We start from the raw sequence: 68,817 nt of genomic DNA on the forward strand, positions 1-68,817 counted from the left end.
GACTCCAAGTCACTTTGGCTGTTAATCTACACAGAACAGAGAGGAAGGAAAGGAACTCAAGGTCTGGTCAGAGGGATGGGGGCACCTGAAGTGAGGTGACAACTCTCTGGGTTCATTTTTTTTTTAAAATTAAACTTTGTATTTTCAAATGATTGTAGACTCACACGCAGGTTTCTTTGTTTTTTTTAGTTGTGGCATGGGGAATCTTTTAGTTGCAGCAGGCAGGATCTAGTTCCCTGACCAGGGGTTGAGCCCAGGCCCCTGCATTGGGAGCCCGGAGTCTTACCCACTGGACCACCAGGGAGCTCCCTCACATGCAGTTTTAAGAAATAATACAGAGAGATACGTGCACCCCATATCCAGTATCCCCCGGTGGTAACATCTTGCAGAACTATAGCACAATATCATGTTTTTTCTTTTTTGGCCGTGTCACGCAGCATGCAAGATCTTAGATTCCCAATGAGGGATCGAACCCTTGCCCCCTGCAGTGGAAGCACAGAGTCCTAACCACTGGACTGCCAGGGAATTCCCTATAGCACAATATCAAAACCAGGATGAAGATGTTGACACAATTCGTCAGTCTTATACAGATGCCTCCACTTTTACTAGTACTCATTTATGTATGTTTTATGCATTGTTATCATATGTGTAGTTTTCTGTATCCACCACCATCATCACAATATAGAACATTTCCATCACCAGTAGCATCCCTGGTGTTGCCCTTTTATAAGCAACATCCACCTCTTATGACCCTCTTCCCTAACCTCTGACAACTCCTAATCTGTTCTCCATTTAAAAAAATTTTGTCATTTCAGGACTGTCATGTAAATGGAATCATACAGTATGGAATCTTTTGGGATTGGCTTTTTCCATGCAGCATAATTTCCTTGAGATTCATCCAAGTTGTTTCGTGTGTCAATAGTTCATCTCTTCTTATTGCTGAGTAGTATCCCCTGGTATGTATGCACATGTCCAACTGTTCACCCTTTGAAAGACATCTAAGTTGTTTCCAGGTTCTGGTTATTATGAATAGAGCTGCTTTGAACACTTGGGTACAGGCTTTTGTGTGGACATAAGTCTTCATTTCTCTGGGATAAATGCCCAAGAATACAATTGCTGGGTCTTACAGTAGCACTCTGGGTTCATTTATTTATTTGAACAAATATGTGTTGGGTATCTATTGCATGCCAAGTACCATCTTAAGCCCCAGGACCCAGCAGTGAATGAGACAAATAAAGTCACTGTCTTCATGGATGTGAAAACTGTCTGGAGAAGATTGGTTGTGAATATACACGTCGATAAGTAAGACAGTTTCTGATCATGATAAATGTTGGGGAGAAAATCAAAACAAAGTAGAGAGGAAATGGGGGGCAGGAGCGGCTAATTTAGATTGGGAAGCAGGGAAGGCTAGCCTGAGGAAGGGCCATTTGAACTAAAAGATGAATGAGAAGGAGCTAGTTATGCAGGTATTTGGAGAAAGAACTTTCTAGGTGAAAGCAACAGCAGGTGCAAAGGCCCTGAAGCAGGACCGAGCATGGCTTACTTCGATGGAGCACCCCATGAGGGATGATCGCTCTATGGCCTTTCTAAGCATCCTCAACAGGTTCGGAGGGGGCTTCTGGAGTTGGAAGCTCTGGGTCACGCCCCCCGTGAAGTCCTCAAAGCCCTCCACCGTGTTGCCCCCTGACAGGGCTTCATAGGATCCGTTCAGCCTGTGGGCACAGAGAGGTTACCGTCTGGGCTCTGGGATGCAGTTGTGAGCTTGGACCTCAGAGGGTGAGGTGAGGGAAGGGAGGGATGTCCTGCCGTCCCCCTGCCTCTTCCCCTGATTCCAGTTGCTCCCCTAACCCCCCCCCCCCCCGTCACTGCCGACTGCCAGAGCAAGCTTGGAGGCCAGGCAAATCGCCAGGCTGGGGCACTCACTTGGCGTACGCCTTCTCCAGCAGGGCACTCCAGAACTCGGTGCGCTCGGCTGAATGCACGAACACCAGCTTGCCATTCTTTGTGGGCAGCCGGTCATCCACCACCACGTCCATCCACTGCCCAAACTGCCAAATCTGCGGGCGGCAAGGTGGATCTCAGCGGGGCGTGGGGCATCTGTATGCCCCAGGCCCCCTTCCGAGCTCAGACACACATACATGCGCGCACGCGCGCGCGCGCGCGCACATCCCCCCTCCCTTCTTGCATGAAGACTCTGTTACACGAGCGCCTCCTGGTGTCAGGTTCAGTGACACACCAGTAACAGAGGACCCCTCACCCCTCCGCCGCCGCCGCCGCCAAAGAAAGGCAGTGAAAGGCCTGAACCTCCCCCCAGCCTCACCTCCAGGTTCTGCCATGGCCTCCAGAGGGACCCACCCACCTTTTGACCTTGGCTGGACTTTTAGGACTTCTGAGGTCTTAAAAACTCTTGTGACTTTCAGAAATATTTTTATGACATGAGGAATTTGTCCACATGTTGAATAATTTGAAGAGCAGATTACAAAAATTACATGACAGAAACTCCCAATGTCATATGCGCACATGCACATACACACACGTATACGTGCATATACATATGTGAGCGTATCTACCGAGAGAAAGACAGAGACAGAGAGAGAGAGAAGCAGGAGGAAGAGGAGGAGGAGAATGAATCACAAACTGATAACAACTATTTCCTTTGGGGGCTTTAAAAAATTAGCTGAGGGCTTCCCTGGTGGCGCAGTGGTTGAGAGTCCGCCTGCCGATGCAGGGGACACAGGTTCGTGCCCCGGTCCGGGAAAATCCCACATGCCGCGGAGCGGCTGGGCCCGTGAGCCATGGCCGCTGAACCTGCACGTCCGGGGCCTGTTGCTACACAATGGGAGAGGCCACAATAGTGAGAGGCCCGCGCACCGCCAAAAAAAAAAAAAAAAAAAAATTAGCTTACACAATTTCTTTAGTGAGAGGATATTTCTCTGATAATTAGACAAAAATCCACCCTAATAAATGTTGTTTTTTTCAAAAAGGTAAACTTCAAAGCATGTACTAATTCTTTCTCTCTCTCTCTCTCTCTCTCTCTCTCTCTCTCTCACACACACACACACACACACACACACACACACACACACCCCTCATACACAAACCAACTCTGGCTTTCAAATCGCCCTTCACCTGAAAATGGAAGATGCCAGCATAGTTTTTCTTGAAGCTCTGCCCCCTGGGCACCACGCGGTACAGCAGTTTGGGGTACACTGTAAGGGAGCCGATGGCAGCCAGCAGCCAGCAGTCCCCTGGAAAGACAGAAGGGCTCCCCGTTTGAGCACTCCCATGTGTGTGGATCCCAGAGTCCAAGCCCCAGAAGATCAGGAGCTGCTCTGTGGCCCCCTCCCCGATGCCCTCCCACTGCAGAAGGGCCAGCTCTGGGGTTGAGTTCTCCACCTTTCCTATTAGGCGAGAGACTCACAAATCAGAGCCAGATGTTTTTGTTCTGGGATTTGGGGAGAAGGTGTTTTTGGCCTTGGTCTTACTCCTCCCTCTGGGACCTGCCATCTTTGGGGGACAGCCAATCATCTCCTGTCACTTGAACAAGGCCAATCCCCTCCCCCATGGCCCCCCACCTCTACCCCATGATTAAAGTGGTGTGGTGATCAAGACGGCTCTCCTTGTTGTCAGCCCCGTAATACTAGAGACCCAAGGGGCTCAGTCTGTACCCTCACTGGGACACAGGGGCAGGATTCTTGGGCTGAGGTCATCTGTTGCCATCTCTCCTGGGGAATCTCAGACCATGGGTGGGGCTTGGGGCAGGGTGGTGCCCTGAGGGGGTACATGGGCCAGGCTGAGGCTGAGGGCACTGGCAAAGCTTCTGTGATTACCAAGGCCTTCTGACTGCCTGAGGAACGCTTGGAGGGGGGTAGAAGGGGGGAGAGGAATGTTAAGGACACTGTCGTCACCATCGTGGAAAGGGCACCTAGGGAGAAGCAATTTTTCCTCTGGTAACCCTGGGCCCTCCAGTTCAGTGAGCCCCAGCGGCAGCTGTGGGACCTGCTGTCTCCTTGGCCTCTGCCCTACCCACACCCTGCCCTCTTCTCTGCCACAAATGGGACACAATTCAGCCCAGAGGAAGCCCACCCTGGCCTTCTTCCTTAAGATGCAATGAGGGGTTTGGAGGAAACCGGGGGATAGGACCAGGCTTAGGGAGGAAGCTCTCTCTGGGGGCTGCCCGTGGGAGCCTGCGGGAGAGTGGCCGCTCCTTTACCTGATACCCCAGACTGAGGAAGTCGTGTCACTTGCAGTGGTTAGCAGAAGCCTAATTCCCCTCTCCTTGACCTTAGGCCGGATTGGGAGCTTGCTTTTAACAGCAGAACATGGGGGAGTTACCGCCTGCTTCTCCTGAGACCAGGTGGTGAAGGCATTCGGGCTTCCTCCTTGCTCCCTCTTGGGCCGCTCACTCAGTGGGAGGCCAGCTACCATGTGTGGACACTTAAGCGTCCTACGGAGAAGCTCATGTGGCAAGGACCTGGGGCCTCCTGCCACGTGAGTGCACCATCTTGGAAGGGGATCCTTCAGCTCCTGTGGCACCTCATGAGAAACCCTGAGCCAGACCAACCAGGCTATGCTGCTTCCTAATTCCTGCCCCGGAGAAGCTGTGAGATGATAGATGTTTGTTGCTTTCAGTCACTGACTCCTGGAGCGACTGCTTGCTCCCAGACCCAGGTGGCAGCAGGTAGGGGTGGAATCCGGATTAGGGGAGGAAAAGGGACACAGAAGAGCTGTCTGAACCCAGGGCTCCCAGTTCCCCAGCCTCAGGAGCCACCCCGGCACTCTTTCCCAATTCACCCCCTGCCCCCAGCTTTCCTGCCCCCCACTCACCGAGCACCCCCTGGCAGATGTCGGTCGGGCTGACCCCATTCACAATGAATTGAGGATTGCTTGTGATTTGCTGCAATGAAGGAATAAAAGTTTCAGAGAGCCCAGGACACACCCCTTCCCAAGCTCCCTCCCACTTCCCTGGGGAATGCTGTTGTCTCTTGGAGTTCTAGGGGAAACATGGATGGGGGCGCGGCAGGGGGAACTTGGCCTAATTGTAGGCTGGGATGGCAAAGGTCAGTGAGTGACCTTCCCAGGGGCTTTCTGAGAGGTTTTACTTAAGCCTGTCCCGAACCGTCCCCTGCCTTGATGGAAATGGAGTCTAGTACAGAGCCAAGATAGGGCGGTGGGGGATTGGAGATTATCCAAGTGACTGGGACGTCACTACTACCCCCACCCCCCATGAGTCCATGCCTCCCTTCCCAGTACCCACACGGGGCCGCTGCCAGCTGATGTTCTGCACGTGTTTGGAGTTGGGGCCCAGTTCCTTGAAGCCCAGTGAGCTGGGTTCAGCGGGGAAAAAGGGGTCCTTGAACAACCGCCCCTTCCGTAGGCAGAGTGCTCGCAGCTCCTCAAAGCTCTGGTTGTTGTAGTTCTGGGCGTTGTGGTGCTGGCCCATGCCCTTGGCCTTGAGTTGGTTCTGGCTTATGTGAGCCGCCATCCCCTTGTTGGTGAAAACGGTCTCCGCTGAATAATAAAAAGACAAATAACCTAATCGAAAAATGGACAAAGATCTGAATAGGTGTTTTTCTGAAGAAGATACACAAGTGACCAATAATCACATGAAAAACTGCTCCACATCCTTCATCAACAGACAAATGTAAATCCAGGTCACAATGAAATACTACTTCACATCCACTAGCATGGCTCTAATCCAAAAGACTGGTAATAACAAGTGCTGAGGAGGGTGTGGAGAAATTGGAGCCCTCGGGCACTGCTGGTGGGGATGTAAAAGGGTGCAGCCACTTTGGAAGACAGTCTGGCAGTCCCTAAGTTAAACACAGAATTACCATATGATCCAGCAATTTCACCTCTAGGTATATATACTCAAGAGGAATGAAAATATATGTCCATACAAAAAATTCTGCACAGGGCTTCCCTGGTAGCGCAGTGGTTGAGAGTCTGCCTGCCGATGCAGGGGACACAGGTTCGTGCCCCGGTCCGGGAAGATCCCACATGCCGCGGAGCGGCTGAGCCTGCGCATCCGGAGCCTGTGCTCCTCAATGGGAGAGGCCACAACAGTGAGAGGCCCGCGTACAGCAAAAAAAAAAAAAAAAAAAAAAATTCTGCACAAGTGTTTATAGCAGCAGCAACACTCGCAATAGCCGAAAAGTGGAGAAAACCCCAACTGTCCATCAGTTGATGCATGGACCAGCAAATGGACCAGCAAAGTGAGGAATACACGCACAGCGGAATATTACTCACCAATAAAAAGAAATGAAGTACTGAGACATGTTACGACATGGATGAACCTTGAAAACATTATGCTAAGTGAAGACAGCAGTCACAAAGGATCACATATTGTATGATTTCCATTATGTAAAATGTCCCAAACAGGCCAATCTATATAGAGACAGGAAGTATAATCATGGTTGCCTAGTGCTTAGAGGGTTGGGGGATTGGAAGTTGATGGCTAAAGGGTATGGGGTTTCTTTTGCGGGAGAATGAAAAGGTTCTAAAATTGATTGTGGTGATGGTTGCACAACTCCGTGAATGTACTGAAAACCACTGATCGTGCACTTTAAATGGGTGAATTGTATGGTATGTGAGTCATAGCTCAATAAAGCTGTTTAAAGAAAATGACCTCCAGGCCATGCAAACAGACACTGCCTTTTGGGGAGAGTGGAAATAATGGAGTGCAGCGGGCAGGAGGGCAGAGGGGAAGGGGCTGCTCGCGGGGGAGGGTCCAGTTAGGGAATGGCCCAGTGGGCGGGGTGGCTGGGTCTCTGAGAGGAAAAGTCAGGCCGTCTGACAGGTCCTGAGTCAGCTGGCAGCTGGGGACCCAGGATCCCTCCTCCCCCAGAGGGACTGCAACCTCTTACACCCTTCCTGAGTATGCCTGCCCACACCTGTCAGCCCTCTGTGGGACTGATTCCCCACTGCCACCAGCAGGGGACCCAGGGGGAGAGTGTGGAGGAGGGACGAGAAGAGCAGAGGTCTACTCTGAATCTCCAGTCCTACCCCACCCAGGCACCGGGGGCCTGCGGCCCCCCATCTCCCCACATTCTCAGCTGCCTCTGGAATAAGGAAGTGCTTGGGGGAAGGGAGGAAGGATGTGGTCTAAGTTAAACAGAGCCCAGTTGGGGCCGGGGTGTGGGAGGAATCCAGAGTGAGGAAAAGAAGGGGGGCAGCTGCTGAGGGGGGAGCAGGGGGGTCTCAGTTATGCTTCCTCCCTCGAGCGGACAGGCAAGAAGAGTTAGAACAGCAGAGATACCAGTCCTGAGCGCCTGCTCTGTGCAGGGCCCCGAGAGAGGGCCACGCGGTGCCCACGGTGACCGGAACAGGAAGCCCGAGCTCGGAGGTCGGTAGTGGGTCGAAGGTCACGGAGTGAGGGCTGGGGTGGACTAAGCCTGACCGCAGACCCCAGATTGGGCTTGTGACCTTCACCCTACGCTGTCCTGGAAGGAGGTGCCTCTCCACCGTGGGAAGGCCTGGGGACCCAGAGCCATCTCCCCATCCTAGTCAACTAAGGAGGTCACGGGCCATTTGTGGCTCAGCTTATCTGATACCCCCTTACTCTTCCCATTACCCAAGCAAGCAAACCCGTTCTCCCGTCCCTCACCAGCGTCTCCTGGGACTTCTCTGGGTCCAGGAATGACTCCCGTTCCCTCCACTTATTAGCCTGACAAACCCACACAGGTTGCCACCCACCAGCCCAGTGCCTTGGAGCACAGGCTGCCTTTGTTCTTCAGCTGCATTGACTGTTCCTGCCTTGGTGCCTCTGCTTGGAATCACTCCTCATCCCACACATACATCTGTCCACTGGGAAAGTCCTGGCTCAATGCCACCGGCTCGGTGAAGCCTCCCCTGACGCCTGTGCAGAGTCGGGGCTGCCCTGGTGTCCAACACTCTCCTTTATTATGACACCCATCCCTGCCTGGCCTGTCTGTCCCTCCCCCCGCACCGAGGTGATGAGCTCTCAAGGGTGGAGGTGGGGTCCCCTGTCCACTGCTGGGTTCCCTCAGTCTTACACTGCACCTGACCCAGCAGGGGCTCAGAAACGCTTTCAGGGGATGAATGAGTGACTGTCTGCTTTGCAGACAGTAGTAATTTTTCATCTATGTTTGCAAATCTATGTTTTCTCTCTCCTGCCCCGCTCCCCAACTGCCTGTTCCATTCTAGCTCCACATGTATTTTGTTTACTGGTTGCCTCCCTCATAGAATGAATGCTCACGCAGGCAGGGATTTTGGTCTGTTTTGTTTGCTGCTGTATTCCTGCTGCTGTGTTGTGTACATAGTAGGTGATCAATAAATATTTTGGGGCTTCCCTGGTGGCTCAGTGGTTGAGAGTCTGCCTGCCGATGCAGGGGACATGGGTTCGTGTCCCAGTCCTGAAAGATCCCACATGCCGCGGAGTGGCTGGGCCCGTGGGCCATGGCCGCTGAGCCTGCGCGTCCGGAGCCTGTGCTCCGCAACGGGAGAGGCCACAACAGTGAGAGGCCCGCGTACCGCAAAAAAAAAAAAAAAAAATATATATATATATATTTGAAGGATGTTCTTGGCAGCTTCTGTAGGGAGGAGGTCAGTGTATCTCAGTTTCTCCCACAGGAAGAGGGCCCAATAACAATCTGTGAAAGGAATGGGTGGGCGTGTGGTTCATCCCTGGGACACGCCCATCCATTAGGGCGAGCCCCCTAGCAGGTGCCCAGTAAATGGTGGGACCTGCAGACTCCAGTCCAGCACTGTCCACAGGCCATGCTTGGGCTGGGGACCAAAAAGGGCCCAGCTCAGCCCAGGAAAGCCAGAGTGTTGGTGCAGGGAATGACAAAGGTCTTGGCTACAGCAGAGAGGTCTCTCTGGGGTCCCTTGGGGTCCCTGAGGCCTGGAGGCTTCTGGCCCCCACTAAGAAAATTTCATTGGCTGTAAGGATTAGGGTGAGTTTGCTGAAGAAAAACTTGGAATCCTGTCCTTTGCTTCTTCCATAAAGCCTGTGGCTTGTGATGAGAAGATAGTAGGAATCCTCCCTCAGTTATGAAAGTAACTAGCACTTACAAAAGTAATAATAATTAACAGAGTTTGAGGACTCAGCGCATGCCTGCATGGCTCTAAACACTTTATGTGCATTAACTCATTGAATCCTCACAACAGCCCTGTTAGTTAGGTTTATTATTATCGTCTCCCTGCTTCAGAGGGAGAAACTGAGGCACACAGGCTGAACTTCCTCAAGGCTGCACACCTGGCTGGCAGCAGAGTCAGGGTCACGCCTAGGCAGGCTGGTCCATGCTCTCACCCATTACCCTTACTGCCTTTCAGGGAAGGAGCCTCGGTGGAGGGGCAGAGGCTGTGCTGGAGAGAAGGACAAATGGTCAGCAAGTCTGGGGCCAGCCCTTCTTCCATCTTACTACAGCCTCTAGGTGGCCTTTCTTAAGCTCTTCCCTGGGCTGGGAGGAGAGGTTGAGGATGGTGTTGGAGAAGGGGTCAGGAGGTAGCTTATTTCTCTTTAGCAGAGCTAGTGCCCTGGGCTGCACCAAGCCAGAGTGGGTAGCTGTGTGACCTTGGGCAAGTTGCTTTACATCTCTGAGCCTCGGTTTCCTCATTTGCATGAAGAGGTTGCTATATCCTATCTTGAAGTATGTATCAGGATTAAATAATGCAACATAAATGAAAAAGACAGGTGTTCCATAGGTGCTCAGACAATGTTAGTTGTCTTCTCCCCGCTGATCTGGCTGGTCAACTAGTTAGTATTTATTGAGCTCCTAGCAGGATCACATAGCCCCCTGCATACCCCTCTGTCACAGGACTTAATGAGCATAAGGACAGGGTCCTGAGAGGAAGGACAAAGAACATCCCTAAGAGAGAAGAGAATCCAGAACTTGTTTTGTTTCACTGCTGGGTCCTCACCCCATGTTGCCAGCCGACCTAGGTGGGTGAACCCAGGGCCCGCCCAGAGAAGGTAAGTCAGCGGTTCTCACCGAGGGGTGGGGGGTGATCGCATCCCCAGGGAACACTTGGCGATGTCTGGAGACATCTTTCATTGTCCTAACAGGGGACTGGGGTGTGGGAGCTACTGGCATCCAGTGGGTAGAGGCCGGGATGCTGCTAAACATCCCACAGTGCACAGGACAGACCTTACAACAAAGAATTATCCTGCCCCCAAATGTCAAGAGTGTGGAGGGTGAGAAACCGGGACTAAGTGAATGGCCCAAGACCCCGCATGGTGAGGGAACCCTCCGTGCCCTTCCACCATGGGGCTGCCCTCTGCCCGGCTGCCCCCAGGAGTGAACATGCCGAGTTCTCCAGAGGTTCTGGAAGGACCACAGAAGGTGCTGGTGTCTAAGAAAATTGGAGAACATCTGAGGGCAGACCAAGGCAGGCGATGAGGGTTAAATGTCACCTCCCTCGTGTTCCGGGAGCCATCCGTCCCCGGACCATCACCCAACTGAGGAGTGATTGCTCACTGTCCTGACTCCAAACCTGCCTAAGGTCCTGCATACTCCGTCAGCCAGGTCTGTGCTTCTGACTCAGTGGCTGGCAGGGAGGACTCACACACACACACACACACACACACACACACACACACACACACACTTCACCACAGTTATCTCCCAGAATGTCTCAGGGCCAGGGGCATGGGCAAGCTGAGACAGACAGACAGACAAGGCTGGCTGTGGGAAGGACAGGCAGGTTGCTAGAGCAATATGTGAAAACAAGGTGTGAATGTATAGGACGATTTTTGGACAAGACAGGGCATGCCTTGTCTTCCCCCATCAGACTGGGGACCTGTAGATTTAGGGACAGCTTAATTTCCAGAGCAGAGAGCAAACAAAGATGTTGTCTAGACTGGACCTGGGGCCTCCCCTTCGGCCTGTACTTCCCAAGAAGCCTGGAGGCTGGGCCTAGGGTGCCCCTTATTTCTCTAACAGCCACGGCCATGGCCACGGGGGCTTCCTTCACACAAGCCTGTTTCCCAGGTGGCTGTGACAGTGCGGTGGCTGGTCCCTCTCCTCTCCCCGACTCCAAACTCTCAGTGGTGACGAGGTTGGGCTCCTGCAGGTCTGACCATCCGTGGCCCTTTCTTTCCCAAACCAGCTGAGGAAGAGGCCTAGCTCCTGCGCCTCAGGAGCACCCAGTCTGATGGAGGAGTCACCCTCAAGGGGACACAGCCCCTTCCCTGGGGGGAGGTCCTAGTCTGCCAGGGACAGGAGTGGGACAAACCCCATCAATGCCTACCTGGGGAGTGCAGCATGTTGGTGGCTCGCATGGTGCTTGACAGTTGAAGGTTCTGGGGGGAGGGGCTGGAGGACTCCCACCCCCACCCAGAACTCTCCAACTGCTGTGGCATTCCTAGGTCGGTGGCACCTTTTTTTTGTTTTTTTTTTGCGGTATGCGGGCCTCTCACTGTTGTGGCCTCTCCCGTTGCGGAGCACAGGCTCCGGACGCACAGGCTCAGCGGCCATGGCTCACGGGCCCAGCTGCTCCGTGGCATATGGGATCTTCCCGGACCGGGGACTCTCAACCACTGCGCCACCAGGGAAGCCCCAGTGGCACGTTTTTGTTTTTGTTTCTTAATTTATTTATTATTTTTGGCTGCGTTGGGTCTTTGTTGCTGCGTGCGGGCTTTCTCTAGTTGTGGCGAGCAGGGGCTACGCTTCGTTGTGGTGCGCGGGCTTCTCACTGCAGTGGCTTCTCTTGTTGCGGAGCACAGGCTCTAGGCGTGCGGGCTTCAGTAGTTGTGGCTCGCGGGCTCTAGGGCGCAGGCTCAGTAGTTGTGGCGCACAGGCTTCACTGCTCCGCCGCACATGGGATCTTCCCGGACCAGGGCTCGAACCTGTGTCCCCTGCATTGGCACGCAGATTCTTAACCACTGCGCCACCAGGGAAGTCCAGTGGCACGTTTTTAACAGCTGCCTCCTTCCCACTTGTCCTCCCACAAGCTGGTGCTGTCGCTAAGCTGGCCCCTTCCATCTGCCTGGTCCCCACCCACCAGTCCAAGGGCCATCTCCCTGTGGGGACAGGAGACCCAGCACCCGCACTCTGGAGGTCACCACGAGGCTGGCTGTCCTCACCGTATCATCCCGTCAGGATAAGTCTGAGACCCTCTTCTGCCGCCCAGGGTTGCCAGGAAGGGGCTGTCCCTGACACCTCAACCAGACCTCTTTATCTTGAGAGCCTCCTCGTTTCCAGAAGCCACTGACATGGCGTTCTTCCTGTGCATCTCTGTGTCTTCACATGGCCTTCTCTGTGTCTGTCTCCTATTCTTATAAAGACACCAGTTGTATTGGATTAGGGACCCACCCTTTTCCAGCATGACCCTATCTTTTAAAAAAATTTTAATTTATTTTTTATACAGCAGGTTCTTATTAGTTATCCATTTTATACATATTAGTGTATATATGTCAATCCCAACCGCCCAATTCATCACACACACACACACACACACACACACACACACACCCATGGCTTTCCCCGCTTGGTGTCCATATGTTTGTTCTCTATATCTGTGTCTCAATTTCTGCCCTGCAAACCGGTTCATCTGTACCATTTTTCTAGGTTCCACATATATGCGTTAATATACGATATTTGTTTTTCTCTTTCTGACTTACGGCGCTCTGTATGACAGTCTCTAGATCCATCCATGTCTCTACAAATGACCTAGTTTTGTTCCTTTTTATGGCTAATATTCCATTGTATATATGTACATCTTCTTTATCCATTCGTCTGTCGAGGGGCATTTCAGTTGCTTCCATGACCTGGCTATTGTAAATAGTGCTGCAATGAACATTGGGGTGCATGTGTCTTTTTGAATTATGGTTTCTCTGGGTATATGCCCAGTAGTGGGATCAGCATGACCCTATCTTATCTAATTAGTTCTGCAATGACCCTATTTCCAAACGAAGTCACATGCTGAGGTACTGGGGATTAGGATTTCAAAAAATCTTTTTGGGGGATGCAGTTCAACCCACAACATTCTTCTTGGCATGGTTAGGCCACTGGCATGCCTCAGAGCAGGTGATGGGGGTGTTTCTGGCTTAACTCCATGACACTGGGGGAAGGTGTCTGGTACCATGCCAGTCATTTTGGCCTAATTGTGGGTCCTTGAGTCATCACTCTCCATGTCAATTTTCTCAGCTGAACACTAAAATGTTTGAATGAGGCAAGGTGTCCTGCCTTTAAGCTCCCATAACATCCTAAGATTTTTTCACCCTGTCCTAACTCCACTGTGTACAGGTTGCGTTACCTGGGGCAAGAGACATCTCGGCCATGGGCCTCACGCTTCTCATCTATAAATTTGGAATAGGGCACCTCTGAGGACTCAATTACAGGCCCATCTCATTTTATTGTGTTTCAAAGACATTGCATTTTTTACAAATTGAAGGTTTGTGGCAACTCTGTGTCAATCAAGCAAGCCTACCGGGGCCATATTTCCAACGGCATTTGCTCACCTTGTGTCTTTGGGTCACATTTTAGTATTTAGAACTTACCACCAGCAAAAAGATTACAACTTGCCGAAGTCTCGCATGTGCATTTTTTGAGACATAGCGCTACTGCACATGAAGAGACTACAGTGTAAACGTAACTTTTATGTGCGCTGGGAACCCCCAAAATTCGTCTGACTTGCTTTATTGTGATATTTGCTTTATTGTGGTGGGCCTGGAACAGAAACCCCGGTATCTCTGCGGTCTGCCTGTAGTTCACTCATAGAAAGTGCTAAGAACAGGGCTGGCCCTAGCGAGCACTCCCATCTCTGTCTGGCTTGTCGTGCCCTCGGCTGTGGGTGCCCAGGAGGCAGCCTTGCTCCTCACTGTGTCACCGGTGCACAGTAGGTCCTCAGGATGGTTTGATGGAGGGATCAAGGGTGAGACTGCTGTTTGTGGCCTCCGGGGACTGCTGTGTGTGCTCCCTGCTGGAAACTCAGCCAATTTCTGTCCATCCACCGGCTGGCTCTCTGTTCCCCTGCCCTTGGCTCGGCAGCAACTCCAGCCCTGGGACTTCGGGATGCCTGCCCCCTGGGGTCCACATTTCCCAAGACTGCGGATCTGACACACAGGACATCCGGGTGATTTTTATCAGGCTTTTCTCTGTTTGCTGTCCCCACTGTTGGCCGTTTCTTGCCGACCGTCTGCAGGCCTTTGGGGTACCTGCTTCTTCCTCCTTCTCCGCCTCCTCTGAGTCTCCCCTCCCTTCTGGGAGTTCTTTGACTCTCTTTCTTGTTTTCTGCAGTGGGTGGTGGGTGGCAGGTGGGCAGGAGGATGCTCCAGGGCCTTAGGGGGTCACCTGGTCACGCTCCCTGAGTTTACTGACATGGAAACAGGTCCAGAGAGGAGAGGTGGCTCTCCTGGGGATGCACAGCAAGTGGGCGGCAGAACCAGGACTGGAGTCCAGGTCGTCTGGCTCCTGTTATACACGCTGTATACTCTGTGGGCCTCTGGAGGGTGGGCTACAATGGTCACAGGAAATTTCTTAGAAAGTGAATTTGAGTTGGATGTTAGAGGATGGATCAGACTTGAACTGGAGGGTCTGCAGACCCTCCCTTTCCAGTCTCCCTCCCTCTCCAGTCTCCCTCAGGAGAACCTCTCTGAGATCCCTCCCAGGCCGGTATCCTTGGGCAAACCCCATACCCTCCCTGAGCCTGTGTCCTCGCTCATACAAAGAGGAAAACCACACCTGCTTTGTAGGTACTATTAATGAGCATAGTATTAATTACAGTTGATGTTTATGGGGTGTTTACCATGTGCTGGGCACTGGGCCAAGTGAGCACTAGACATATATTATCTCATGTAACTCTCACAGCAAACCCACGCCTGACATCACAGCCAGCTCTGAGGAGTAAATGCTTTAAAAAGCATAGAAGTCACTTAGTGTAATTCCAGGCACATAATAACCACTCAATAAATTGCATCAACAATGACAACAAATAATAATGACAGTATTTGGTCGACTACTGTGGCCCTATTTTCTTGCCTCTCCCTCTCCAGAGCAGCCCACTAAAAGTGCCTCTCTGGAAGCAGCTGTCCTGGGATCGTCCCCCTCCAGGAAGCCTTCCTGGACCAGTGTGGAACTTGTGGCTCTGCACGGCCTTTCTCCCCTGAATCTCTGTCCCATTTGTGTGGATCTCAGCAATTCAGAGTGTGCGCCCATGTCCCTGTTCCTCATTCTGAGTGGTCCCACAATTTCCTCAGGGCAGGGGGTAGAGGCAGAGGTGACAGGGACGTAGGGGGAGGGTGGTGGAGAGGCTGGCATTGTGAATATAGCAGGCCCCTCCTGCTACTCTCTCCTCTCCCTGATGGAGAAACTGAGGCTCCACACAAGAAGTCTCTTGCCCAGGTCACATGGGGATGCTGGCCTCATAGGTCCTCCAGACCAACAGAAGGGTGGTTGGATGCCAGCCATGTGTCCAGGGCAGCAGCGCAAATCAGACACCTGCCTTGGAGTTTTTCTTTCCATTTTTATTTTAAAGGAAAAAAAAAAAACAACAGTGCAAAACCCCATTTTCCAGTGTCAGCCACGCCCACCCCCCACCCCCAGGTCACCCCCCCTGGCTTGGGGCCTGACTCTTCCTCCCGCTCCGCACCCCCTCCCCTCTCATGCAACCCCTTAGGGGCTGGAGGCTCTACTTCCCTGGAGTGCTAGATCCCAGGGGGACTTGGGGGGAGGGAGGTAAGAACTGGGGGGACAGCCCCTGATCCACCTGCCCCCAGCAGGTCTCCAGCCAGTATCCCCCTTGGCTCTTATTAACCCTTTCCTGATCATACTACTAGCCCAGGGGGGCACTGATCTGGGGGGAACCCTGTCCACACCCCTCTTTGCCCCGGGGCCGGCTCGGGGCTCTCCTCACTGAGGTTGGGGGGTTCCCTCCCTCCCTCCATGGTGGGGGAGAGCGGTGAAATCCCCAGGTTTAAATACCTTAATGAAAGCAGGGGATGGGGAAGGAAGGGGCTTTAAGATCTAATAAATTATTAGCGTTTTAGTGTCCGTGGGGGGCGGGGTGGGTGGGGGCAGGGCGTGGCCTCCAGGGCCCTCCCTCCCCTTACTGGTGAATCTCATTCTCTATGAGGCTGTCCTCACAAGACTGGAAGTCTGTGTCCGTGAGGCCGTCAGGCGGCATCAGCAGGTCCTCATCTTGGGACGAGGATGACGGGGGCTCGTCCCCTGAGCTCCCAGGACCCCCATCCCCATCCCCGTCAACTTCTGAGTCCTGCAGCACCTGAGCGATGTATTTCTGAAGGGGGAGAAGGGTGGGGGTGAGGGTGGACAGCTGCCCCTCGTGGGGAAGGGGTGAGGGGGGACCTCATGGCCTGTGAGGGGAGGGGCGGTGACCCTCTTCCTAGGGCGGGGTGGGGCAGCCTCCAGCTGCTGAAGCCAGATCCCTCCCGGCCCGGGGTCTGGAACAGGCTTCCCTTTCTGGATGACTAACGGCACACCCAGCTTTGGGGCTGGATCTCCACCAGAGGCTCTTCCCCACACTTGGCCACGGAGCAGGGCACTCACCGCAGATTTGGGGACAGCGGCAGCACTGGGGGGCCGTCCATTGCTTCTGGGGTCCACGGTATCTGTCTCCGTGTGCTCAATCTTGAGGGGCCCAGAACGAGTCAAGCAATGGGGGGAATGCCCTGGCCCTCAGCCATAATCACGACCCTACTCTCTCTTGGCATCCCTGCCCTCAGCTCCCAATCCCCCAACCCCACCCTGCTGAGATTCTGCCCTCGGCCACCTCCCTGCCCCCCTTGCCCCACACCTTGTAGTTGTGGGCACTGAGGTATTTGAAGTGTCCGAAGCAGACGTGGCAGAGACAGATGACAATGGTGATGACCAGGACCACGAATGTGAACATGGACGTGGGGGCTAGAAACCCTGGTGTCGGGGCGGGCAGAGAAAGGGCCGTTACCTCTCCTCCGGGTCCCCGTCCCACGGGCTTTTGCCCCCTCTGAACGCACTCCCACACTCGCATAGGCTGGGGCCTCTCCCAGGCCCCGGGCCTGTGACCCCCGGCCCTCGTGGCCTCCCGTGGCCTGCTCTGCCTCGACTCCGGCGGGAGCCTCCTCTGCCCACCGCCCACGCCGGTCCCCGAGGGTGGGCGGCGGCCCTCACCCGTGCGCATGGTGGAGAAGAAGAGGAGCCAGAAGAGGCACAAGATGGGTGCGGCAACCACCTGGTTCACAGCCCCTGAGTGGATCTTCTTGTCCAGCTTGGCCGGCAGGTAGGCGTAGTAGAGGTTGTACCTGTCTACCAGGTGCTTTAGCAGCATGTACATGAGCCCTGCGGGAAGCCACATGGGCCCTGACCTCGAGCTGCCGGCCTTTGTGTGTCTGTCACGGGTTGTCCTGGGCCTTTTGAGGTCACTGAAGGGCTGGTCCCCCTTCTTCTGCCCCAGGCCCAGTAGAGAATAGAGCCCCAAGCCCCTCGCAGGACCACGGAACCTCAGCTTCCACTGCTTCAACCCCTTCACTCTGCAGCCCCTCCCTAGGAATTCTACTATTAGAAATCCATTTGTTTGGGCCAGCAAGCATCCTCTTAAAACCCATATCGTTCTTCCTATCTCTGCCCTTAAACAGATGAGTATAAATTAGGTGGCAAGTTCCATTTTCCTGGAGGTTGAGGGGATGGGAAATTTCAAATGAGGACAAGGTGGTTAGTTTGGGAGTTTGAAGCCTTCAATAACCAGGGAGGGTGGTGAGGGGTTAGGATGTTAGTGGGGGGAAAGGAGAGGCCACCAGTGGGGGTGATAATTGGGGTGAAGAGAAACTTTGCTAAATTTCTTCAGAAGGAAGAGGGACTTGCCCAGGTCACATGGTACAGCTACAGCAGGGTATTTCCATGAGTAGTAAGGACCATGCTGAAACCCAAAGGTCTTTCCTGAGTTTACGGGGCTGTGTACAAGTGTGCCCATGGATTCTGTGTAGGACTGTGTGTGTGTGTGTGTGTGTGTGTATGTGTGTGTACACCTCAGTGGGCATGCGATGTGTGTCCAAGTATATCCACCCGAGTGAAGGCACTGGTGTGAGCAAACATGGCTGTGTTGGGGAGACTTGGCCCAGGGGCCCAGCACACCAGCTGATTCCAGCCTGAGCTGAGATGGCTTTTCCCCTCCTCCCCCCTGGCCGAGCCCCAGACTGAGCCAGGGACCGGGCGGGAGGCCCGAGGGGCCGGTCTCCCAGCCAGGGCCCTGTCCACTCGGGTGGCCTGCCTTGCTAGAGTGGAGCGGGAGAGGTCCTGGGTCCCCCCGAGCAGGGCCCAGGTCCCGGCGCGGCGGTGCCTACCGAAGGGCACGATGATGGGGCAGGTGATACTGTAGGTCATGACCACCGTGAAGACGCACATCATCCAAGCGTAGGCTGCGCCAAACTGGAACTCGTAGGCCTGATGCTGGGGGGGAGATGGGCGGGAGGGTAGCTCGGGAGCGGCGGGGCGGCCTGCAGGGGCTCAGGGCAGGGGGCGAGATGGGCGGGAGGGTAGCTCGGGAGCGGCGGGGCGGCCTGCAGGGGCTCAGGGCAGGTGGGAAGTGGGAGGGGGCCAGGAAAGAAGCCAGGGGGAAAAGGCACCCAACGTCCAGGGCAGGGCAGGGCAAAGCCGATGGAGAGAGGGGCTGTGGCTGAGACGGAGGTCAGGGTGGGCGCAGTGATGGGGCATTAGGAGGGGCCTTCGAGGCAGGAGGGGCTGGCAGTTGGTGGGCTTGGGGATGGGATGCCCAGAGCCCTCGTGTGGGGTTAGGGCAGAGGGACCCTAGGTCTAGACCCAGACCTCCCCCAACCCCCATCACAGGACACTGGACTGTCAGAACTGGCGGGGCCTACAGGGTTAGCTGTGTCAACCTGTCACTGTACACATGGGAAAACTGAGGCCCCAGACGGGAAGAGGGTAACCCAGGGCCACGGAACTCGCTGTCCAAGTCTCAGCACCCCGGGCGCCCCCACACTCTAGCACGGCGGCCACTGTCTCTGGTTGGGCCCACTAGGGGGCGCTGTGCGGACCGCGGCTGCCCCGGGTGGCCCTACCCGCTTCACGTTGCGCCTCTCGGCGGCCGAGCGCGCCAGGCAGAGCCGGATCATATACATGAGCAGGCCCGGGATGCGCAGCAGGTCCATGGCGTTGCCGATAAAGGCTGAGGCAATGACGTAGTTCACGAAGAACGCGCCGTTGTCCGGCAGGAACACGCACCTGCGGGCACCGGCTGCTCCAGCTCTGCACCCTTGGGGGACCCGGTGGCCCCCTGCCCACTGCCAGCGTGCCAGCACCCCCAACGTGCCTTCTTCCACGTGGACCTTTCAGGTCAGCCCTCAAAGCACCTGTGTCCCAGTGCCCCGAGTGTGAACCCCAGAGGCAGACGCCAGAGAGTCCACAGATGCCTCCAAAGTAAGCCCCAGACCCCTTCAGCGTGAGTGAGCCCAGAGGCACCCCTACAACTTGTGCCCCATAAAGACCCCCGGAGAGAGTGCTTGAGACCCCTAAGGCCACCAGTGTCCAGGGTGTGATGCCGGAGGTTGCCCCCAACCCCCCGTGACCCCAAAGACCCCCAGCAATACCCAGAAGGCTCCCTGCCTTAGACCTTAACCCAGAGTCACCTCCGGAGTGTGAGCCTAGGACACCTCCAGAACTGAAGCTCCAGAGAACCTACCCCAGAGATCTTCAGAGGGGGAAGCCCAGGGACCTTTGTCAGTACCCATGACACCCCAAGTGTGAGCCCAAGATTACCACAGATGGCCTAGAGCAAGACCCCTAGAGCTGGTGCCCACATAAACAGCCAAGGTTCGTGTCCCCCAAGACCCCCTCACAGGGATTCCCGGGGAAGGTGCGATTCCCAGAGAACGGCAGAGGCACAACTGGATGACAGCCCGAGACTTCAGAGGTGTTCCCAGAGCTTGTGCCCCAGAAACACCCCGAAGTGTGAGCCCCAGAGCCCCCCATAGGCACTCTTAGGTGTGAGCCCGAGAGCCTTCCATAGATACTCAAAGGTGTGCCTCCAGAGACCTTCAGGGATACCTCCAGAAACCCCCATGTCACTCCCACAGTACAACCAAGATCCCACTACAGACCTCTCCAAACCACCCGAGTGAAGCTCGACTCCCATGGTTAGTCCCAGGATACAAGCCCCAAAGCCCACCATAGAAACCCCCCAAGTGTGGGCCCCAAAGCCCCAAATACACCTCGGGGGTGACCTCAGAATCCAGAGAGGTTCCCAACACAGACCCCGGGACGTCCCATGTATACACCCAAGACAGCCTGTGGGGCAACCTTTGGGATGACCCTGACTGTGATATAAGCCCCCTCCTCCTCCCCGCTGCAGGGGTGGGAGCTTTGTTGCACCATCCCATGGGGGAATAGCCACCCCCACCACCTGGTCTCCTTCCCTGGGGACCCTGGTCACTCACTCAAACCGAATAGCTGCCTCAGCCAAGAATTTCTTGTCAAAGAGCCAGCGGAAGAAGAGGTCCAGGCTGGAGAGGAGGGGAGAGGAAAGGGGAGGAGAGGACAGGGGAAGAGAGGACAGGGGAGGTGTGGGGCAGTTGGAATGGCCCAGAACACCAGGGGAGGGGGAGGCCCATCCACAAGCTCTGGGGATCCCCCCAGACATGGGCCCCCCCGGCTCTGTAGAGGAGGTGGGAGCCTGAGCTCCCCCTCCCCCTCGGGCAATCCCGGACCCCAGCTCCCATCCCCTCCTCCGAAACCCACCTGCTCAGTCCCAGCGAGGGCAGCAGCAGCACCATGAAGATGAGGAAGGTGTAGCACTTGTGCATGGTGGTCCTGTTCTCCCCCGAGCTGGGGCGGGGGACATGGGGGGGGGGCAGAGGTCAGATAAGCCAGCCCCCATGCCTGCTCTCCCAGCTCGTATGATGTCCCAGGAGGGAAGGAGGGGGGCTTCCCCAGGTGAGGATGCTGGTCACCATCCCTCCCTTGCCAGTTCTGGGACTGCCCAGAGCAGGGAGCCTGAGGGCAGAGGGTGTGCGCCCAGGAGGACCGCAGTGAGGCGTGGTGTGTGTGTAGGGGGTGTCTCACCGTGTCCAGTGGGCTTCAAAGAAGGCAGAGTAGTAGACGATGGTGGGGAGCAGGGCCGAGAAGCACCACAACAGCAGGGTGGGGAAGAACTGGGTGATGATGGGGTTCTGCAAAGGGCAGAGGGGGGCAGAATGTGTCAGGTGGGGGCAGTCTAGTGGGCCCAGCTTGCTTTGCTTGCCTGCCCCCTCCCCCAGTGAGCCCTGGGCCCCCCAGCTCTCAGGACCTCATGTCAGAAGTCCAGAACATCTGGGGGCCAGGGCCATATGTGCAATCCCAGCATGAATAATATTAGTAGTTAGCATCTCTGAACACCTACTGATCCTGTACTTTTCATGTATTAATTCTTACATGAATGATATTACCCCATTGTACAGATGAGTAAACTGAAGCAAAATGAGAGTCAATAAATTAGCTAGTAAGCAGTGGGTGGGGGGGATTTGAACCCAGGCAGCCTGGGGCTTATCGATTACGCTATGATCACTCAATGATTTTCAAAGTGTCTCATGAACTTTGAGGTTCCAAGGAGGTTTGCAAAAGAGGCGAGGGGAGAGCAGCAGAAATGCCCCCACACCATTGCCATCTGAGCGACCTCGCTTTCCTACATTGGGTTTCATGTAAGATTCCTTTTGATGAAGGCCATCAGAATCCAAGTTTGGAAGCCAAGGGTCTGGTCTGACCCTTACACTCTTTGGTTGGAGAGACCGAGGGATTTGGAGAAGGACCTTGTTCAAGGTCACATGATCAGTTTGGAATGGACCCAGGCTCTCTCTTCCCTCAGAGCCCCTCTAGGCGTATGTAAACCCAAGGGAGGCCTCTCCTAGGGGGAAGCTGGCAGGGAGCCCAAGGGAAGTGCACAGAGGGGTTTGCAGCCCAGGGTCGTGTGGGACCTTCTTAGCGGGGCTGGGCTAGAAAAGCGGAACAGGAGCTGGACTGGAGGGCATGTGGTCCACCCCCCGCTGCCAGGAGGGATGTGGGGCCTGGTACCTGCGTTTGGGGACACAGTGTGGAGGGTCGGGGTGTGGGCCTTACATTGAGGTACTCCACGGGCTTGGTGACATTGAACTTGTCCATGGTGGTGATGATGATGGCCGGGGTGGTGAGGAAGAAGAGGAGGATGAAAAGGACGACATTGATGACCAGGCAGCGCAGCCACCAGATGAAGCCACGGATGGAGAGGTGCTCCCTGGGAAGGTCCGGAGGCGTCACTCCAGGGCTGGAGGCCTGATCCTTCCCCACCGACACCTAGGGCCTCCCTCTCCCCACTGGAGCCCACGCCGGCCCCAGGAAGCCACCCCGCAATCCCCCTTTGCTCACCAGTAGATGTTCTGGGGGTCAGGGGCGTAAGACACGGTCCAGTTGGAGATGTGCAGGGACTCGCTGCAGGAGGAGGAGCGGGGCTCCCCGCGGCAGGTGCAGCCCTGGCACTTACACACGTTGAAGTCCTTCAGGATGCTGGGGGAGGGGGGCACGGTTACCTGGGACCTGGAGCCCTGGCTAGTCCCTAGGGGCCGGGGCGGGTGGGTGGAGCTCACATGGCGGTGATGGTCTCATTGTGGAAGGTGACGAAAGCCATGCCGAGAGGCTTCTCGTTCACTTTCTCCTTCTCCCGCTTGTAGTCCTCCTTCAGCTTCTGCTCCAGCTTCGTGTAGTACTCAATGGCCTCCACCTGCCAGGTCGGGTGAGGCAGGGCCCTGGTCAGAGCCGCCGGTCCCTGCAGCCCCCAGCGGGCACTGCCCAGAGCTGACTGCAGCCCAGGCACTGCTTTAAGCTCTCCGTCCACTCGCTTATCCTCACAACTACACTGGGAGGTGGGTACAAGTAGCTCTGTCCTACAGACGAGGAAACTGAGGCACGGAGCAGTCCAGAAACTTGCCTAAAGCCACAGAGCTAGTAAATACAGCAAGCTGTCCTCTTGGCTGACCTCTTCTGATTTGGGGTCTGAAAACGTGGTCACTGTAGGGATAGGGGGCAAGCCCAACAATGGGACTAGGGCTTCCAGGAACAGATGGGGACCTGCTTGCGGTCCGCACCCCAGCTTTGCTTCCTCTGGGAGTCTCTTCACCTTGGGGTATTTATGTGCAAGGCGTGCGTGCGTGTGCGTGTTCCTGGGGATGTGGGACGGGCCCCACCGTGGGGTGCATCCATCTTCACTGTGACCTGTCTCCCCGGGACCTTCCAACTCCCCCCTCACCCATCAGGGGTCTCGGGGCCCTGAGGCCTGAGCTGAGGCCAGGATACCCCGTACCTGCTCGCAGCCTTGCACCACACAGCAGCAGAGGTGGCCGCAGGGCTTGGGGTTGATCATGGTGGGGACGTTGTCCTTGCTTTGGAGGTTTGTGAAGTAAAGCTTTCCCCGCTCGGCCTTCTTCCTGTGGGACCCAGGTGCCTGGTCACCTACTGCCCAACTGGGTCTGGCTGGAGGATGGGTAGTAGCCCAGCTCGGGGGTCACGCAGTCCACTCCCCAAGGACAGGGGCCACCTTACTCTTTTGGTTTGTTTAGGATGCATAGTTCAGACGTGTCCCCAGCCCAGTGTCTCCCCACCATCCCTTGAGGGGCAGAAGTTCTTCCTATAGTCTGGCCTAAGTTTCCCACACTGTAGCTGAGGAAGGGTCTGTCCTCAAATAGGGTGGGGACAGTGGGCCCCTTTCCTCTAACCTCCAGGCCTTGCTCTTTCCAGAGCTGAACTGACAGGCACTCCAGGGGGTGAATTAAAATCAAACGCCCCTTGGGAATTCCCTGGCCATCCAGTGGTTAAGACTCTGCACTTCCACTGCAGGGGACACAGGTTCGATCCCTGGTTGGGGAACTAAGATCCTGCATGCCATGAGGCGTGGAAAATCAAATGTCCCGGGAAACACCTGGAAGGGGAGCCAGGTTCCTGAGTGGCAGCCAAGATGCCCTCCACAAAGGGCAGGGGCCCCTCGAGTGTTGCCCCCGCCCCCAGCCCCATTACCTCTCTGCATCAAGGAACATCAGGCGAGCCACGTTGTAACATGGGCGGGCTTCCAGAACCGTGCAGTTGGGGTAGGCCTCCCTGAAACACAGTCCGCCGCCATCCTCTGCAGGGACCCTGCCCACCCGCCCCCAACTTTCCCCTGTGACCCCATCACCTTCAAGACACACAGCCCCAATGCAAGCTCCCTCTTTCTGAGTCTGCAAAAATGACAGTTCCCGAGAATAAAACTTTGAAATTCCTCCTCATGCTTATCTGAGTGGGGGGAGTGTACGCACGTAGGCGGGGGCATGTATACCTACGGGGTGCTGGGGACACCACAGCTGTGGTCTGATTCTTGTCTGGGGCTGTGAACTTTAAGTTGAGAGAAGCTGTTTCTAGCATGGTTGTTCTCCTAACCCTGCTCCTAGAAGACCTGATTACAGTCCAATACTTAACCTTGACCATCAGCTGACCCCAACCAACCCACAACCCTGGGCTACAGAATGACCTCTGGCCCAAGACCGTCCAGAGGTTGATCCTGAAACCTGACCCGAGACTGACCTCTAACCCTGGCCGGAGACTGATCCTTTACCCTGACCCAAACTGATCCATAACCCAGACCCAAGACTGACCCTGAAATCCTGACCCGAGATTGACCCCACCTTGACTTAAGACTGACCAGATAGACTCTCAGTGCCTGGTACCTGGCAGGGCTCGAGTGATGCTTGCAGGCTAAGTGCAGGAGCGCTTCCTTTTTCATCCTGATCACACAGGGCTCCTTGATCCTAATCCCTCATCTAAACTGAGTCCCTGTCTTTTTCTTTCTTTTTTTTTTAATTTTTAAAGAGGAAATACCAAGTGTTAAAGATTCAGGAGACATGGTTCTAAAGTAACAAGATGGACCAAACCCACGAGAATTTGGAAACTTAAATCTGGGATGGGGTCCTTGAAAAGCACTTCCCAGGAGGCTTCAGACTTTTCCCCAGACACTGCTATTGCTCAAACCATTTTAGGGTTCCTCTTCGGAAGGGCCTTTAGCCCTGTGGCAGGCTGAGCCCTCATTTTCACCCGACTAATCTCTAATCCCCTAATCCCCAACACACAGGTTCCCTGATTTTGTACACAGGATAACCCCTGATTGTGCTGGGTCAGTCCTCCAACCCAGACAGACTGCCGACCTGGACCCCAGACCCTGCCTGATGCTGACAGCTAGCCAGGGGCTCCACGAGGACAAGGGCTGCGTCCTGCTCAGCACCACAGACCCAGGCCTGGGCCAACAGCCTGCACATAGTAGGTGCTCAGTAAATATCCACTGTGCTGTGGAATGAACGGGTCAATGAAAAGGCTGTTCCATAATGCTCACTGTACCGATCCTAAAAACTCCAGTTAGGATTGCAGTCTCCCCAACTCCTGCTCATAGGCTGACCGCTAATTTTAATCGGACTGTTTCCTAAACAAAATCACCCACTGACCCCTGAAACAGACAACTTGGACAGTGAGCTCCCCACCGATCAAGCCTGGCTCTTCTTTGTCTCCCTGGGATGAAGCACATAGTAAGTGTACCATAAACAGTGTACTGGATCAATGGATGCCCCGAGAGCTGGATGGTCTCGCGCTCATTTTTAGAGTCCCCAGGCCATCACAGTGACCTCAACAGCACCTGAGAATGTTTGCTGAATGGACAGATGGATGTGTGATAGGATTCCTAGTCCTGTACGCTGTTCTGGCCACCTGGAGGTGTACATCCACCCCCTCACTAAGACAGACTTCCAGCTAAAAAGCGTCTCGGAGAACATGCAGTCCAGGCTCTCCTGGGCTCCTTGAGGATCCACTGAAAGCCGAGGAGCTTCTCCCTGCTAGTCTGCACACAAGCTCTGGAACGCCACGCACAATTCTGAGACAGCCACACACCCCAAGGGCCCGTGGACCTGGGGTCGACAATCCATGACCCTGTTCAAGCCAGGAGGAGAGGCCCAGGGGACTCATTTTTCAAGTATTTCTCCTGCTCTTTGAGGGCTCTGAAGTCCAGCCCAAGTGCTAGACCGTCCTGGAGTCAGAGAATTCTTCCTTAGCCTAACCTCCACCCCTCACTGCAGCCCCTGACCCTCCCGAGAGAGAGGCGTGTGAGGGTGCTCTTGGAGATGGAAAGCAAAGAAGGGTCCACAGGTCCTAGGGGTGGGAGTGGAGGAGCTACTCACTCAAAATGCTTCTTGATCTTCTCTGACTCTGCATATTTGGAGATTCCGTTGATGAAGAGAGTCCGCTTCACCTGGGGTGAGACGGGGCAGGTTGGCCTTCCTGAGGCTCCGATCCGGGAGAATGCAGGGAGGGGTGGGGAACAGGTGAGCAGAGAGGAGCAGACAGGAGTAGGAGGAGGCCTTGGGAGAAGCCAGGCCCAGGGAAAGCAGGGGGAGTGTTTCTAATAGAAATCAGGCAGTGAACAGAGTGAGAGCCCCAGGCCCCTTGCTCCCTGAGGGGTTACACAGTGGGAAGAGGAGGTTCTACTCTCAGATCCTCAGGCTGTGAGGCCCCAGCACAGTGGGTGGCATGCAGTGGGCATTCAGTACTGGTTTGGGGAGTGAATATTGAAGGAGAGGGACAATCACTCCCGTAATACCCACCGCAGGTATTTCCTGCCCCGGTGCCTTACCCCCACCTACCCCCCCTCACCCCCACCTACCTCGGGAGAGGGACTGTTCTCTCATTTCACAGATGAGGAAACTGAGGCTGGGAGAGGTAACTTAACTGGCAGGATGGTGGGGCGGAGGAATCCTGAGCTGCTGAGCCAGGATTCAAAGCCAGCTGGCCTCACCCGGAGCCAGCCAGCCGATACCCTTTAGGACTCGGGCAGGAGAGGCCTGGAGGGAAGGGGAGGGGCTGGGCTTGGGCGCGGACCGGGCTCTGCTCCACTCACCAGGTCGTCCTCCTTGTAGCGCATCTTGGAGGTGTGTCTGCGCATGCTGTAGACGGTGAGCAGCAGGTACAGGAAGGCGAAGGAGGTGTGCAGCCAGAGCAGGTTGTTCCTGGAGGGCAGAGGGGTGCATGGAGCCACGGGGGCTGGGAACACTCTCAGACACCCGCAACCTCCCACTGTTAATTAAACCCTGGTACAGGGCCGCTAGAGCACTTCTGACCCCCTCCCAAGGCGGGCCCCACACCCCACATCCTCTAGACCCCAGGTTTGTTCCATTCCAACTGAAATGTCCCCAAGAAGTCATCTCTTCATGCCCTACCTGCTGGCTATACTGCCCTCCAACCATCACCAACCAGCCCTCCTTGGCCCAGGGTTGCACACGGCTCTTCTTTATCTGGCCATCCCTGGGATCTGCTCCTTCTGTTTCCATCTTAAGCCCTCAAGGACCCACAGCCATCTCTGCAGCCTCAGCATCTCTCCCCTGAACACTCCCTTTTTCCTCTCCTCCGTTCCCACCCAGACTCTGGCCGCAGACCCAGGCCTCACTGACCAGCTTCCCACCCTTACCCTGATTTCAAGTTGGCAATGGTGGTTCTCCCGAAGCTGTAGGCATTGTTCTCTGGGGGGTGGGAGGAGGGAGAGGACGACGGTGGGGTCAGGGCACATCCCCTCCTGCCCCCTCCTCTCCCCGCCCCGCCCATCCTGGCCCTCACTGACCCAGCAGGTCCCCTGAGAAGTTGACGGGCAGCACGATGCCTACGGAGAGGACGCCCACGACCACCAGCAGCCCAATGATGTGTCGCTGGAAGGACAGGTAGTGCACAGCGTCGCCACCACATTTATCCCGGATCTCGTCATCCCTGCAGGCGCCGGGGACAGAGGGATGCGGTGAGGACCAGGGCAACAGAGGGGCCGCTCGGCTCGCCTGCCCTTGCCCACCCCAGCCCACGTCCGCCCTAGCCCCTGCCAGTCTGGCAGCAGGATGGGGTTGAAAGGGGGGGCTCTGGGTTGGGTCCCCCATGTTCTGGGAGGGGAGGGAGGAAAGAGAGGGAAAGGGAGGGAGAAAAAGGAAGGATGCAGAGAGAAGGGGAGGGAAAGGGAAAATAGAGGAGGAGAGGGATGAGGGGGGAAGAAAGCAAAAGAAGGGGAGAAAGAAAGAAGGAAAAGAAGGAAGACTGCAGAGAGGAAGAACAGTGAGGAATGGGGAGAAAAGGAAGTAAGAGGATAATCTGGAAAGGGAGGACGAGGATGGTGGCAGGAAGAGGCAGAGGCGGGAGGGAGGAGGGAGGTCTGGGAAGCAGTGGCGCTTTAGGGGTGCTGGCGAAGCCCTTTAGACTTGGGGAGGGGCCCCAGGGGCCCAGGGCCGAGGGCGGTGGTGGTGCTGACCTGTCCGCGCTTCCTGCCTCTCTCAGGGCTCACTGCCTGCCTGCCACACTCTGGCTCCATCTCCTGGCCTCTGCCTGCTGGGTACTGGCTCCTGCCTGCTGCGGGCTGGCTGCTCCCAGCCTGCCTGATGCCCCCACCCGCTAGCTGCCCGAGGCTCTGAGGCGGCGGCGTGAGCCCCTGCTCTCATGGGGTGGCAGGGGTGGGGAGAGCTGAGGGCAGAGCGGGACCCCAGGCAGGTGGGTGCACAGGAGACTGTCAGGGGGTAAAGTGAGGCCGGCTTGGAGGAACAGCAGGGGCCTGGCTCCCTGGAGCAGGGAGGAAGGTGCTGGGCTGGCTAGGAGCGCTAAGGCCCTCAAAGCTGCTGGTCTCTGGACTTTGTAGGGAGATGACAGGTCTGAAGTTTCTCTCTCTTTCTTTCTTTCTTTAGAGCCTGAAGACCGTTCACTTACTTTATCCTGAAGATGGCTGTCAGCCAGGAACAGAAACCCTGTGGGGACAGAGGGCTATCGGCTAGAGTCCTCACCCCACCAGCCGGAGCCTCCCTTCCCCCTCAAGCCTGCCCTCCAGCCAACCCCGACCTCGTACCCACCTGCAGGCTGTGGCTCACCTGTCACAGCTCCCACAGTCCCCACAGAAACTAGCTCATCCCCAGAGAAGGGGACAGGAAAGGTGCCAGCCCTCAGAGAAGAAAAAGGACCAAGGCCAAAGGGGGTCATCGGCGGACGCTCGTGCCCAGAGTGCAGATCCCCACAAACACCCAAGGGGGCAGCAGAACTGGAGAAAGTCCTGCAGTTGTGTGGGCCAGGGTGGGGATGGGTGGGGTTCAGGGTTCTAGGAAGGGACCTCAGGCCTGCAGCTGACATGGCGAGTTTGCGACGTGGCTGCCAAGAGCAGAGGGGTGAGCTACGCTGCCCAAGGTCCTGCACCTGCCTTCCAGGATGCCCCAGAGGGACCGACCCAGGGTCACCGTGAGCTGCAATGTCCTGCTCTCAAGCCCCCAGGCTTGTCTTCAGACAGAGACCCCACTCAGGGCAGAGTGGGGATACGCGGGGCAGGGCCGGACAGGGAGACCCTCCCTCAACTTCCTACCGGGATGAGGGAGAGAGGTGCCCTCCAGCTAAGATGCAGGACTGTGCTACCTGTTGCCAACACCACCTGAGTCTGGGGATCATCTGGACACCACTGGCTGGCAGGGGTGATAGCTTTGCTTTGCCACTTACCAGTATGAGTCCAACTCGGGAAGCTGACAGGCTTCTGCTATGGCGGCTACAGGAGCTGCCGCCCCCAGGGCCCACAGCCTAAGCTGGACTGATCGGTGCCACCCTAGGGCCTGAGGATTAGACTTCTGGCCAGGATTAGAGTTCTGACCCCGGCAGAATGACAGAGGGCCAGGCAGGAGTGTGGTGTCTGACCTGAGAGGGGTCTGGGGTCCCCTTGCATCACCAAGTACATGCCTTGTCTACAGGGGCCCCTGCCCCTCAGCTCCAACCTACAAGCAGGTCAGCTGGCCCCAGGCAGCCAGGGGCTGCCAGCCTGCAACCTCTGAGCAGCACAATGGATTGTGTGTTTTGCTAGGTGGGCCTGGAAGGCTCATTATTACTTCTAGAACCACATCTAAGAAAACAGTCGTCCTTAGCATTGATCACTGGAGGCAGGCACAGAACTCTATCGGGGCAAATGACGTTTAGAAATCACAGATGCTCAACCTATGCTGGTTTGGAGGCTGCCACAGAAGACAGAGCCAGGAGTTCTGGGTTCAGGGGCTACCCCGTGGCTCTCGGACAAGCATTACCCTTGCTGAGGAGAAGGCCACACTCCATAGGCCCCTGACTCCGTAACACTGGAAGCTACAGGCTGCGGAGCCCACCTGCCCTGGAGGAGGGGGTGATAAGAAGTTGGGGGGACGGCACTCACATTGTCTCTTTGGTCAAAGTCGACGGAGCTGGAGACAGACGTGAGACGCTCATACCGGTCATGACTGTCCCCGTGCATAGCTGAGGCCACACTGGGGGTGGGGAGATGAGAGATCAGAGAGCTGGTGAGTCCGAGTCCCTGGGGAGCCAGGTGAAGTGGGTGGGCTTTCACTCCAGAGCTCCAGGGTCCAGACAAGGCACAGAAAGCGCAGAGGCAGAAGCGGGGATGAGTGACTGCCCTCTCCCTGCCTCCCTTAAACCCGCCCCTTCCCTTCAGGGGACCCGGGGGACCTGGGGGGCACTGACGCAGGGCATGGGGGTGAAGGGAGGGGGTAGTGTTCATCAGTGCCCCGTGGAGGTTGAAGGAAGAGTGTGAGCCGGCCCTGCAGTTCCGGAGCTGACCAGTGGGGGACGGGGGCGCAGATCCCACACGGGGCACAGGGCAGTGGAGGGGGTGTGGTGAAGGACAGGCTGGACCAGGAGAGCCCTAGAAGGCCCGGGGGTGAGGGGGGCTGGGGGGGTGTCCTCCACCCTCCCTGTTCCCTGACCCCAGCAGCTGCCTCAACTCCAATGCCAGGCCTATAGACTCCAATGCCAGGCCTATAGGCTCCAATGCGAGGCCGATAGACTCCAATGCCAGGCCTATAGACTCCAATGCCAGGCCGATAGACTCCAATGCCAGGCCGATAGACTCCAATGCCAGGCCTATAGACTCCAATGCCAGGCCGATAGACTCCAATGCCAGGCCTATAGACTCCAATGCCAGGCCGATAGACTCCAATGCCAGGCCGATAGACTCCAACACCAGGCCTATAGACTCCAACGCCAGGCCTATAGACTCCAATGCCAGGCCTATAGACTCCAATGCCAGGCCTATAGACTCCAACGCCCGGCCTATAGACTCCAATGCCAGGCCTATAGACTCCAACGCCAGGCCTATAGACTCCAATGCCAGGCCGATAGACTCCAATGCCAGGCCTATAGACTCCAATGCCAGGCCTATAGACAGAGATGGTGATGGACACAGAAGGCCAGACTCAGAGCTTCTCCGGCAGCCCCCCTCCCAGGCCTCCAGAAGGGGTGCGCAGGGAACCCTGGAATAGGAAGAACTAGCTGTTAGGGGGTGAGAAGCCACTGGAGACACCCAATCTTGTCTCTGCAACCAACAGGACGACTATACTGTGGGTTCTCGGGAGGATGGCTCCTCCACCCCAGCGAACCAGGACTGCTGAGGCCTGCGTGTGTGGGGCACAAGGGGAGGGATTTCTCCCAGGCTGGGGGCCAGAGGAAGAGACGGGGGAGTGCGGCAGAGACAAGCTGGGGAGCCCCCTGCTCTGCAAAGCACATCACCTGCGTTAATCCGAACACAAGCCTGCAGAGGAGAAAGCTGAAAAGAGAAACCGGCAACGTGGCAGGAAGAGAAGAGAAGCATGAAAGAGAAGAAAAGGGAAAGCTGGTTTAGTGGGGATGAGGGGGCTGCTGCCCCACATACTATTCCTGTTCCACTCGGTCCCTCTCCTGCCGCTGGCGCCTGGGGACAGAGAACAGACAGGGTTAGCGGGGGCAGGGGTGTGTCTCCAGGGACTGGCAAGGGACAAAGGCCCAGCTGTGGGCCCTCATGCCCACTCTGGAACCAGTCCCTCTTCATCCCCCCACCAAAGAGGATGAGAACGGGCTGGCTCTCCTCCTCTCCCCGAGGAGTGTGGACGAGATGTGTGGGTGCACGTGTGCTGTGTGCGCATGTGCGTGCACACGCAAGCCTGTGTGTAGGGGTAGCGGCGGGTCCCGGAGCCTTACCTGTCTGCATCTGTCACCAAGGCCAGCCGCCCATAGTCCCAGGCCACCTTCCGGAGGATAGAGAACAAGAACAGCAGTGCCTGAGGAAGGAGAGGGTGGTTGGCAGGAGGAGAGGCCGTTCACCCCCTGGACTAGCCGGGACGGCAGGGCAGAGGGGCAGAATTTTTGTCTTAGAAAGGGATGACTCTGGCTGGGGAGAATGGTCAGAGGCTAGGCTTGGGCTGGGTGATGGGCATTCCCTCCTGCAGTCATGCCTGGGGAGCCAGGGGCAGGTGGGAGAGTGGTTAGAGCTGCAGGTGTTGGCCAGCTACGTACAGGGTGTGAGTGCCAAGGGTGGAGGGTGGCATGTGGGCACTCACAAGGAAGCACATGAAGTCCAGAGCCAGCACGGTGGGGACGCCCCCGAACGGCAGGCCCTGCAGGACGGTGCTGCGGATGCGGGCGCTGTAGCAGTAGTCCTTGGGATTGCTGTTGTTGAGGGCTGTGGTGCCCAGTGTGGCCAGCAGGAAGGGCAGCATGGCTGCTACTGCCGCATGGTCCTCCTGGGAAGAGGGCAGAGCAGTCAGCTGGGCTCGGCCCCTGTCCCCCTCACGGTTCTGGTCATGGCTCCGGCAGGATGGGCGTGGGCAGGGGACAGTGAGGGCAGATCCCGGGGCTGCCTGGGTGGGTGGAAGCTGTGGCCTCTGGAGATAAGGGCCTGGGGAGGAGAGGGTTGAGTCACATGGATTTACCTTCACTGGCTCTCGGGATGCAACCCCACCCTGGATCTAGAGAACTTGGCTCACGTCTGGACTAGGGAGACTGGTTTTTCTAAGCTGGAAGCTGTCTGTGAGTCTCTAGCATTTACCTCCATACACACACATTGCCTCTCCCTTCCCTCTCTCTCTTTCCCAACACAAACTCTCTGCCTCTGTCTCTGTCTGTCTCAGGCAGGGGGCAGAGCTGAGCCTGAGGGAAGATGGAGAGGGTTCTTAGGTCTAAGTGGAGGGGTCTCTAGACCAGAGGAGGATGGGTCAGGAGCCAGTTACCTAATCCTGATCTTTTCTTTCTACCCCTATTAGAAAAATGGCATGGTTTCATTTGTTCAGTTTTCAAGTCTGTTAATCACCTTCCCAATACAATTGGCTTCAAAATAAGATGTTCAGCTTTAGAGTTGTCCCTCTGTCCTCAGAGTAGGGGTCTGAGGATGGAGTCAGAGTGGGAAGTCCATTAAAAAGCAGGACTTCTGGGGCTTCCCTGGTGGCGCAGTGGTTGAGAATCCTCCTGCCAATGCAGGGGACACGGGTTCGAGCCCTGGTCCGGGAACATCCCACATGCTGTGAGCAACTAAGCCCGTGCACCACAACTACTGAGCCTGTGCTCTAGAGCCCGCGAGCCACAACTACTGAGCCCCCTCACCACAACTACTGAAGTCCACATGCCTAGAGCCTGTGCTCTGCAACAAGAGAAGCCACCGCAATGAGAAGCACACACACCGCAACGAAGAGTAGCCCCCGCTCGCCACAACTAGAGGAAGCCTGCGCGCAGGCTGCAGCAACGAAAAGCCAATGCAGCCAAGAATAAATAAATAAATTTATTTAAAAAAGTAATCTCTGAGAGATTAAAAAAAAAAAAAGCAGGACCTCTGGGTTTGTGTGACCTGCCTCACTCGCCCCAGCTACACCTGTTTACCCTCATTCTTTTTCCTGGGCCACGGCAGCAACTACACCTTTCCCCCCTCCAGCCTCCTCACCTCTTTCCAATTTTCTTTGCACCTGAGTTGTGAGGACTACAACTCCCAGAGTGCCCTGCTCCTGCCCCTGGAGCAGGGCAGGCTGGGAATGCCATGCCCTGCAGCGAGGTTCTCCATTGGCAAAGGAAGGGAGAGTGGGTGGGGGCCTCTCATCTGGCCCAAGCCCCCTGCAGCCAGGGTAGTGTCCTCCGGCCTGGTTCCCTGCCACTGTCTGGTTGTCCAGCCCTCTACAGTCTGGTGGATGGGTAGGGAGGAGGAGGAAAGGGGCAGCCAGCCTGGATGCCTGGATTCTGGAAGTGCCTGGGGACCGAGCTGAGCCCGGTTCTGGGGAGGCCCCTGGGACGGAGGAGAAGTGTGGCCGTGGCACCACCGCCCCACCCCCATCCTACTGGAGGGCCCCTTCTGCTGACAACACTGAAGCTCTGCTTTGTAGGTGTGTGTGCGTGGGGTCCCCAGGGAAGAAAGGAAACCAGGCAAAGAGAGAGAACAACAAACATAGAATCGGTGACTGCAACTCTGGAAAGCAAGCGTCCCCCAGCCCCCGGGGGTGGTTCGGAAGGTTTCTCCTGCCCACCAATCCCATATTTTCCCCTGCCTCTTCCTAACATTTCAGCTGCAGGGCAAGACGCACTAGCTCTCAGATGGAAGGGAAGCTGGGGTTGTCTGTGTGTCTCACTTGGTCCCAGGGAGTCTCTGAAAAGCCTGGGTTAGGAAGGCTAAGGGAATAACTGCCCTGTGTGTTATGCCTCCCTCTTCCTTTCCAGCCCAAGTTGCCTTAAAAAAAAAACAACACCATTAACTTAGTGATTGTAGCAGGTGCCATGTATGGAGCGCCCACTGTTTGAAGAATATATACATTTTTCATTTAATCATTGACACTCCAGAGTTGGATGTCATTGCCATTTTAAGGTGAGGGCATGGGGCTCAGAGAAGTTAAGTAGGTTTCCTGAAGTCATACTGCTCATAAAATAAGGGACCTGGGGATCAAACCTAGGTCAACTTCTTTCTAGAGCTTTAACAGTTTTCAGGGCACCTTGATGCTTTTCTGATGCGCCTAGAACAGGACTCTGCAGACTACAGAAGCTTCGATGAACACTCATTACGTGTTCCCTGGCTAGAGAACACCACAGCACTGTGAGAATGTGTGTGTTTAGGTGTGTAAACTTGTGTTGATATGTGTATCTGTGTGTGTGCGGGGTGGGAGGTGGAGAGCTGGGTGACTACATGGCAATCCACGGAAATGAAGAGAGTCGTTGGTCTCTAAGTGGGGGTGTGTATGTGGGTGTGTCTGGGAGCCTTGGTATGTAAACATAAGGTGCACCAGGAAAGGTTAAAGGTAGGTATAGGTATCTTGCTGTGGTAACTGGGGGGCCTCTACACAAGTCCCCCCTGCCTTAAGTCCCAACTCTAATGCACTCCAGAAATCGATCCAGCCCATACCCACTCCTTGCCTGTTTCTCTCCAAAACTCCAAGGCTCCACCAGGCCAGAATGTAATGGGTACAAACCCCTGGAGCAGCATCCCCCTTCCATTCTATCCTCTCCACTCCAAGAAAGGTGGAACATTCTGGGAGCTCCTACATAAGGGGACCCAGTAGAGTAGGTGAGGGTCCAGGTACGTGCTTAGTAACTGAAGTCACCAGGTCCATCTGCTGCCTCCCTCTTTACAGTCACAAAGCACTCTCCCCTCTGCAACTGCACTGCTCTTCCCACCTGCACCAACAGGAAGGCAGGGCACACTCCCCATTTGACAGGGCAGGAAGCAGGGACTCCAGTGGAGAAGCCACTCACAGGGAGGTCACAGGGCAGGAAAGGGTGGAGCCAGGGCTGGTGGCTCAGCTTGCTGACAGGGTACTCCAAGCTCTTAATTGTGGAGGCGGGGTTGCTGGGCTCAATTTCACCCGGAGCAGCTGCTCTCAAAGCCTTCACTGAGAGCAGATGAGAGAAGGGAAGAGACTGAGGCAAAATGTTTGGGGGAGAGAGGGGCAGTTTATCCACTCCACAGGGTTGCCTGAGCAGTGGTATCCCAGAATTTCTCTAGCCTGACACTGAGGCTTTAGCTGGAAGTGTGCAGGGAAAGTGAATCGAGGATTTTATTTCTAGCTAACTGATGGTTACTTTATCATCAAGAAGTGTTTGCATGGTGGGGGTGGGGTGGGGAGGGAGCTATAAATTAAAAGTTCTTTTCTTAAAGAGTTATTAGGAAAGATTTAATTTAGGGCTTGGGATCATAGGAAGGCAGTGTGGTCTGTTGGGAGGAGATGAAGATGGAGGCTAGTTTTGTTACTATGTAACCTGGGCCTCAGTCTTTCAATGTGTAACAAAGAAATATTAATGCTCCATCCCTACCAACTTCAGAGAGATGGTCAAAAATGCATCCACAAATGAGGATAAAAGTGGTAGGAAAAGAATGCATTTATCAAATACCTATTTAACTCGTATTTTGTGCCAGGCACTGTTCTAAGTGCTTTACAAATGTTATCTTGTTTACTCCCCATCACAACACTAGGAGGACACTGAGGTACAGAGAGTGTACATCACTTGTTCAATGGCACACAGCTAGTCTGTGATAGATCTGGGTATGGACCTAGGCAACCTGGCTCAAGCCCATGCTTTTAACCACCTCACTTTTCGGCCTCAGCCAACAGAGGAGCCACTTCCATCAGGATACTGGTGGTTGGGGGCTGGGGGTTGCCACCTACATCTCTGGAGAAAATGCCACATCCTATTTCTACCTGTTTGCCTTCCCTCTTGCTTCTAGCTCCCAGACCTTCCACCCTGGGTTTGTGATTCAGGTTCTGAGGCAGGTGTAGGGGACCAGCAACAGAGCCTGGTGGTTAAGAGTACAGGCTCTAGGATGAGACAGATCTGGCTTCTGACCTGGCGACACTACCTCACCACCCTGGGCCTCAGTTCCTTCGTCTGTAAATGGGGATAATAATTCAGTCATGTGCTTGTTTTGAAGGTTAAACAAGATGATTTAGGTAAAGCTCTTAACACAGTTCAAGGTACAAATGGATTCTAAAAAAATTAGCTACTGTTATCAATAAAGTGTGGAATAAAAGGGGTTGGTTTAATGAAGGAGAACTGGTAAAAAGCAAAATAAAACAGAATTTAATATGCTAGAACCCCTCAGTCTGGATGGGCTTCTTGTCTAGACCTAAGGGCTTACCCTGCTTTCAGGACTCTGCCACCGAGTGGCAGAGAATGTTTCCAAACTCTTCAAACAAACTGATCCATCTGTAGCAGGCTGGGAGGTGGGGGCATGGGAGGGTGGTGCTATGCCAAGATGGGTCAGAAGTTCAGGGTATTGATCCACTAACAGGCAGGGTGCCAGGCTCTTTACCTGTACTATCTAGTTTGATGCCCATGAGTAATCTCGTAAGGAGATGGTAGTAAACATACTTTTTAACTGACACTAAGGTTCAGACAAGTTAAGTAACTTGTCAAGGTCGCACAGCTAAAGAATGGCAGAGCTGGAATTTGAACCCAGGTCTCCAAAACTGTTGTAATTGGAGGGAACTTGTAGGATGTCCAAAAGGGGATTGTTAGCTACTCACCACCTGCCTTCTGCCTTGACACATCCCTACCCACCCACCCATAAGCCAAGACCCAACTGGGTGAGCCAACAGCAGGCCCCAGCATGTGCCACCTGGGGCATGCCAGGGCCTGGACCCTCTGGTACCCTGGAGGACAGTCATGCTGCCAGCACCCCACCCCCCCAGCCCCCGCTGAAAGCCTGACAGACACTGTCACTCCCCTCCTCACATGTTCCTGGGAGGCAGGTCTGGGGGCCCCTCCTCAGGAGGGGCTAGGGTGGCCTTACTCTTCCTGGGCTGCTGCAGACCCAGGGAGAGGCTAGAGAGTAGTATTGGGTACAGAAGTCCTGGCCCTCCCGCCTGTGCGCCCCCCTCCCCCCCTCCAGGAAAGTGGAGTGCTGAGCGGCCAGACCTCCACCCAGGGGACCCAGGCAGGAGGCAGCTCTGAGCCCCAAGGGCAGCCGGCCCCTCTGACTTCTCCTCTCCACTTCCCAAGCGTCCTTCTCTTCTGCGGAAGAAGGCGCCAAAGCTTTGGGACTGTCCTCCCTAGGTGGTCCAGCAGGCCAGGAGGGACAAAGCACACCGCCCCCGCTCCCCCCAACAGGGCCTTTGCCCCACTCCGGTTCCGAGTCCGAATCCTTTCCCCACCGCACCCTCCAACGCAGGCCCGGGCGGCTCATGAATGAACTGTACTGTATGGGGCGCAAGGAGAGGACACACTCCCGGGGCCAGTCGCCTCCCCAGTCCTCCGACCAGTCCCCAGACGGACCGGGGGCAGCGGCCGGCCTCGCAAACCCTGCCCTTGCCGAAGCCCGAATCCCTGCCCCGGGCCGGCTTCTGGGGTACTCGGCCCCTGGAGCAGGAGAAAAGATAAAAGACACCGAGGACACTGGACTTGGAGACCCTGGAATTCAAAACTCGGGGGCGGGGGCGGCAGATTCCCCACAGCGGCGGCGGGCTGATGGGGCGCTGCTGGAACCGCGGAGGGAACGCGCACCTGGACCGGGCAGGTGGGAGAAGAGTGGCGCTAGGGGGCCGGGGGCCGGGGGCCGGGGGCGGGGGTCCCACCCCTCAGATCTCTCGAGGGGTGGGGACAGAGGTACGTGTACCTCTGGACCCCCGGCAGGGGTCGGAGCACTCACATGATAGGCTCAGGACGGTGCGGGGCTGGGGGCAGCGCGCGGCACCCCTGGTCCCGCGGGCCCGGGCACCTCTGGGTCCCGCAGGAGGTTGAAGGGAGGGGACGCGCAGCTGAGACCGGGGTTTTTCTTTGGGTGGTGGTGGGATCCTCAAAGAAAAGAGAGGGGGCTGGGGAAGGGTCTCGTACTCACCCCCAGGCGCAGACTCAGCTCCGGCTCGGAACCCCGGGTTGGGGCGGGGCGGGGCTGGGGGAGGGGGAGGGGAGTCGCTGGGCGGCTGGAGCTCCGGGCTCCTGCGGCGGCCGCGGCAGTGTCTGGGGGAGGGGGAGCGGGAGGAGGGAGGGGGAGGATGAGGGGGCGGGGCCGCGCAGGTCCCTCCCCCCACGCCGGCACACGCAAGGAGCGGGCGCACTCTCAGATCGCCGTCCGCCTAGCTGGGTCCGACGCGCAGGCGCAGGGCGAGAGGCCGCGTAGCGGGAAGGCGGCCCTGGGCCTGTGGGGCCCCGCGGCAGGATATTCCAGGGCGGCGAAGGCGGTATGGAGTGGAGGGGGGAGGGGACGTCACTCTCGTAACTCTCTGCTTCCTCTCTCCCTTGCTTCCCCGCAGGAGGGGTGGCGCACACTCCGGGATGGGTGAGGAAGGGCCGGAGTGCGAGGATCGTGGGCCCTCTGGGGGTGGAGGAGCAGTGGGAGGGTCCCGACGGGGAAGGAGTCCTCTGACCCGGACCCTCCTCCCTCCCATACCCCAAGGGCGGCGAGGGCTCCGGTGGCCACTGCGACCCCGTGCCCCCGGCCTGCGCTCACCTGTCTTCCCGGGGACTGGGGCGGGCTGCCGCTAGGTCTCACGAGGTGGCCTCGGCCGGTCACTCTGGCGCGGCTGCTCGGGTTTGTCTACTTCTCTGTTTCTCCCTTTCCTTTCCCAGTCTGGGTCTTGAGATGACTTTGTGACTCTTTTGTCAGGCGCTTCTGTGGTGTGGGGAATGAGTCCACCGCTTTCACTGTCATGCCTATGAGTGGCTACCCTGGCTTCAGGGGTTTCCCTGGTTTCTCATTTCATCAGAGGCTGCACCTGCCAGGGATTAAGGCTGGAAGGAAGAGAGAGGAAGGAGAGAGGGTGTGTGTGTGCGTGTGTGTGTGTGTGTCCGTGTCCACAAAATAGATAACAGAGGCACATGGAATACCAACTTTTCCATGGGCAGTAAATGAACTTTGCTACCCAAAGAGATTGATGGACTCAATTTATAAAGAGGTTAACAAAAGAGCATATGACAGTCACCAGTCACCTCGGGTTACTAGGGAAAAGCTGGGAAGTTGGGAGATACTTGAACTTGGGCTACTGGACAGAGGAAGGGCACTGCCTACCTGGGTGTGTCTGGTTCTTGTGGCTGACCAGGTGTCTCTGCTGTCTGCTGGCTTTTTCAAGGGTTCATTAGTAGCTTGTGTAATGCAGCTGTAAGGTTTTGATGCAGTTCAAACTGAATTCCCATTCAAACTGAGTCCCATCAGTTAGTTGGAAATCACTTTAGTGGATCATGGCCATCATTTAAGAAAAAATGAAGTAGAATAGAAAATATCAGAGAGCATTGTACTTAGTAAGGGTAAGTATTGTTTCTGGACGCTTGCTTCAGGTATACACACGTGTGAGTGTGTGAGTATTAGGAGGTGTTATGCAGTGCGTTTCTGTGTGTCACAGAAAAGTCTGAAACACATTGGTTTCCTGTGTTCTCCCGTTTATGCTGTTGCTCCATCAGCCTGTGTTTAGAGTCATTTCAAATTGTCCACGAGGATGCAGTTAGCACACCAGGGATGTAGAATAAACAACAGAGTGGGTCTCTTTTTTCAGGGAGGTTACTATGCTAGAAGACAGTTTACCCTTCACTCATGGAAATACGTACAATGGAAGAGCAAGGATTTTTGTTGGGGTAGGAAGTAGGTTGCCTTCCTAAGAAGGCCAGAAAGGGAGGTGGGGTTAAGCTGTGTATGGTAGACTGCCTGGTGAGAGGAGTCTTTGTAGGTTTGAATTCTGGGAGCTGTTTTGGGTAGCAGCAAGACATTTAGATGAAAAGGAATCTGTCCTATTTGTGTTGTTGTTGTTTTTCCCTTTTATGGAATTGTCCGTTTTGCCCTTAGAGCTTCTTGGATGTATATTTTCTATGGAACTTTTTACACGTTGTATTGATTTTATGGTTGAAAATCTGGTGTGATCCATTGCCAAGTAGCCCTTGTAATGGATATGTGGAAAATGGAAATGGGAGTCCGGAGTTACCTGGGTTTGGGACCCCTGAGGATCTTTTTAATAATGCAGTTAGGTGTGTTAACATGTGGTGGATTCCAGATCTATTTCTGCCTGTGCCTAATTAGGGTCACCACATACTAACAGACAGAGAGAAGAGGAAACATTTCAGAAAGACCGAAATGAGAACTGAATGAAGTACACCGTGGAATCCATGAAGGAACAATGGCCAGAATGTTTTATTAGTGCCCCTGAATATGAAGGGTAACAACCTTCCCTGGAGCCCATTTTTTTAGGTGCTCTGTTGAGCACTGAACATAATGATTTAGACTCGCCTCATCATCTCGAATCTTACAAGATGCAAGAGTCCTTTGAAGCCTGTCTTACCCCACTCCCGTCTTGGGGGATTATGACACCTGGACCCACATAAGATGGATTTTCCTGTTGTTTTCGTTACTTGGATAGTTTTTATGGCCATGTGGGAACTTGGGAGGGTCTCAAAAATCAGGTTACGATTGATCCTTTTTTAGAGGCCGGTGGGTTGTTCTGGTTCACCCTGGTGTGATTTTACATGTGTATTAACCATGACAACCAGCTTGTAGGAGAGGGCTATGATTCAGATCCCAGAAATGTTGTTCTGGGTCAGGTAATATGCTCTCTTATTAAGAAAAGTGCCAGGTAGCTTATTATTCACCAGTGAAACACAACTCAGAGTGAGAAAGTCTCCTTGTCGAAAACTTAAAAAAAAAAAAATCATCTATGTCTTTAGAAAAGAGGGAGTGCTTTTCCTAGTCTACTTTAAGCTGAAAGACACTTTCAGGACTGAGTGATCTTAAAGAGACATCCATAGTGCTGCCCTGAGAATCAGGGAGTGAGACTGTTCTCCCTGGTCAGAATCTGGGAAACAAACTGTTTATGCTGCAGACCTGGGCCCTACTGGTTAATTCAGAGAGGGGTTCTCCCACTTGAAAAACCATCCCTTACGTGAGTGAAGCTAAAACACGTTCATTTCTTTGCCTCTTTGCTCTTACCAATGACCCTTGCTTGACAGAGTCACTGAGGCCTGGAGTAGCGGATTCCAAGGAAACAGACTTGGCAGGAGAGGAGGGGAGGGGGGGTGGAGGAGACACCCTTTCTTTGGGCCTTTCATCCCACCCCCATCCCCCTGCCTGCCCACCTGACATCTCTATAAACCTGGCTCCTTGCCACTGGCTTGGTAGAGGTACTAATAGGAAAGAAATATGTACGTGATTAAGTAGAATTTACCTTTGCCTTGTGCAGTTTTTCTGAGTTAGACCATACCAAGAATGTTATAAGCTTATTTCTGGAACTATAGGTGTTTGCACACCTGTGAGGTGGGGATGGCAGGGGAGCAGAGCTAGAAATAGGTAAGATCTACACATTGAAAAACCAACTTGAATAATGGAGAACTGTCAGATATTTTTAAGAACCACGATTTTAAATCTGTAACAAGGTGGAGCAAACAAATATACAGGTAAATAAACACGTACAGTTAACCAACAGATAGAGACAAGAACCCTGGAAACGTTTTTTTCTTTGTGAACCAGATTGAGAACTGGGGTCCTCACTGGTAGCCATGGTAGAAACAGCCCATGGTGCTAATGAGGGATTGCTATTGCTTCTTGATAGTAACGCTGTGAAAACTCACACCTTTGCAAATGTATCAGAGTCAGCTTCAGTGTTGGTCCTAGGCTGTGCTGTTTGTGGTGCAGGTATCTATTGAAAAGACAGCTTTTTAATTCCTGAGTTTTAAAAGATTATGTGGCAGCTTTAAGAGAGGAGAAAGAATACTTGCACTGTGTGGGGTGTTTTTGTTTCTGTGAAGTCTATTAGTGGTTAAAGAAGCACCTTAGCTGGGCAAGTATTGTGCAGGGTGTAGTAGAAACAGCCTTCTACCCTTCTTCCCTTCCTAGGACAAGCTGACAAGTCGCTTAGCAATTCTGACTTAATTTCTTCACCTGCGAAATGGCACTTACTCTATTGAACCTTCAGAACTGTTCAAAATCCTTAGGAATCAACCCTCCCCAAACTGCTGCTCTTTGTTATTTATCTTTCTGTTTCCACTGGGTGCTCAAGAATGAAATCAACCAAGAAAGTGATCTGTGTGAAAGTACTTTGAGAAGTGTAACATGTATACTTACGTGAGGTTAAAAAAACTCACAAAAGATGTGTTTTAAAAAAAAAACAACAAAACAATTCACAAAACTTCCTGAAAGAGAATCCTTCCGGGACAAATCAGTAATGAGTATTTAAGCAACAAACACGAGTACTTTTTGGTCCAGAATGATTGGGGCAAAACCTGCAGGAGATGGGAAGGGCTGTCAGCATGACAGGGCAGAGGGTCCAGGGAGTTCCCTTTTGTTTTTTGTTTCCTCGAAGCTGCCAGGCCTCTGCTTTTTCCTGCTTTAATTAAGGACATTTATATCCTTACACTAGGCAGAGTTTGTCCGTTTTGTGGCTGGGCTGTGCACTTGATTTCTCCTAGTGTTTCTTTTCACTTCTGTCACTTACTAACAGAATCTCCTTTAAACACTCTTTTGCAGTTGGGCTGAACTTTTTGTTTTGTCTCTTTTCTTTAGAACCTGTTTCTCTTGAAAGGCCTTTAAAATTTATGAAACGTGCCAGGCACCTAAAGATGGAAACTGTTCAGGTAGGGACAATGTATAAATATATGTGGATCTGTGATACTAAGTACAACATTTTGCTGATTCCTAAAGTTCAAGTAATGGTACTTTCTAAGTTTTCACAAAGCATCAGGCTCTTTCTGTCTGCTTTTCTAGTTCAGTCTCTATGTATTACAATTAGCTAAAAATGAGCTCTCAGTGTCTAGGAAGCTCCCCCAAGTTACTGGGAGCCTGGGTGAAGGGCACAAGAAAAACCACCAACCCACCAACATGGAGCCTGTCTGGAGCTGGAGGATGAATTGAAATTGCAGATAAATTTTATACATTTAACAGATACTCACTGAGCTCCATTTGTGTGCCAGGCACTGTTCTAGGTCCTGAGCATGTAGCGCTGGACGAGACGGGCACGGTCCCTGCTCTCACGGAGCAATGTTCTTCCAATGGGACCTATAAGGTGATGCCAAGTGAAAAACTCACCTGTGTGTCCCTAAAATCTACAGTCCTCCCTGGCCTCCAGAACTAAAGGGAGATCTTAAAGTTAAACTAAGATTTGAAGTAAGCACAGCTCTTGGATTGTATTAAGTAATTTCTGTCCCTCTCCCTCTCTCACTGTCTCTTGCCTTCCTTCTCTTGCCCTCCCCATCCCCCCACCCCCAGAGGTTATTATTCACACTCTAAACCTGGATGGCAGTACTAGTGCTGACCAGGAAGTGGCATGAACAGCCATCTCTGGCGCTGGAGTCTTCCGAATACCTGGCCTCCTCTGAGTGAGAGGAGAGGAGGAAATATCATTGGAGTTAGCTTCCTGTGCAAACACAGGACTCAGAATAACATTGCTTGTGAGACAAAGCACTCTATACAGACTGATTTGAAGTGAATCAGGGCCTATGTCTACAGGATGGATTTATCCTAGGAAATAACATCAAGGTCAGTCAGTTGCTTTGAAATAAATTGCAGCCCTCATTACTCTTACCTGATCTGAGCCAGTTGTTTAGTGGTACAATGGTGTTTTTTCACAGTGGGCAGTGTAAGCACCAGACCGAGGAGATGATTCCAGGGGCCTGTAGACATAGCATGAGCTAATCCTCTCATGACCAGCACCATGGTTCTCCTAAAGCATGTTTGCATGTGATGTGCTGGTTCCCGATATACGGATGAGATCTCTACAGTGTTTGGATTTCCCTGTGTCGAGCCGTGGGTGGGGGAATCTGTCTTTCTGTTGGCTACCTCATTTATTTTATTCAACAAGTATTTATTGTACTCCCACTCTGTCAGGACCTGCTGGGATCTTTTGCAGGGGTGACAGTGGAGGGGACCACAGACTTTTTTTGTATACAAATATACAAGTATATTTGCTTCTTTTATGCTTTCAAGTTCATAGGAATGCTTACTGCTGTCCATTTGATGTCTTTAAGTCCTTTGGGTCTGGAGGTCACTATCAGATCCACCAAAGAGCTAGTGAAAAGTCTTTGAATTTGGTCTTTTCTTGTGAAAATGGAGGTGCTCCCTGCAGCCGTGAATGTATTACTTTTGTGTTTGAGGGTAGTACAGGTAATCCGGAGTCTGTGTGATTCCTGAGCTCCTATAGTGAGTTCAGATGCCATGTTGTCAAGATCTCTGTGGTTTCTGTGGGTATTGAGTAGCAAGAACTAGAATGTTAAGGGCTCTCAGCCTCATCTCCAGAAGTAAAAAATTAAAATAAAAATCCAGAGTTATTCCATGTCTGAGTTTGGATGGTGAGCATTGGAACAGTGAGAGTTCCTTTGGCACAGGACGCCCAGATGTCCTTGGTGTGCAGGAGGGGTGACAGCAGATGCCGTAGCCTTACACGGAGCTGCTCGCAGGAGGTGTGTTTGGGGCCAGAGCAGCTTGGTTGGGCAGAGATGGACCCAGGTTGTGGTGGTGGCTTCTCAGCAAGGCAGAGAGAGGGGGCCTGGGTGTGGTTTGTGCACAGGCTGGCCTGCAGATTTTAGGGAGGTGCCTTGAATGGTGGGGTTTGCTATGCCCAAGTTGGGAAAGTTCTGGGAAGCCTCCAGGCACTTCTGCACTTCTTGGACTCACATAAATGCTCTGGAGGAAGCGATGCAGTGTGGAGAGGCTGGATGTTGCAATTCTCAGGAGAAGGAATGTGGGTGGCGCTGGACTAACCTTGAGGGCTCTTTGGAGGAGCCGAGGAGCCTCTTTTCTCCCAGGGAGTGAGAGTAGGGGCCCGCCAGTATCAGATGGGAAGGCTTGGCTGAGATTGGACGTAACTGCAGCCTGGACCAGAAGGACTGCTTTTCAGAGCTACTTTTTTTATTCCGTTTTTTTAAAGCCAATTTTCCATTATTGCTCAGAGTGTGGAGCTCTTCTTGCCACCTACACTTCAAATTGTATTCAAAACCTGAATTGGATGAAAGTGAATGACTTTCACCTGGTGCTTGTCTACATTTCAGTTGATTCAGCAAGCACTGAGTTAGGTCTGAGTAAAATGTTCACGTGACATCAGTATTCTTGATGGAACAAGGATGATCTAACAGTTGGAAAAATATTAATATTTAAGTTAAAGTTACCATGTTAACTGTGCTGATTCAGAGGGTGGGTTCAGGAAGCCGACTTCTGGGATTCAGATTTCAGCTTTGTCACTCCTAGCTGTGCGACTTGGGCAGATTATCTAACCTCTCTGGGCCTCATTTCCTCCTGTATAAAATGGGGCTAATAATAGTGTCCATTTCGTAGTTTTTGTGAGGCTTAAATGAGACGATAATGTAAAGCACTTAGACACATTATAACTAGTCGATACGTTTTCATAAAGAAAGAAAGAAAAAGACCAGGTGACCCTCAAAGCTGCTTCTCACCCTGAGTTGCTGTGTGAAGTGGGCTTTTTACGGCAGAGTGAGGCCGTAGGGTGTGGAGGGAAGACCCTTGGACCTAAGCTGAGTCCACTTCTGGTTCTGCTTCTGCCCTTGGCTAGTTATGGGGCTTTATGCAAGTCCCTTCCTCTCTCTGTATCTCAGTTTCCTGATCTTCGAAACGGGACGTGATGTGATGACGATGGTGATGGAGAGGGCTAATAGGTATTGAGGGTGTATTGAGTGCGGGCATCATGCTCTGTGCTTTGCGTGGCTTACCTCAGGACCGTCTTGTGAATAGGTGTTACAGGTGGGGAAACCCCATGTTACAGATGGGGAAGCCGAAGCTCATAGCTCCTTCTCCAGGGCTACCAGGCTGTGAAGGTAAAGCTGGCCTCATCTGATGGTCTTTGATTCTGTGTGTCAGATGTTAGTAGTTCTGTAAGTAGGCCGCCTTCTTTTGCATATGTTTCTGATCATATTTACATTTTGGCCAACGCTTCCTGGGTTGTCTTAAGGAAAACACTGGCGAATAAGTTTGAGGTTTGAGGCTAAATTGTAGTTAATAAGCATTTCTGGAGTGTTTAGGTATTTCTGTGAAAGTAAATAGTGAGTTTTCCCCCACCATTATTAAATAAACTCTTATCTAAGGTGCTTTGAACTTATGCAAGGCAAAGCTGTGTGTAAATACTACAGTGGTAGAGGCTTTCTCAGCAGAGCTCTTGAATGAGGCCCTCTGTAGCCAAACATGTGGGTGGAAAACAGGCATGTCTTGCAGCTGGAATTCCCAGCTGGCTGTAGGTTTTTCTTAAATATTCCCCTCACTGGTGCCCAGGTGTTTCAGGAACCTGGGGATGGCCGTATAGGTTGGTGCTAGGGAGCACAGGGTTGAGGTTCTGCAAGCTGCAGTCGCCAGTGTTGGGTTGGCATTTGCTCTTTTGTCTCCAGCTTGCTCTCCCAAAGCCCACTTTCAGCTGCAGTGTAGGGTAGGTAGTTTTTCTTTTTTTCTTTCTTTTTTTTTTTTAATTGGGGTATAGTTGCTTTATAATATTGTGTTAGTTTCTGCTGTACAGCGAGTAGGTAGTTTTTCTGTGTTACGTTATCATTTGGGAGACCGACCCAAATATAGGCCTTGGTCAGTGACTTGGCAAGGGCATCCTTTGGCACTACTTTGCTAACCTTGAGCTGTCCAGGTGTTCTGGCTTTTACATTTGGGGGAAAGGTGATGTGGTGACAGACAACGTGGGCAGCTGCTCAGATAATCTACTTTCCTCCAGGGTGTAAAAGTTCTGGTTTCAGGAGGCACACGAGTGTCAACAAGGGGCCAGTGTGCAGGTTTTCCTCTGTGGAGGATGTGGGAAGTGCTTCCTGCCTGGGTGTGTCCCAGAGGATTCGTGCTGTGGAGGTGACATAATTATGAAGGCATTCTCTGTGCTGTTGTGTAACCTACAGCGAGAACTGTGGTGGGCCATTCCAGCTCTCTGACCCCAGTTAGAACATGAATCAGCAGAATTGCAGCTGGAGTTCCATCTAATCATTTGCGTATCTTTTAACCACTAAGATTTATATTTAGTGACTAATGATCTTTTGCTCGAAGTGCCATCTCCCACACAAGTCCCCAAAAGTCTTAAAAAAGAAACAAAAACGCCAAACACCAAAAACTACTAGCTCTGAGTGTGGACATTGACTTAGAAATAAATCCTTTTCCCCCCTTTTTCCCTGCAGGATTTGCCATCTTGGGATCCCATGGCTTTCTTTACTGGGCTCTGGGGCCCCTTCGCCCACGTGAGCAGAGCACTGAGCCAACGCTGTTTCAGGTAACTTTTCCTATTAAGTTCTTAAAGCTGTGTCTTTGAGTAAGCCTCCTGTCAGGGTGGGGTATTGGTGACTAGAGTGGGAGTGGAAACTCAGGGAGGTGGGCTTGGGGTCAGGGAAATCCAAAGGCATAGATGGAACTGGGGTTTGGTCGGGCCAGGTGAGGGGGATAGGTAAGGAGGCGATATTGCTGTTGAGGATGGGATTGGGAATGGATATGGAGAATGATGAAACCTCCATCCTTGCCAGACTCTTATAGTGAATCTGATGTCTTTCAACCCTATCATTCCTCCAGTGCATTAAAACCTTCTCTTTTAAGAAAAGGTATATATATACCTTTTATATACGCTTTGTATATACACACACACATATATACACATATATATTCTCTCTATATACATATATGTGTATATATAAATATACACTCTCTATATACATATATATGTGTATATATATACATAGATATCCTCTCTATATGCATATATATGCATATATATACATTTTATATATATCTAAAGTATATATATACTTTAGATATATACGAGTATATATACTCATTCTTAGTCACATTGCTATACACCTGAAACTAGCAGAACATTGTAAATCAACTATAATATTTCACTTTTAAAAAAACATATAAATAAAAGGGGGGAAAACCCTTCTCTCTTAAAAATGGAATATATATATATATATATATTTTTTAAATCACATACTTATTACCATAAACTCAAGCATGATGGAAGTTTGACAACCTCTCCCCTCCCCATTTAGATGCTAAGCCAGGGCGGAGAGCACAGGTTGCATTCCTGTTGGCAAACATGCCTTTTGGCCTTGTTCATGCACTCGTTCTGCAAGTGTTTACTGAGCCCTGTGCCCAGGGTTGGTCATAGAGAGATGAATAAGAATTGCTTCCTGCCCTGGAAGAGTTCTCACAGTTGGCCATGGGAGCAAAGTTGGAAACAAATAACTCTAAGAAAATGTGACCAGTATAATAATAGAGGCTTGTACAGTTCTTTGGAAGGCCCGAGGCAGGGGCTGCTAACGGAGGAGGAGGAGGAAAAGAGGAGGATAGCAGCTGCCTTCCCAGAAGGCACATGGGGGCGGGTCCTGTCCAGGCCCCCAGGGAGGGCCAAGAGGCCAGGCACGCTTGGAGAGCTCCAGGGATTCCCGGCCATCGGGGCTCAGAGTGAATGTGTAAGTGGCAGGATAGAGGACCTCAGAAGGCAGGTACATAGAGGCCAGGTTGTTGACAGTGTATACAGTGGGGGAGCCACTGACCAGTCCTGAGCAGGGGAGTGGCCTCCATTTTATATTTTGAAAGGAGCTCTTCGTTGGCAGAGTGAGGTGCGCAGGGAGCTGGTTAGGACACTAACGGAATAGTCTTGGTGTAAGAGAGTGAGCTGCTGGATGAAGGAGGTGTCGACGGGGGTGGAGGGAGAGGACAGAGGTGTTTAGGAGTGGTGTCAGTAGAACGGGGTAGCCAGTGGATGGTGATGGAGAGAGGTTTATGGCTCAGGAGCTGAATTTTCTGGAGAAGCCATCATCTAGGCAGGAAACACAGCAGTGGGAGGAGGTTTGCAGGGGGAGGTGATGAAGTCACTGTAGGACCTACTGAGTTTGCAGCATCTGTAGGACATGTGAGGAGTTGGAGTGGAAATATAGGACTGGAGGATAGGAGAGAAGTGGGGCTGGAGATGGAATTTACTAGCTGGAAACAATGGGGATAGAGAACCTTGCCCAGGGTAGGCATGTGGAATGAGAGAAGAGGACGCCGGGTCACCCGGGAGAACACCAGCACTAGGGTCCTAGTGGCAGCAAACTAGAATTGCCACTGTCATCAGATGGCTTAGTAATAGCTTATCTGCCTTTAATAGGTACGCTTTATAGTGGGGAAAATACATTAAAACAAAAGATTGTTACCTTGACTTATTTTCAGTTTCTGCTATGTTGTGTCAAAGGACTCCCTTAACAGACACACTCACTTGTACCTTCTGGTTCTCAGCAACATGTAGATGGGACATTTGGTAATCAGCGTATTCTGGGGGAGCAGGTTTTGCAGGCTAGGCAGTGGGCGAGGCCTGGCCCATAAGGTATTCCCTTAATCCTCAGAGGCCTTTTGGAAACCGAAGGCTTTAAATTAAGTCTGCCATGCAGTTTGTTGTAACAGAATATCAGGTCCTCTTTAAAACCCATCCAGATCGAGGTCCTGACCCGGCAGCAGAAGCCGTGAAGAACTGTGAGGGCACTGCCTTGGGCACAGAGAAGCCTTCCCAGGCACCACCTCTGTCAGGGCCCTGCTAATGTGCACGCTGCCAAGCCTGGTCTGGCAGAGGCCTCTGCGCCCTGACCAGCAGAGATGCAGACCTCAGACTCTTTTCCTCTTCCGCCAGCACCACTGGGAGCCTTGGTGCAATTCAGAAGATGACGCGGGTGCGTGTGGTGGACAACAGTGCCCTGGGAAACACCCCGTACCATCGCCCTCCTCGCTGCATCCACGTCTATAACAAGAACGGGGTGGGCAAAGTGGGCGACCGGATCCTGCTGGCCATCAAGGGGCAGAAGAAAAAGGCACTTATTGTGGGGCATCGTATGCCTGGTCCCAGGATGACCCCCAGGTTCGACTCTAACAACGTGGTCCTCATCGAGGACAACGGGAACCCTGTGGGGACCCGAATCAAGACACCCATCCCCAGCAGCCTACGCCAGAGGGAAGGCGAGTTTTCCAAGGTGCTGGCCATCGCCCAGAACTTTGTGTGAACAGAGCCCAGGCACCGGCTGCCTGGGGGCTCATGGATGGAGCCGTTCTGAGAGCTGTGCCTCTGCTGAGAGGGAGCCCGGGGCGCAGTGTGCTGTGAGAAAATAAATGTTTTCCTGTACGTTTCTTCCTGAGCTTTCTGGGTGTGGCCATGGGGTCAACGGTACTGAAACAGTTAAAAGGTGCCCCGTGACGTGGTGGTCTTTGCCTGCAATAGCCTGTGAACTCACCCAGGATTATCAGGCTCTGGAAAACTGGGGTACATGCCAAATGCCAGTGTGTAGATATGCAATGGAATATCACTTTCTAGCCAGGCAAACTGTTTATTTGCCTTCCAGAGTGTCATCTTCCTGTGTCAGAGGGCCGGAGGTGCTAAATGGGTATGAAGGTGACTGGGTTGCTGGGTTAGCGTGAATGGAGCCGGGGGACCGTTTCCTCCAGCACAGCGTGGCCTCCAGCCTCCGAGAGAACCTGCACCGTGATCCTTCCTCCACCATGGGGTGCCCTCTGCTAGGCACCAGCTGCTTCTCTGTGCCCAGAGCAGACAGCTTCCTGCCTTGACTCCTGGGGAAATGCACTAGCTCCGGTGTTTGCAGAGCACCAAATCGTGGGCCTGTGCAGGGGATTCAGTGACAGTTTACCTCCCATTTGTTTGTTGGTCTCCTTGGGGAGGTTCTGGGGCGCTCCCTTAGTTTCTTTAAATGGGATCTCATCAACTCATTTCTAAAGTCACTCCTTTATTCATTCAGACTGTCCTGGGCACTTCTCATCAAACCTTCCAGTGGCCTCTGAGAGGCAGGTTGCATGATGATTAAGCACATGCTCTGTAGCCAGACTGCCTGGGTTCCAATCCTGACTCCACCACTTACACGTAATGCCTTTGGGCAGGTTATTTTGCTTCTTACACCTTCTGTTTCCTCACCTGTAAAATGGGTACATGGTAATGGTACCTGCTTGATACGGTGGATGTAAGAAATGAGTTCGTGCCTATGAGTACCTGGTGATAATAAGCACTTGATAGGCATCAGCTGTTTTCTGTCATCATCGCTCTGCAGCTGCCAGCGCTGGGAGAGAGAGGTGAGGATAAGTACATGTCCGTGCTCTCCTGGGCAGATTGACACAGATCACCTAATGACTCCAACACATGCAGATCCCCAAGTGTAACAAGTGCCTCCGATGGAGAGATTAGGCTTTTTCCATGGGACAGGAGGCGGCTTCCCTGAGAAAAGGTTGCATGGTCTGCCTTTTGAAGAATGAATAGGCATTGTGATAGAAGTCAGAATAGTGGCTACCTGCGGGGGTGGGGAAGAGTATAGACCACAAAGGTCACAAGGGAAACTTACGGGTGTTGGAAACGTTCTAAATCTAGATCTGGGTGGGAGTCACGTGAGTGTATACATCTAAGTAATTATTGAGCTGTATACTTCAGTGCACTGTACCTTACACCTTAGTAAAAATAAATGGACAGGCATTAGCTAGGTGATAGAGGAGGGGAAAGTGTTCCAGGCAGAGGGAAGAGCATATGCAAAAACCCTGTGGCAGAAGGGAATGGGGTGAGTCCCAGGGGCTCAGGAAAAGCCGATGTGGCTAGAGCAGGGCGAGCAGGAGGGATTATGGTGTGGGATGGGGCTGGAGAGGCAGGGCCAGCCAAGCCTGGGAAGCCTTCCTTATCCTGAGGGCGTTGGGACGCTGTTGGAGGGTATTCAGCAAGGAGGGTCAGGGTGGTGGGAGGGGAGATACGGTTGGATTGACTGGAGTGGGGCTGAGGGAGTCCAGAGTGGACGAGTGTAGGCTTTGCATGATGATGACCTGCTGGCCTAGGGCGGTGGTGAAGGAGGGGAGCAGAAGCCTTTAGCGGGAGCGGGTGCAGTTGACTGGGCTTGGCAATGCGTTAGGATGGTGGGGAAGGGCCAAGAATGTGTCTCAGGTGTCCAGCTTCCGCGCCTGGATGGTTGGTCTTGCAGAACACCGAGCTGGGTGCTCTGGGAGAGGCCCGAGGGTGGGGGAGGGTGAGTAGCTGAATGGCGTCTGAATGGAGGCACCCCTGAGATGTCCAAGAGGTGTCAAGTAGGTAGCTGGATGTAAGTAATCTCTTAAATTGGAATAGCACTCAGTGTCTATTTTGAAAGCATTTGTGTGTACGTGCACTCTTGGTGTTCCTCACGGTTTGGCGGCCACTGGTCCCGTGTTTTACCTGAGGACACCGAGTTTCAGAGGTAATGTGATTTTTCTGCAACTAACAGAAAAGCCAGAGCCTATGACTTCACCGCAGGGGTCTTCCCACAATGTCCGGGGGTCTTACTTTTGTGGTTGATGAGTCCTTGCCATCGTGAGCTGATTCTCGCTAGCTGTGAGTCTAGAGGATAATGATCTGGTTTTCCCGAATTCAGTGGGTTCACTTGGAGCCTCACCAGCTCAGCCTTGACTGCTGGGAAGCGAAGGCTCTTCTTTTTCCGTCTTCCTGGTCGGGGCGTGCGCCGCTCCCCAGGGCTGCTCTGATTAAAGGCTGATTCAAGGTCCCTCTGGGTACTTTAGGAGCTAGCAGCCCTCTTCGCCGGGCCCTCTGGACGGGCCGCAGGCCCTGGCTGGCCTGCTCTGCTGCAGCAGCTGGCGCTGGCCGCGGAGGAGGCATCGCCCGCACCGGGGCCTCTGCTTTGCCAGGGGCGAGTGTCTCCCCAGCTGCAGCAGCTGCTACTCAGCAAGGTCGTAATTCCTCTGCTTTCTGGGCTGCTTCCCGAAGGCTGGGGGGGGAAGAGACCCCTGTCCTTAGGGAAAGGAAGGGCGGGACTGCCATTCTCAGCCTGGCACCACCTGCTCAGGGCATGGCCTTTGCTCTGACCAGGGCAGCTTGACCAAAGCTGCCCTCTAGCTTTGAAGGGCACTCGCTGTCTAGGGTCGGGCTCACTTCTTCCCCTGCCCTTAGTCAGCAGAACGTGCGTCCATCCTTTCACGGGTCTACAGGGCACCAGCTGCCCTGCTCCAGCCCCGCTCCCGCCTCCCTCCTGTTGAGGTTTGCGGGAGTCTTTCAAATGACTGTCCTGCCATCCCCCCTCAGCTCAGGTCTTCCATGGGCTTAAACACTCTTCCCAGGGTGTCCTGTGCTGACCGCTGGAAGGCTGTGGTTTCCAGGGGCTGGGGGCCAGAGACCGCTCCCCGACCGTGACGCAGGCCCTGGCAGCACACAGCCCAGAATAGCCTCAGCTCTGCTGCTTTCCCAGCTGCCCTATCACTTTGCAAACTGGAATCTAATTTGCTGTCCACCCTCCCCGCCCCAGTCTCTCAGTCAGTACCGCTTTCTTTGCTCATGAAATATTTATAATCACAGATTATGTTTCCCTATGAGTATAAACTTGCTTTTGTTTTTTTCCCTTCTATGCCCTTAAGACAAGCCAAAGAGCCTCATCTCTGGGTTCATAGACCTCATCCAAGTGTCTGCTGCAGCAGCCGGCTCCACCCACAGGTTGGCTCCCTCTGCTGCCCCACTGCTGAAGAAACGTGGAAAGCTGTACATTGGGGGTTGTGGTTGGGAGACCTGGGTTCCAGTTGGGCCTGTGCTAACTAGCCATGTGACCCTGGGCGAATCACCGCCTGGGGAGCTGGGGAGCTCACCCCTTGGGGGCTTGGTGCCTCCACTGGTGGTCGCCTCCACTGGTGGTCGCCTCCAGGGTCACCAGGCATGGCTCTGACTGCACCCTTGCCCCAGCGACCTTGGAGGGTGTGCCCCTGGCTGCAGATGGGGACCTGGCCAAGGAATGCAGGGCTCACCCTGTCACCATCAATACTCCTGGAAAAATAGCCAGAAGCCAACCACCTCCGTCGGGGTGGCGAGGCTACAGCACTGCAGGCATAGCAGGCGGTTCCCTCCTGAAAGCCTCAAGGCCAGCCCTGCTTTACTGAGGTGCCAGGTGGGGGCAGAAGGGAGGGGGTGCCCCCTGGTGGGCAGGATGCCCCAGAGGCCTGGCTCCTCCGGAATCAGAGTGAGGAGGAGGCCCCTGCGGGGCATGCTGGGCCTCACCTGGGCACAGCCTCCTTAGCTTCCCTGCTCCATCCTCCCATTGCCTTTCTTGGCCGCTTGTTCTCTCTTGTTCTTTCTCAGTTGCTGAGAATTCTTGTTTTTGACGAAAATTGCATGATATTGGAATCAAATGCTTACCTGAAATTCAAATCTGTCCCAGCAGCTGCATTTCTTTCCTTCCCCTAGTCTTGTGATTCAATCTTTTAACAAAAAATTTCAGGATTTCATTTTATTCTTTCCCACCTGGAGGATGGATCACAGTTCAGTTCCCCTCAGTATTCTGGACACTTGCTGAATTGTTTTGCCAAATATTAGGTAATTTTCCAAATTAGGTGGACTTCCTAGGCTCAAAGTGAAAATGAGTTCACTTCTCAATTTTCAGCATCAAGCCGGTTTCATTATGATTTTTTAAAGCCAGTGGTTTCCAGCCAGATTCGGTGATAACCTGTTGTCACTTGCTTGATATCATGACAAGCTGTCTTGTAAGACATACCACAAGCTTTTTCTTTCTTATTTTTGGCTGCGCTGGGTCTTCGTTGCTACGCGTGGGCTTTCTCTAGTTGCGGTGAGCAGGGGCTACTCCTCGTTGCGGTGCACGGCCTTCTCATTGCGGTGGCTTCTCTTGTTGTGGAGCACGGGCTCTGGGCACGCGGGCTTCAGTAGTTGCAGCATGCGGGCCCCAGAGGGCGCGGGCTTCAGTAGTTGTGGCACGTGGGCTCAGTAGTTGCGGTGTGTGGGCTCTGGAGCGTGGGCTCAGTAGTTGTGGCACATGGGCTTAGTTGCCCCACGGCATGTGGGATCTTCCCGGACCAGGGATCGAACCCGTGTCCCCTGCACTGGCAGGAGGATTTTTAACCACTGGACCACCAGGGAAGTCCGTGCTTTTTCTTTTTTTAAATGAAAATGAATTTAAACTTATTTTGAGAATTTCATAAGAACCCTTGAATAATTGGGATACCCCTGGATATCATGAAACTGCTTGGCAGTTGATTTTAGGCCAAATATTTACATGACAAATAGATGCAGCTCTCGATCAATCGAGACTGATGATCTGGTGTGGGATCAGAGCCATCCTGCCCTCTCCCTGCTCTGGGCTCCCTGGTGATTTGTACCACCTCCTAGGGCTGGAAGAGGAGAGAAAGAGAGACCTTCTTTCCCAGTGCTGGCCTTTTCAAGGGATGCCATGCCTGGCCTCCCATGGTTTCCCAGGCTGGGAGTGGGCAGTACTGACCCATCCCCATGGGCTAACCCAGTGCCCTTCCTGGCTGGCACAGAGCAGAGCTTTCGTTTGTTCATATACCTCACTGGTACTGTCCTTACCCAGTTACATTAGCTCATCGGTTTGCTGCTAGCTCTGGTTAAAGGTTCGCTAGCGAAGAAGAATGAAACCCTTGCTTCAAAAGAGATTTTAGAGTTGTCTGTGGATTTCGTTTCTCCAGGCTGGGTCCCTACAATAGACAGACGATTAAGAATGACTTACATGGTTCTCCATTTATTTGAACAGTGTTTGCTGCAGATCTGCTGTCGCATAGGCTTACCTTTGTAATTAATTAAATTGCTTTCTAGTAGGTAACTGCTTGCAGAGAGACAGTCCACCTATATATATTTTTTCTTCTGTAAAATAAAAAAAATTAATTTTAGTCTTACCCATTCCCTTTATAAGATGTATTTATGGTTTTAAAAAGTCTGGTGCTGAAGCACTTAGGGAGTGAAGTGTCATGATATCTGCAAGAAATTACCAATTGATACATCTAAATGAGGAGTATATGGAGATTATACTATTTTTTCAACTTTTCAAAGGTCTGACATTTTCAACATGTTAGTAATAAAAGTAATAAAAACGAATGACTGCTTTTTAAAAAATAAATTCTGGGAGGAGGAATCAAGATGGCAGAATAGAAGGATGTGGCTCTCACCTCCTCCTACAAAAAAAATTCTGATGATGAAACCAAACCTGTGTGTGAAACGTGTTTGCGTTGGCCGGGGCCCTGGCTGGCCCCCAGGGCTGTGGCTGTGCGCTGGCCGATGGGGCCGGGACAGTTCAGGCAGCAGGAGCCAGGGCTGCCAAGTCCACTCACTGCTGCCCACGCACCAGCTTCTGACCTGGCCATTCTCACCATCCTCCCCACTTCCGGGCCAGGGCTTGGGTTGTATTCTGTAGGAACGTGGCTATATTATTTCTTTTAACTCTGTGTTCCCGGCACCTGGCACATAGTAGGTGTGCGGTAAATGTCAAACTAATAGATTTCCTCTGTTCAAGTCTGTGGTGCGCTTTTCAAGGTGAGAAGAACTTTGCGCTTCCTAAGTAACACTGTTAGTCGATGTGTACTTTGTTTTGGGGAAGGCATAGGGTACCTCTCTCGCCAAGGGCATGTCATAGCTAACCCACCTGTGGCTTGAGTTCATTTCAAAACAAAACTGGGGGTTTTGTCTCACCCACATGGTTTGAACCTTTCACTATGACTGTGTAGACTTGGGGGTTGAGGAGCCCCCGAATGCCACAGAGGAAAGTAGCAGATTCAATCAGACCTTGGGTTTTCTGGTGCCTAGTACTGTTCTTTTCCACAGCATCACTGAGCACTTTCTTTCACCACTGAGTTTAAAAACATGGTGAAAAAAAGAATAAAAAATAAATAAAAACATGAGGAACTTTCTGAAAAATACATTTGGATGGGGCCATATGTACCCAGCTGGTAGGGGTAGGAAGCAGCATTGCTTGTGAGCAGCTGGCAGGATTGGAGCTCCCTGGTGAGCATATTTCCCAAGGTGTGGTGACCAGGCTGTTGGGTGTGCAGCGGTGATGGGATTGGGAGGAAGCAGGTTTGTGATGCTGTGTCTGAAACCTCCCCTCTGACCCTTTAGGTCCCCCACTGGGTCCGAGGGCTTCAGAGCACCTCACAGCCCTCTCTTACTCCTCCTGAGTAGCAAGGTGCTTCCTCACTGGGGTCCTTGTGGCCTCTGAATACTGCTGTGAGCAAACCTCTACCTCCGCAGAGCCCTTTCGCTGTACAGATGCCCCCATCTTTGTGATCTCACCTTGTGCCTACTGCTAAGGCTTCCCCCAGCTGGGTGGTAGGTAGGGCTGAGGTCCCCGTTTTATACACAGAAAACTGAGTAAGTGTGCAGTGGAATTGAGCCCAGCGTTCTTATTACTCTATGCTTGCTATGCCTGGTACCCAGCCCCCCCGCCAGGCATAGTGCTTTTCACACCTCTTTGTAATTGATAATCCCCATGGGCTCCGGAACAGTGTCCGTCTTGTTCATGGCCGTCTCCCCCATGCTCAGTAAATGCACAAAAAATATTGAGAGCTCCAGTAAGTTAATGACCCCCCAAAACCTGCTCTTTGACCCCTAGGACCTGCTCTTTGCACAATGCCCTAAAAACAATAAAACATATTGGAGAATAAGACCTACAACCTGCCCAGTGGTGTCACCAAGTTAATGACCCCCAGCACATGCTCTGCACACACACAAAAACAATCATTTATGGAAAGGTGACATTTCAAAGTGAAAGACCCTCATTGTACTGAGACCTGAAATAATTTTTCCAAAGTGCCATGACAGTCCTGCCCTGACCACGTAGGGACAAGAAAACTCCTGTGCCCAATCTGGAGGAGGACCCGATGATGTCTATTCAAGAAAGATACAGAAGGTCTTCTCCCCCTCCCCTGTCTTCCTCTGATTATGAAAATGTAACCCACTAAAGTAGTCGGGGCAGCGCAACGCTTGCCTGCGTGCTTGAAAGCCTCACCAGCATCCTGTTCTAATAAATCACTTCTTATCTATCAAAAAAATATTGAGAGCTCAAAGGTTAAAATTTGGATTCTCAATTTAGGAGTCTGTACAGATGTCTAGTATAGGAGTCAGCAGAATTGGACATTTATGGTATATCTCCAAGGACCGGTGCTGGGTAGCGTTGCAGATCTGCATGTAGATCCTTACCCTGTGGACTTCACCCACGCTGGCCAGATGCCCAGCGTTTCCTCTTCGTAAGCTGTCTTCCCATGCCAAGTCTGGATTGATAACCCTGTTAAACTGGAGTTCACGTTTGTGTCCAAAGAATCAGTGTGTGCTTCCTTGGAGAAAACCCATGATGAGGTGTGGCTTTTGGCCGTACCTTGGGTATCTCGTACCAGGACTAGCCAGGCATGAACAAAGAGCCTTTAACTGCAATTTGGTTTCTAACTTTTCCAAACATAAACTACTTTATTCCTAAACTTGCTTTCAGTCACACAAAGATTTTTAATACCTTCAAATGTTCAGGCAACAATAAAAATAGTTATGAAGCACCTTATAAGGCCATAGTTTCTACGGGGTGCAGAGGGCAGCAGTCCCTTCAGGCGGGTGGATGTCTGTGGGATGGATGGGAGGGGGAAGATGAACAGCTCAATCCTTGGCTCAAGTTCATTGGGTTAAATGATGTCCTTGGAAGCAGTCAGCAGTCCTCAGGCTTAGGCAGGGGACAGAAAGAAAGGGAGTAGGAGGAGAAAAGAAAGCGGTGCACGTGATGGGCAATGACAGTGTGTCACCATAAATCGGCCTCAGTGTTCATCAGTGCCCAGGCTGCTGGTTGCTTCTTTTTGACAAAGCTTTTCCACCTTCCTCTGTCTTGTTTCCTCCACTCTCCCCACCCAGAGGGATGTAGAATAAACAAGTTTACTAATGGATTAATGTTGAATTTTTTACTCTTTATTTTTATTTTTTTTTTGGCGGTACGCAGGCCTCTCACTGCTGTGGCCTCTCCCGTTGCGGAGCACAGGCTCCGGACTCACAGGCTCAGCTGCCATGGCTCACGGGCCCAGCCGCTCCGCGGCATGTGGGATCTTCCCGGACCGGGGCACGAACCCGTGTCTCCTGCATCGGCAGGCGGACTCTCAACCACTGCACCACCAGGGAAGCCCGAATTTTTTACTCTTCACCATGTTTAGGGAAAAAGAAAGCTGTTCAAAGGATAAGGCAGTGGTTCTCCACGGGGGACACTTGGCAGTGTCTGGAGACTTGGTTTTCACAACTGGGGGTGGCATCTAGTTCCTAGAGACCAGGGACGCGGCTAGACATGTTACAGTGTACAGGACAGCCGCCACGACAAAGAACCATCGGCCCCAAGTGGAGATGGTGCCAAGGGTGAGCAACCCTGGTGTGAGACTAGGTGGGACCTCTTGTGTGTAAGGGGACAGAGGACACCTGGGAGTCATTGTGAACCGCTGGTTCCTAAGTAACAGTGTAGAATTATAGGAATGGAACCCACGCAGCTCTGCACTTGACTGCTATTTATCTGCCCATTGCCCTGACTTGAGCCTTAGAGGTAGAGCAGGTGATGGAGAATCTAGAAGGCTGTGGCTCGCCAAAGGGCTGAAAAGTAGAGTCAAGGCCATCAGAGCGCTGGGCCATCTGGCTCACAGAGTGCAGATGGCGGGACGTGGTCCACACGAGAGGCTCTGGGCTGGGGCTCGAGCTCAGCAGCTTGTGGGGTTGCCTTTGGTGAGTCACTTTTCCCAAAACTTTGGCTTCTGCCCCTGCTCATCCTCCATGACTGTCCTGGCAGTGGCACCAGCAGCCCTCCTACCTTACAAATCTCACAACTTTGGGGTCACTTTTGGCTTTGTCCTGCTGTTCCCTGTCCATTTTTAGTTTTCACATAGTGCTACCCATTCTCTTACGGCACGGTGGTCCTCCTCGTCCATCCCAGGGCCCCAAACCAGTCTGGGCATGCTGCTGCCTAGTCACTGTCACAATCCAGCCACCCACCGGAGGCAGCTATCAGTGTAGGAATCTCATCTCTTCATCCATCATCCCATCTAGAGGCCTGGGGTCTGTGGCGCATGGTAGTAGGAACAGAAAAGAAACACTAATGTATTGAGAAAGCAACGTATTGGGGGCTTACTTTGTGCCACTGTTGTACCAGGCGCTTTATACATTCTCTTCCAAGTAGTCTCTACGGTGACACTGCGGTCATCGTGCCCTGTCTCACTGTGCAGCTCTCGGCACCCAGTCCTTAGTGGGTTCCCAGATGGAGAGCGTGGGTCCTTCCCCACCCCCAGGAAAGGCTGTCTCTGCTTCTCCAAACCCATCCCTCAGCTGGAAAACCCAGGCCAAGGCAGCCCTGCAGAGGCCAGGCTCTGCTCGCCCATCCCTTCAGTGTGAAGTGTGGTTTGTCCCTCTCAGAGACCGCACCTCACTTTGTCTCTCCAGCCCCGTCCCCTGGACCCCTGCCTTTCCATCAGCACATGCCCCGCTGAGCCCACAGCTCTGGCTGTGCACGTCTTTCACTCAGAATGTCCTTTTCTCCTGGAGTGGAGGCCAGTCAGCCTATGGAGCCCTGCTCAGAGTCTCATCGGTGAAATTCTGGTCTCACATTTGTTGCCCGGGGCTTACATCTTCACTTGCCCATCAGGGTCCCTCTTGTTCCTGTCCACCCTGCTCCGTGCCCACGCAGCTGACCTGCATGATGGACCAGGGGCTCCCTGGCCCTCTGATTTCCAGCTGGGTTTGGCCAGTGGGGGCACCAGCAGGAGCTCAAAGGACCAGAGGAAAGAGAGGGTTTGGGGTCTTTGGCACCGTCACCCCTGCTTTCTCCCTGCAGGGCTGGCCACAACCCTCAGGCATATGTCACAGCTTCTCATGGCAGCTCTCCTTCCGGGGGCGCTGGCCACAGCCTGTGGTACCCACTGCCCTGGTCCACACCTTTCTAAATCATCACTTTGTCAAACCCTCCTCAAATGATCTTTTTTCTTTTTAATAAATTTATTTATTTATTTTTGGCTGCATTGGGTCCTTGTTGCTGCGCACGGGCTTTCTCTAGTTGCGGCGAGCAGGGGCCACTCCTCACTGCGGTGCGCGGGCCTCTCACCGTGGTGGCCTCTCCCGTTGCGGAGCGCAGGCCCCAGGCGCGTGGGCTTCAGTAGTAGCGGCACGTGGGCTCAGCAGTTGTGGCTCGCGGGCTCCAGAGCACAGGCTCAGCAGTTGTGGCGCACGGGCCTAGTTGCTCCATGGCACGTGGGATCCTCCCGGACCAGAGATCGAACCCGTGTCCCCTGCATTGGCAGAGGGACTCCCAACCACTGTGCCACCAGGGAAGTCCCTCAAATGATCTTAATGGAATGTGCACCTCTGTCTGCTTGGACCCTGCCCCATGCAAACACTTACTGTGTGTCCCCAGGTGGGCAAAGTATGGTTCCTGCCCTGGAGAAGCTCCCGGGAGGTGGCAAGATGTGTTCATTGTATGGTAAGTGCCATGCAGCCACTAGCCTGGGAGATTGAGAGAGGCTTCCTGGGGGGATCTCTAGATGCTGGATGGTTGGTCAGAGTTAGCCAAGCGACAGTCTTTCATCTGAGCACCTTTCATCCCAGCCGGAGCCAGAAGTGTGATACCCAGTAGGGTGTACAGGGACCTGCCAGCAGTTTGGGGGCCCTAGAGGGCAGCAGTGAGTGTGGAGGGGGGCGGGCCCGGCCAGGAGCCCAGACTGAGACCTGTCACTGCCCTGCTTTACACGGCCAGGGCCTCCTCGCCCCAGATGTGCATTATCAAGATGGCCCGGGGCTTCCCTGGTGGCGCAGTGGTTGAGAGTCCGCCTGCTGGTGCAGGGGACGTGGGTTCGTGCCCCGGTCCGGGAAGATCCCACATGCCGTGAAGCGGCTGGGCCCGTGAGCCATGGCCGCTGGGCCTGCGCGTCCAGAGCCTGTGCTCCGCAATGGGATAGATCACAACAGTGAGAGGCCCGTGTACCGCAAAAAAAAAAAAAAAAAGATGGCTCGGTGCTGTGCAGAGGACCCCTCTAAGGGAGGGTGCAAGTGGCTGGCCGGGCAGCAGGACATCCGTAAGTTCAAGAGATGATAAGAACACCAGGCCAGGGCAGGAATGGAGGATGGCAGTCAAGAACTATTTGGGGGGCGGGGGGAATAGGCGTTTAGCAGGCTGGGGGAGCATGGCATAGAGGAGTCATGTTGGGAGACAGGACAGGGGTCCAGAAATTCAAGTTAGCACAACCAGGCTATTTGGGATAGGTCTGTATTCAGAGGAACTGTGTGGTGGGGTGGGAAGCAGTGAAAGAGGGTGGGAATCCAAGCATCCTGCACCTTGAGTCTTACCGCTGCTGGGCTACCCGACTGTCAAGCTGCCCCAAGGGGGGATGGGCAGCATCCCGTGAATGTCTGGAGGTGGGAGGAGACAAGGGGGCCTTCTAGGTCTCCCAGCTGGGGTGGGAGGCACTGCAGGGCTCCTCAGGGAGTCCGGGGTCCTGGCAGAGGAGAGGAGAGGAGCAAGGGAGATATCTTCTGGTTGTCGAGCTGCAAGTGTTGGGGGACAGTGGGCTACACTCAACACAAGTTCAGGGGAGAGAACAGGGTGGGAGATTTCAGAGGCATCAGGATGTACATGGTACTTCAAACCATGAGGTCACAAGGAGAGAGGGAGGGAGGAGCAGTGAGCCAGGGGCAGAACTTGGGGCCACACTGATGCTTGGGCGGCGGGTGGAGGAGGAGGCGGCTGGGCAGGAGATCTGGAAGAAACGGCCAGGGAGGGAGGACGCCGCCTGGGGAGTGGAGGCCAGGAGGCCAGGGATGCGAGGTTTGAGGAGGAAGTGGTCGATCTGGTCAGCTGTCACCAGGCCCTTAGCAGTGGGGTCTGCAGAGGGACGGGGAAATGATTGCACAGCTGTCACTGGTGGAGAGCTGGGTCAGAGGCAGCCCACAGTGGGGTGAGGAGGGGATGGGGCAGGGGACTTCTTCAAGAGGAGAGGGGGGCTGTAGCTAGAGGGCGACCGAAGGAGCTTTTTAGGATGGAGAGACCTGAGCAACTCTTTGTAGACACATGGGTCCTACAAAGAGGGGTCTTTGGTAAGAAGATATTAGCAAGGTGAGTACCAAGAGGTTGACATTAGCAGCGTGAGAAGACCCACGAGCTTGGTCTGTGTTTCACTCTGAAGGCCTCCAGTGACGCCCAGACCAGTGGAAACCGACCTCCACCCCTCACAGGAGAGTGGAACAAAACTGCCTGGTGGAGGGTGGGGCTCTGGGTGAAGACCCCAGGAGGGACAGATTTGGGGTTTCATCTGACTTAGGTTGAAATATGATTTGATGAGGAGAGCAAGCAATCATTTGGTGCCGTCCCCTGGCCTCTGCATCCCTGATTACCCAGTGATCATTCGGCGGTGTCTTTGTGCCCTTCAGATGCTGTGGGTGTTGCCTAGGGGCCAGAGCAACAGCGAGCACATTGAGGACCACTCCCTGTCAGCCAGCCTGGCTTCTAATCGTTTCATGCGCTGGTAGCTCATCTTCCCAGGGCCCTAGGAGGTAGGATCCATCAGTCTTACTGGGTTTTGCCCTGTGCTACAGATGCAGGAGCTGAAGCTTGGATTGGAGGATTACCTGGTACCTGTCTGAGGTGCCAGGGCCAGGAACTGGTGGCGCTGGGGTGTTCAACCTCTGCAATGCTGCTGGAGGGGAGGGCGGGGAGTCTGATGGACAGAGGCCCTGGGGGAGGGCGGAGTGGGGGGGTGCGGGATGCCTGGCACTGGTGATTTCATTCTCTCTTCACAGTAACCCCACCAAGCAGGTATTACTCACCTGACTCTGTAAAAGTGGAAACTGAGGCTCAGGTGTTACTTAGTTGCCCACAACAAGGGCTGGAGCCAGAATTTTTGACCTAGATCTGGCTCTAAAGGTCCTCTCAGCACTAGATGGAATCCTTGTTGGCAAAACCGCTGGGAGGGAAGAGGTTTTATGCCGCCCGCCCTGTCCTTGTGAGCACATGACGTGGTGTTACGTAAAGGCACAAAAGGTAGCATGGGACAGCACTTTTTAGCTTTTATAAGGGCCTTTGGAAACCTCAAAACCTGTGAGGGTTATGGACCCTCTCCCCAGAATAGTCCACATACGCAGATAACTCTGGGTGAGATTTCAGGGGTTCGAGGCCCCCCGAGGCCTCCACTGGCTCCCAGGTTGAGAATTCCCATGGCACGTGTCGTTAGCAGTGTGACAGATGAGAAGCGGTGGCTCTCCACACCCTTCACGGGACACGTCACAGTGCACAAGGACGTTTGTACGTGGACGGGCATTTCAGCTTCATTTTTCTTTGTTTTGGCCGCGCCGCTCGGCTCGTGGGATCCTAGTTCCCCGACCAGGGATTGAACCCGTGCCCCCTGCAGTGCAAGCGCGAGTCCTAACCACCGGACCGCCAAGGAATTCCCTCAGCCTCATTTTTCATCGTGAGAGCTGTGAGCAGCCTGAATGGACATCAGTAGTGGGTGGTTCTGGAGGCAAAGTCCATCCTTGCCATGGAATAGCACACGACAGTTCCAAGGAAGGATGGTATAGCTCTAAACAGGTGCAGCTCCCCAAGACATATTGTTGAGCGGGAAAAAGCATGTTCACGAGTGATATGTACACATACATCATTCATGTAAAATCAAACGAAAGCACTCAACAATATTACTTATTTCCTACACATGTAGAAAAATGCATGGAAAATGGACTTGAATGATATCCAGGATGCTGCTAATAGCGGGGTTCTTTGGGGAGAGTAGAAGGTCCTGGGCCCAGGTGACACAGCCCTATCTATACTGCTTTAATGTTTTTATAAGGACAATATACCCGTTTTATGTGTATACTTAAAACTAATTATCAAAAGCAGCACACACACTGGGTATATGGGGGAAGGAGGGCAGGAGGGAGGGATTCTGAAGGAGGTGGGGTGGGGTAGGGGAAATACGTTTGTGTCAGACATCCCTGTATTCCAGTCTTGACCTTGGCAATTACCTGCCAGTGACCTTGGGCAAGTCACTTTCTAACTCTCCAACTTCTGTGAAATGGGGATGATAATGTCTGCCTTCCAGGGCTCTCATGAAGATGAAGTAGGATAAAGACCTCTTAGCACATAGCAGGTGCTCAATGAATCATAGCCATTATTGTTTTTTAAATTTCAGACCCCCAAATATTCGAGCTCTGACTAGGTGACCAGTTGGGTTAAGGGCTTCGGGACCATAACTGGTTCAATCAGAGGTGACTTCCTGGAGGAGGAGGAGTTACAGCTACTTGAGTGTGTGGGAAGCAGGGCATCAGTGAGTCAGAGAGAGGGCTGTGTGCAGCGGCCAGGGGGGATCATATCTGTGTGCCCGTTATCAGTAATGATATTACTATATCCATATTATAGACAAGGACACTTGGAGAGTCTAAATAAGTTGCCTATAGACACATAGCTAGGAAGTGTAGAACTGATCACACGGAAGGGATGGGCTGATGCAGAGAACTCAGGAAAATGCAGAAAACTGGGGTAGTTCTGTGGGAGAGGAAAGTGGGAAAGAATGGGTCTTGGCACCAGAAAGACTCCTGAAGACAGGGATGGGGCCGTGTCATGTGCTAGCATGATCTTGGTGAGGGCTCGGTAGAGGCAGGCAGAGCAGGCCTAGTGGGACAGCGGGACCTCAGGTCTTACAATCACAAGGCACTCTTTTATTTTTGTTTTCCGTTTTTTTTGTGTGTGTGTGGCCACGCCATGAGGCTTGTGGGATCTTAGTTCCCTGACCAGGAATCAAACCCAGGCCCTCAGCAGTGAAAGCACAGAGTCCTAACCACTGGACTGCCAGGGAATTCCACAAGGTGTTCTTGACAGAGGCCACCCACCAGCAGCCTTCCAACTGCCCTAAGGCCCAAGCAGAAAGGATTTGGGGCAGCCCACAGGGAGGATGCCAGGCTGCATGGTCCTGGGAGGCCGAGAGACTTTTCCCAGGAACCTTCCGAGAACTGGGTGAGTTGAAAGCTGGCTGGCGGTGCTGCATTAAATTAAGTCAACACATACCCTGTGACCTGTCAATTCTGCTCCCTAGGCAGGGCCACAGGGAGTGTCATGCACAAGGACGCTCATGCAGGATTGTTGAGGGGTGTTGGAGGGGATGTGGGTGCCCGTCACCCTCAGAGTGGGTAAATAGATGTGGAGGACACCCGCCACTGCAATATGGATGGGTTTAAAAACTACGGTGCTGAGTGAACAAAGTGAGAATATATACAATGTATTAAGTATGAAACTAGAAAATACAGGCTCAGGTTTTCACAAGAACACACACACACAAATGGTTGGCTGTGGGGTGGGCGTGAGGAATGGGGATAAAAATGAGAGAAATACAGAGGGCGTGTGTGGTGAAAAATAAAGCCCCTCTGCAGGTGAGAAGAGCGGCCCAGCAGTCAAACCCGCATTTCTGTGTGCATCACGCCACCTAGTGGGCACAGGGCTGCCAGCACCCTGGCCACAGGACATCCTGGGGGGGTTGGGGTGTGGGTGCTGCCTGGCTGGGCACTGGAGCAGAGGGGACAGGGAGGGCTGGCTGGGGTTGGTTGTGGCCTGGCTCCCAGGTCCAGGGTGGGGACGGTTCAGACAGGCTTGCCCTGCTCCCAGGGGGGCCTTCCCACGTCAGGTGAGCTACAGGTAGATGGTTCCTGAGGCCCAGATGCCACCTCGCCACACACAGCCCTTGCTCCTGGCAGGAATGGGAGCATCTGGCAGGATCATCATGAAAGCAACGAGGAGAGAGGAGAGAGAGTGTAGCCGGGCTGAAGACCCAGCGCAGGGGAGAATCGATAAGCACAGAGAATTCCTTGGGTAGGTCCCTTGTGCCTCAGTTTCCCTTCTTTGGAGCACAGTTGTATCTACCTTGTAGGGATGTTGTGTGGATGAAATGAGTAAAAATGAAACAACAGGCCCCTCTCAGAGTGAGGGCTGTTAAGTGTTAAGCTTTTATCTGTATCTGAGGGTCACCCAACCCTGTGAAGCTGGCACCCCATCCTTCATGCTCCCCAGAGAGTAGGGGCTGGGGGCTCTGAGGGAAGATGATGGGCGTGGGGGCCGTAGGGGCATGAACAGAAAGCCCTGGGGAATTCCCTGGCGGTCCAGTGGCTAGGACTTGGCATTTTCAGAGCTGGGGCCCGGGTTCGAATCTTGGTCAGGGAATTGGGATCCTGCAAGCCGCATGGCCAAAAAAAAAAAAAGAACAGAAAGCCCTGGGCCGATGGGGGTCACTGACAGCAGGGCCTGGGGCTCTTGGCTAGGAATGGACCATGGACCTAGGCCAGGCCTGGAGTGAAGCCGGGTGGGCACCCAGGCTGTGCTACCCCATTCTTGAGGTCTGCAGAAATACCTCTCTATGTACTGCCTGAGCTCCCCTTTCTCCACATACCCACCAGCCAGGTTGTGGAGGTTATGTGTGATCAGCATCAATATGCCCCCGTGGCGGGGAAGCGGGGACCAGCAGGGCTGTTGTCTCTGGGGTGAGAGGGGCCCTACCCTGCCCCCCACCTCCCTCTGCAGTTCACACTTCCCTCCTTTTTCCCTCTCTCCTGTCTACCAGCCTCTGTCCCCTCATTAATTTCAGCTGTCCCTCCCCCCATCCCTCTCCTGGCTCCTGTACCAGAATCATCTTCCTAAAGACAGAACAGCTTAGCCTGTTCAAGAACCTTCCTTGGCTTCTCATTGCCTGTGAGTCAATTCGGGCATCCTCGGTGGCTTTTGTGGTCCCTTATAATCCAGCTCCCAACGCCTTCTCACACCGCGACTGCTACGCTCCACAACCCAATTGTCCTCAAACATGCCGTGTGCTCTTTTCTTTGAATGCTCTTCCTCCTACTTCTCCACCTGGTACAGTCCTCTTCACTTTTTTTTTTTTAATTTTTTAAAATTTTATTTTGGCGGCACTGTGTGGCTTGCAGGATCTCAGTTCCCCAACCAGGGATTGAACCTGGGGCCACAGCAGTTAAAGCACCGAATCCCAACCACTAGACCACCAGGGAACTCCCCAAAGTCCTCCTCACTCTCAAAGGCCTGGTTCAGCGGTCAGTTCCTCCACAAAGACATCCCCGGCAAACCGGCCACCCCAAAGCCCCTGTCATTAAATCTGTTGTCATTAATCATATACCCATCATGGAACAGCCAGCCTAGTGCTGCTAGTGGGTAGAGGAAAGAAAACACAGGGGCTTTGACGTCAGATTGGGAATCTCAGCTTGGCCACTCACCAGCTGTGTGACTTTGGGCAAGGTAGTTAACCTCTCTGAGTCTTGGGTTTTGTATCTGCTAAATGGGGATAAAGCTCTTATTACACAACCCAAATTCCTCACCACAGCCTGTAAGGCCTTGCCTGTCCTGTCTCCTTCCTTTCTCCCCGTGGCTTCCCACACTCCAACCATACCGGCCCCCCTGCTCTTCCTTG

The 68,817-nt window shown here is 53.5% G+C and overlaps 3 protein-coding genes across 17 annotated transcripts in view; 1 reads left to right on the forward strand and 2 right to left on the reverse strand.

The window, feature by feature from the left end:
• CAPN11 (calpain 11) overlaps positions 1-5,593 on the reverse strand; it is a gene marked incomplete at its 5' end in the record, with an annotated part of 11,949 nt that extends 6,356 nt beyond the window's left edge. Inside the window, 6 exon segments of the mRNA XM_089919863.1 lie at positions 1-26; positions 1,544-1,712; positions 1,924-2,057; positions 3,130-3,248; positions 4,828-4,897; positions 5,258-5,593. The exon segment at positions 1-26 is cut by the window's left edge and continues 58 nt beyond it. Coding sequence (XP_089775989.1) covers positions 1-26; positions 1,544-1,712; positions 1,924-2,057; positions 3,130-3,248; positions 4,828-4,897; positions 5,258-5,593 — 854 coding nt within the window.
• A 9,900-nt stretch (positions 5,594-15,493) lies between these two features.
• On the reverse strand, positions 15,494-39,350 carry TMEM63B (transmembrane protein 63B). 12 transcript variants are annotated; one of them, XM_089918666.1, is made up of 26 exons: positions 39,136-39,349; positions 38,524-38,645; positions 33,031-33,102; positions 32,282-32,464; positions 31,923-32,002; positions 31,618-31,656; positions 30,127-30,217; positions 28,662-28,699; positions 27,544-27,686; positions 27,394-27,445; positions 26,827-26,935; positions 26,111-26,181; positions 23,931-24,047; positions 23,221-23,344; positions 22,508-22,641; positions 22,290-22,427; positions 22,005-22,158; positions 20,976-21,082; positions 20,652-20,738; positions 20,351-20,416; positions 18,977-19,139; positions 18,242-18,347; positions 17,073-17,240; positions 16,720-16,835; positions 16,473-16,553; positions 15,494-16,203 (listed from the first exon to the last, which is right to left on the reverse strand). In XM_089918666.1, exons 4-26 carry the CDS (start codon positions 32,438-32,440, stop codon positions 16,012-16,014), a joined length of 2,535 nt encoding a protein of 844 aa, XP_089774792.1. In that variant the 5' UTR covers positions 32,441-32,464; positions 33,031-33,102; positions 38,524-38,645; positions 39,136-39,349; the 3' UTR covers positions 15,494-16,011. The 12 variants fall into 12 exon arrangements, with proteins under 12 accessions (XP_089774792.1, XP_089774793.1, XP_030615524.1 ...); XM_089918667.1 differs by lacking the exon at positions 33,031-33,102 and adding an exon at positions 35,445-35,581; XM_030759664.2 differs by lacking the exon at positions 33,031-33,102.
• MRPL14 (mitochondrial ribosomal protein L14) lies at positions 38,731-50,731 on the forward strand. 4 transcript variants are annotated; one of them, XM_022582010.3, is made up of 4 exons: positions 38,787-38,866; positions 43,165-43,235; positions 47,766-47,857; positions 50,246-50,731. In XM_022582010.3, exons 2-4 carry the CDS (start codon positions 43,197-43,199, stop codon positions 50,610-50,612), a joined length of 498 nt encoding a protein of 165 aa, XP_022437718.1. In that variant the 5' UTR covers positions 38,787-38,866; positions 43,165-43,196; the 3' UTR covers positions 50,613-50,731. The 4 variants fall into 4 exon arrangements, with proteins under 4 accessions (XP_022437719.1, XP_022437718.1, XP_089774801.1 ...); XM_022582011.3 differs by lacking the exon at positions 43,165-43,235 and having other exon boundaries at positions 38,731-38,866; XM_089918675.1 differs by lacking the exons at positions 38,787-38,866; positions 43,165-43,235 and adding an exon at positions 39,245-39,445.
• Positions 50,732-68,817: the final 18,086 nt, after the last annotated feature.

This window comes from Delphinapterus leucas, chromosome 10 (assembly GCF_059928025.1).
Source record: "Delphinapterus leucas isolate spDelLeu-1000000601 "Yukka" chromosome 10, BTC_Dleu_Yukka2, whole genome shotgun sequence".
NCBI classification, from domain to species: Eukaryota; Metazoa; Chordata; class Mammalia; order Artiodactyla; family Monodontidae; genus Delphinapterus; species Delphinapterus leucas.

Coding starts and splice junctions, on each gene's coding strand:
- TMEM63B (XM_089918668.1), bottom strand. CDS start 32,440: ATGCTGCCCTTCCTGCTGGCCACACTGGGCACCACAGCCCTCAACAAC. Junction 23,345..23,930: donor ATGTTCCTTGATGCAGAGAG/GTAATGGGGCTG, acceptor TGGGTCCCACAG/GAAGAAGGCCGAGCGGGGAA. Junction 16,204..16,472: donor CCGCTGTCCCCAAATCTGCG/GTGAGTGCCCTG, acceptor CTCCCCCTTCAG/AAATACATCGCTCAGGTGCT.
- MRPL14 (XM_089918675.1), top strand. CDS start 39,335: ATGCCTATGAGTGGCTACCCTGGCTTCAGGGGTTTCCCTGGTTTCTCA. Junction 39,446..47,765: donor AGAGAGAGGAAGGAGAGAGG/GTGTGTGTGTGC, acceptor TTTTCCCTGCAG/GATTTGCCATCTTGGGATCC. Junction 47,858..50,245: donor CTGAGCCAACGCTGTTTCAG/GTAACTTTTCCT, acceptor CTCTTCCGCCAG/CACCACTGGGAGCCTTGGTG.